The 72,089-nt window shown below is 39.7% G+C and overlaps 2 protein-coding genes, 1 long non-coding RNA gene and 1 pseudogene across 4 annotated transcripts in view; all 4 read left to right on the forward strand.

Annotated features, from left to right (window-relative positions):
• LOC143554915 (uncharacterized) overlaps nucleotides 1-9,398 on the forward strand; it is a 14,964-nt gene extending 5,566 nt beyond the window's left edge. Inside the window, exons 15-35 of the mRNA XM_077044579.1 lie at nucleotides 1-304; nucleotides 389-573; nucleotides 663-735; nucleotides 883-1,033; nucleotides 1,130-1,299; nucleotides 1,376-1,723; nucleotides 2,169-2,336; nucleotides 2,405-2,698; nucleotides 2,837-3,013; nucleotides 3,795-4,058; nucleotides 4,147-4,245; nucleotides 4,785-4,969; nucleotides 5,053-5,388; nucleotides 6,987-7,140; nucleotides 7,242-7,352; nucleotides 7,941-8,108; nucleotides 8,191-8,305; nucleotides 8,374-8,532; nucleotides 8,834-8,937; nucleotides 9,022-9,081; nucleotides 9,174-9,398. The exon at nucleotides 1-304 is cut by the window's left edge and continues 78 nt beyond it. Of these exons, the coding sequence (XP_076900694.1) occupies nucleotides 1-304; nucleotides 389-573; nucleotides 663-735; nucleotides 883-1,033; nucleotides 1,130-1,299; nucleotides 1,376-1,723; nucleotides 2,169-2,336; nucleotides 2,405-2,698; nucleotides 2,837-3,013; nucleotides 3,795-4,058; nucleotides 4,147-4,245; nucleotides 4,785-4,969; nucleotides 5,053-5,388; nucleotides 6,987-7,140; nucleotides 7,242-7,352; nucleotides 7,941-8,108; nucleotides 8,191-8,305; nucleotides 8,374-8,532; nucleotides 8,834-8,937; nucleotides 9,022-9,081; nucleotides 9,174-9,374 (3,826 nt within the window). The 3' untranslated portion in view covers nucleotides 9,375-9,398. The remainder of the gene's footprint in view (nucleotides 305-388; nucleotides 574-662; nucleotides 736-882; nucleotides 1,034-1,129; nucleotides 1,300-1,375; nucleotides 1,724-2,168; nucleotides 2,337-2,404; nucleotides 2,699-2,836; nucleotides 3,014-3,794; nucleotides 4,059-4,146; nucleotides 4,246-4,784; nucleotides 4,970-5,052; nucleotides 5,389-6,986; nucleotides 7,141-7,241; nucleotides 7,353-7,940; nucleotides 8,109-8,190; nucleotides 8,306-8,373; nucleotides 8,533-8,833; nucleotides 8,938-9,021; nucleotides 9,082-9,173) is intronic.
• A 26,414-nt stretch (nucleotides 9,399-35,812) lies between these two features.
• Nucleotides 35,813-38,086, forward strand: LOC143554910 (mitochondrial fission 1 protein A-like). Its single transcript, XM_077044574.1, has 5 exons — nucleotides 35,813-35,908; nucleotides 36,997-37,135; nucleotides 37,268-37,389; nucleotides 37,765-37,828; nucleotides 37,930-38,086. The coding sequence occupies exons 1-5, from the start codon at nucleotides 35,813-35,815 to the stop codon at nucleotides 38,025-38,027; spliced, it is 519 nt and encodes a 172-aa protein (XP_076900689.1). The 3' UTR covers nucleotides 38,028-38,086.
• A 6,399-nt stretch (nucleotides 38,087-44,485) lies between these two features.
• LOC143554922 (uncharacterized) lies at nucleotides 44,486-47,164 on the forward strand (annotated as a pseudogene). The gene is made up of 8 exons (XR_013139105.1): nucleotides 44,486-44,570; nucleotides 44,674-44,718; nucleotides 44,981-45,022; nucleotides 45,162-45,281; nucleotides 45,361-45,506; nucleotides 46,027-46,173; nucleotides 46,249-46,332; nucleotides 47,043-47,164. The product of XR_013139105.1 is annotated as an uncharacterized LOC143554922 (transcript).
• Nucleotides 47,165-47,227: 63 nt separating this feature from the next.
• Nucleotides 47,228-48,889, forward strand: LOC143554911 (uncharacterized). Its single transcript, XR_013139104.1, has 3 exons — nucleotides 47,228-47,290; nucleotides 47,372-47,462; nucleotides 48,564-48,889. It is a non-coding gene; the product is annotated as an uncharacterized LOC143554911 (long non-coding RNA).
• Nucleotides 48,890-72,089: the final 23,200 nt, after the last annotated feature.

A 72,089-nucleotide genomic window follows, 5' to 3' on the forward strand; every position in this document is an offset into this window, starting at 1 on the left:
TAAACTTACAGACATGCTAAAATATATTGTTAAACAACAACCTCAATTGTTAGAATCCAGTGAAATAAGGGAAGAACGGCTTCTTTTTCCATCCCAAACATATGTTGCTGCAATCAGGTTTTTGTTGCAATGCTTTGAGGCTGATGTGGAGCAAAACACAGTAACAGAAAGAACTCCCGAGCTTGTGTCTTCATTAGGTAACATGTTTTTACTGTTAGAGCATGCAATGGCGCACGAAGGTTCTGTTGACTTGCATGCTACTGCCTCTAAAACTTTAATCAAAATTGGATCTCACTTTCCTGAGGTATATTATTTCGACATTGATTTGATACCTTTGTTTTGATTCTTATTTGTGTTATTAACTATGATAAACGATGTTCGATTTTAGATGCTAGCGTCTAGATATGCCAACAGAGTACCCTGGTTAAAGCATTTACTAGCCCATGTGGACTTAGACACACGGGAATGTGCAGCTCGCCTACTTGGAATCGCATCGTCTGGTCTTTCCTTGCCTGCTGCTTCTGATCTTATTCATGAACTGATTTCATCAATCAAAGGATCCGTGAAATCAAGGTTTGTGCATCGCGACATAATAAATTATTTATGCTTACAATTGTTTATCAGGTTTGAAATTCAGGTTTGGGTTTAATATTGTTCATCAGGTTTGAAATTCAGCATGGAATGATATGTGCTCTTGGATATGTCACTGCTAACTGTTTGTTGAGAACTCCTACTGTAAGCCCCCCTGAGCACTTTATCCATATTCTAAATACTAATCCCAAAAGGCCCAAACCTATAAACCATTCAGTTTACTCTCTCTCTCTCTCTTGACTTGTACATTTGCTTCAATCTTTATAAGATATGTGTATTACTGTTTTGCAGATCACGGATTCATTGTTTCAAGACACATTGAAATGTCTAGTTGATGTAGTCAACTCCGAGACTGCTACATTAGCTTCTGTTGCAATGCAAGGGTTAGGTCACATTGGGCTTTGTTCCCCACTTCCAAAGTTAGCTCACGACTCAGGCACAGGTGAATAATGAAATATTTTATTTGGAACTTGGGAACCATATAAAATTCTTTTTATCCTTATGGGCCCCAACTAATTTTTGATTTTTTCAACTTCAGATGATGTTTTGACATTACTGCGTGAAAAGTTAAGCAAGATCCTCTCTGGTGATGATATCAAAGCAAATCAAAGAATTGTTCTATCTTTGGGGCATATGTGTGTGAAGGAATGGTCTTCTACCATTATCAGTGATGCGCTTGACTTAATCTTTAGTCTTGCCCGGTCTAAGGTATATCAAGTTTCTATAAACCTCGTATATATTTTTCTTTGTGTGTAAAGTTAAAGTTTAGTCTCAATCGGAACAGGTTGAGGATGTTCTCTTTGCTGGTGGTGAAGCTCTCTCATTTTTATGGGGCGGTGTTCCAGTGACTACTGATATGATCCTGAAAATTGACTACAGTTCACTCTCCACAACTTCAAATTATTTGATGGCGGATATATCATCAGCTGGGCCCACATCTAAATTTGTTGGGCTTGAAGGAAATGAAGAGTATCATGTAATGGCTAGAGATATGATTACTAAAAAACTATTTGATGGTCTATTGTACAGTACCAAAAAAGAAGAGCGGTGTAGTGGAACTGTCTGGTTAGTATCACTGACAATGTATTGCAGTCGTCACCCATCGATTCAGAAATTACTTCCAGATATCCAGGTATGTCATGAGCCACTTGATAATTAAGATATGTGTTCTGGTCGCATATCGGTATCTTGGTTTTAAAATGCGCAATGCATTTTGATCCAAAAAGTTGCTGCGTGATGCGAGGCCTTTGCTATTTAAAACAATAAATACCAACAATTATGTATTATTTATAGATAATATTTTAACTTGTTAACCTTTAAACACTAAAAAGAAAGAGATTCAAGTAAATAAATTAAAAAAAAAAGCTATACAAGTAATCTAAGCAGAAGATACAAGTAATCTATGCAGGAACTCACTTCAACTCAGAAATGCGCGGATCGCGCATTATGCGATATAGAGCGCATCATCCTCACACCATGGAATCACAGTGCATCGCGCACCTGATGCGATCTCATCAGCGCATTGTGCGTATTTTAAAACAAAATTTGGTATCAATTTCTATGCCCTTTTATTGCAGGAAGCATTTTCACACTTAATTGGCGAGCAAAACGAACTCACACAAGAATTGGCATCACAAGGCCTAAGTATTGTTTATGAACTTGGTGATGCCTCAATGAAGAAGAGTTTGGTAAACGCGTTAGTTGGCACTCTCACTGGTACAGGAAAGAGGAAAAGAGCTGTGAAGGTAACACTTGAAAGTTAGTCGTTTTTTTTTGTTTTTTTTATTAATATACTTTTGATATGGTTTGCCAGCTTGCTGAAGACACAGAAGTATTCCAAGAAGGATCAGTCGGTGGAAACCTTAGTGGAGGGAAACTTAGTACTTACAAGGAGCTCTGTAGTCTTGCAAATGAGATGGGACAACCAGACCTGGTTTATAAGTTCATGGATCTGGCTAATCATCAAGCTTCTTTGAATTCAAAAAGAGGTGCAGCTTTTGGATTCTCAAAGATTGCCAAGCTGGCAGGGGATGCACTACAACCATATCTCCGTCAATTGGTTCCAAGGCTTGTTCGCTACCAGTACGATCCTGACAAAAATGTGCAGGTATGCATACTTCAGTCATCTATGTTCAAGGGTATTTACATCTTTTGCTATACATATGTATAAGCCAAAAGTTTTTGATCATATGTGAAACACAGTCTTGTTTTCTTTTTTCATTTATTTGGATTCTTATTACTATAGGATGCGATGGCGCATATTTGGAAAGCCCTTGTGGCAGACTCCAAGAAAACCATTGATGAATATTTGGATCTTATCATTGAAGATCTCTTAGTGCAATGTGGATCCAGGCTTTGGCGTTCTCGCGAGTCTTCCTGTCTTGCTCTTGCAGATTTAATTCAAGGGCGTAAATTTGATCAGGTTTTATACTCAATATTTTTTTGCTAGACTTATGGGTTTTAATTGTTTATTTACACAAATTTTACACTCTTTTGATCACATATTAAGCTTTAAAGATAATGGTACACTGATTTAGTGAAAGTTTCATTTTTTTTTTGTCTTTTGATCACATTAGCTTTAAAGATAAATGGGTATTACACTGATTTAATGAAGTTCCATTTTTTTGTCTTCTTATTTTAATAATCTCACATTTTTGCAATTGGCCAATAATAATCCCACCTGAGAATATTCTTGCCACCTGTCACACCTTTTACATTATTTTTTCTTGTTGGGCATCCGTTAAACTTAACTCCATTAAGTTTTATCCAAATTTCAAATTGATGTTTTATGGCTTTTGATCGAAAGGAGGATACGAGTCGATTAATGTAAAAGCTTACCTCAAAACGGTGCTCCAAATGATGAAACGGTGCTTTAGTTCAGGTGTTTAAACTTTCAACTAACAAAAGACAAGCCGTTTGGACTTTGGAGCATTGTTTCGAGGTAGGTTTACATCAGTTGACTGTATCCTCCTTCCGATAAAAAGCCCTAACAGAGTAAGTTTTTTAACGGAGGTTAATGAGAAAAAAATTGTGTAAAGGTGGGATTGCTGGCAAGAATATTATTCTCATGTGGGATTATTATTGGCCAACTGCAAAAAGGTGGGATTATTAAAATCCAATTTTCCTTAAATATAAATCGGTAATACACTGATTTAATAAAAAGATACATTTTTTGTCTTTGTTTTGGTACAATTGCATTGTAGGTAGGTAAGCATTTAAACAGCATATGGACATCTGCATTCCGTGCGATGGATGATATTAAGGAGACTGTTAGAACTTCTGGGGAAAGACTATGTCGTGCTGTTACTTCATTAACATTAAGGCTATGTGATATTTCTCTAACAGAAATTTCTGACGCAAGGAAAGCAATGGATATTGTTTTGCCTTTGTTACTTACTGATGGAATTATGAGTAAAGTCGATGATATTCGAAAGGCATCAATTACAATCGTTACAAAACTTGCTAAGGTAATTTATATTATCTTGTTATGTAAACTAAAATGTTATTGATCTTGCAATTAGTAAATCAATAACTAAAATTTTTCTATGTTTCCAGGGTGCAGGGGTTGCAATCCGTCCGCATCTATCCGAATTAGTCATTTGCATGCTTGAAAGTTTATCAAGCCTTGAGGATCAAGGACTGAATTATGTTGAGGTTTGTACAATCATATAACTACCCACTAATATGCAAGTAGGAAAATTTTCATATATCCCACTCTAAATCTTTGCTACTTTAATATATACCCAACCAAACTTCAAAATATCAAATATTCCCAATTATAATACTTAAGATATCATGTTTACCTATTTTAGTTTATTTCGTCAAAAACTATTCATAATATGACCCATTTACCCTTATCTTTTTTAAGAATTGTAATCATTTCATTTTAACCCGTTAAGTGAGATTAAAACGGTAAAGTTGTCATAAACTAAATAAAGTTTTAAAATTTGGTATATTTAATATTTTAAAGTTTGATTGGGTATATATGAAATTTGCGAGGTTTAGTAGAAATTAGTGAAGGCTTAGAGGGAGATGTGATATTGTTCCGTATCTTGCCTTTTTTTTATTGCTCATTAGTTCTATTTCTCTTCCTTCTCTCTCTCTCTCTCACACACACACACACACAAACACACACACACACACACTTTCATTCTTTGCATAATGATACCACTATGCTTCATTTTGCACAACAGAGGCATGCAGAAAATGCTGGCATACAAACAGAGAAGCTTGAAAACTTAAGAATTTCAATTGCAAAGGGCTCTCCACTGTGGGAAACTCTTAACATGTGCATAGAGGTTGTTGATGAACAATCACTAGAACAGTTGATTCCTCGTCTTTCTCAGTTAGCTCGATCTGGTGTTGGTCTAAATACCAGGTATAAATACTGAAACCTATGCAAGCATGTTAAAAGACATTTACTTATTGTTTTCTGAAATAAAATCATTTGATAATGCACAGGGTTGGTGTTGCAAGTTTTATTAGCCTGTTAGTTCAAAAAGTTGGTGACAGTATTAAACCGTTCACAAGCACGCTGCTTAGGCTCCTGTTTGTAGTGGTGAAGGAGGAGAGAAGTGCAACATCCAAACGTGCATTTGCAAATGCTTGTGCCTTTCTGATAAAATATGCAGCTCCTTCTCAAGTTCATAAGCTTATTGAACAAACTGCTGCTTTGCATACTGGTGATAGAAATTCACAGATTGCGTGTGCCTTTTTATTAAAAAGCTTTGCGTCTACCTCTTCTGACATCTTGACTGGATATTATGCGACAGTTGTTCCAATTATTTTTCTTTCAAGGTTAGCTTCTTAAATATGTTTCTCGTACTGTTTTGACTCTTTTGTTTTTCTAGCCGGCCTTTTATGGTTTTGTGCAATTTCATATATATGATTCTTAAAGTTTAAAGTTATGTATTTCCCTTCTAGCTCGAAAACACTAAAATCGTGTTTGTCCACAAACATATAATATCATGTTTGTTCCGATCACAAAGAGGCCTCTATATATGAAATTTTCGCTGGCTGAAAAATAAAATTAAAATTGTTTGAATATGTATGTTTTTGGACGAATATTTTTAGTTTTATTGGAGTAGAATATATACATAGGGGAGGATTCTAGGCAGAAGACAGTTTTTTGCAGGATTTAAAATATAAAAGAATGGTAAAAATACAATGTTTATTCACCTCTAATATTCTAATTATAAACAAAATTTGTTTATATGCAAAATCTACACGTGCATTTCATATTTAGGTAAACGTTTAAAATGAAAAAAAGGTATTCATTTATTTACTCTTACACGCTCAAATCATGTGTAAGTTATATTTCCTACACAGAACCTAAACATTGTAGGTAAACATTTAAAATGAAATATATATATATATATATATATATGTGTGTGTGTGTGTGTGTAGGGGTGGGATCAAATGAAAACTCCTCTTAAAGAGAAAACTTTAAAACTACTAAAGACTTATTTTTAACTTTTTTCTTTAAAATTTTTTTGTAGTTTCTTTTTTTTTTCCCGTTATTCTTATATGTTGATATTGTTCCAAAAAAAAGAAAAAAAAAACCTTCGTCAGTGTAGTGCATATGTGCAATTGTGTGTATTGCATATATGCAAGAGTGTGGTATTGCATAGAATACAACACTATTGCACATATTTGATACATTATTGTATATATGCAATATAAGACTAATGCACACATCGAATACATGTTAGTACGTATGTGTAATACAACACTAATGCACGTGTGCACCACATCGACTTTTTTTTTTAGTTTTTGCATATAATACAACACTACTGCACATATACAGTACACAAATATTGAATATATGCAATTAAACACTATTGAACATAAAAATACACACTATTACACATGTGTAATACTTGCACAGTAATACGTATGAGCACTACATCGAATTTTTTTTTTTCCGTTGAAGACTAACAAAATATAAGAATGGAAGAAACAAAAATTTGAAAATATTCTTTTTATTTTTAATTAAAAATAATTTTACAAGTTTTTAAGTTTTCTCTCTAAGGAGGAGTTTTCTCTTGATCATCTCCCTATGTGTGTGTGTGTGTGTGTGTGAACACGTTAGTTTAATGGCTTTTTATTTACATAAAATAGACCTTTGTATGTAAGAAGTAAAATTTTTTAAAGATATGAACCACTAAGAAAAATTTAACAATTTAGGTTTTTTCTTTTGTTCTCACAATAATACGGTGTTTTGTAATGAACCTCTCCATATTTATATATGTGATGCTCCTATATGTACTTTATTTGCACGACAACTGACTTTGCAGTCATGTCAACATTAAAGGAAGAGTAGTTTGTCATCTATTACTGGACTGTAATATATTTCTTACATTGTTAGTCATGCTATTACTATGGTTGTTATACAGATTTGAGGATGACAAGAATGTGTCAAGACTTTATGAAGACTTATGGGAAGAAAATATGACCAGTGAACGTCTCACCCTTCAGCTGTATGCAAGCGAAATTGTTACTTTAATAACCGAGGGAATCGCATCATCATCTTGGGCTGGCAAGAAAAAGGTAAACTAATTTATTTCACTCTTTGTTAGCTCCTATTCTTATTTAAAGCATCACATGAAAATATTATTATATTATATAATATGCTCTATTGCTTTATGTAGGCAGCCAAAGCAATTGTAAAGCTTTGTGAAGTGTTGGAGGAATCTGTTTCTTCGCATCATCAAGTGTTACTCTCATCTCTTATGAAAGAAGTTCCTGGCCGTATTTGGGAGGTTGGTTTTTCTTTAATCCTAGAGAAAATTGCATAAATAGTCCCTATGGTTTGACCAAATTGCAAGTTTGATCCTGAGATTCTAAAATGAAAACTTAGTCCAATTATTTGTGAGATGGTTAGACGTTTTTATCCCCACTGTTAATCCCAGTTAGTTTTTAGGGTTAAGTAAGGGTATATTTGTCAATTTACATTTTTTAAATTTATTTGTTTAAAAAGTAATATTTAAACCCTAACTTGAAAACGCTCCAAACATGAGAGAGAGAGAGAGAGAGAGAGAGAGAGTATTTTATTAGGTTCTGATTTGTGCCATTTGAAAGTATTTTATTAGGGTTCCAAATTTGAAAAGACACAATTACCCTCACATGAGCGGCACAATGACACATGACATCACTTTTCTAGTTAAAATCTGAGTGTGGGCGGGGACTAAATGTGCAACCCTGTCACAAATGCTTAGACTGAGTTTGCAATTTTTAGAAACTGGGAACCTAACTCGCAACATGAGGGACCGTTTGTGCAATATTTCTTTTAATTTTAATGGCAAACTTTTTATTTACCAGAATTGTAATAATAAGTTAATATCTGACAGGGAAAAGAGAATATATTGGAAGCATTATCCTCCCTTTGTACATCCTGTCACACAGCAATTTCTGCTGCTGATCCAACCATTGAAAATGACATCTTGAACATTGTAACCACAGCATGTAATAAAAAAGTCAAGAAGTTTCGTGATGCAGCCTTTCGCTGTCTAGACAAGGTAAAAAAAGAGAATAAATAATTATTATAACCTTGTGATGATGAATATTTTGTGAAATAACATAATAAAAATCTGTTTTTAGGTTTTAAAAGCTTTCAAAAATCCAGACTTTTTTGGTGTGGTCTTCCCATTATTGTTTGAAATGTGCAATGCCGCCTTCATTTCCAAACAAGTGCCAAATGATACCGACAAAACAGGTCTGATATGCTTTTTGAAATTGATAATTAAATCATTATATATTGTAACTAATCGACCCTTAAAGCAGAGACACGTGAGACAGAAGATTCTTCTGTTCCTCATGATAAGATTATAGATTGCATTACATCGTGCGTTCTTCTGGCTCGTTTAAATGACATTCTCAAATGGCAAAAGGAGTTGGTTCATGTTTATTCAAATTCCCTAGCTCCTGCAATTCCTTGGATAGGTACGTATCAATATAAATTTTGTTCAAAACCGAGTTTTCAATGGTAATGTACAAGTGATCGAAGCACAAACGTACACTTCATTAGAACCGCGTCACGCTTACTTTTTTCTAAATAGTGCCGTTTAGCCTTTTTGCCATTTTAATTACAACTTTTCAACTTGAATATTTTACTGTGTATTCAACATCAGATTTTTCCATGGGTTTACGTGCATTTTAAAAACTTCTGTAAACAATCTATGGTTAATGAAATACACAAATACTTGTTAAACTTAAACTTATCTTAAGAACTTGTTGTAAACAGTTAAAGTCTCGGTTTTCACATCAATCAAAGAAGTATGCTCAAGGATAAATGAAGGGATGAGGGAATCGAGCCAAGAAGTTGATGTTTTAGCATTAGTTAAAGAGGTAACCGCATTTCAGTAAACCATCTTTGACTGACTTTATAGGCATTAGATTCTGATAATAACAAGTTTGTTTTTTCGCCTGCAGTTATTTTACTCTCTGTCACCGAAGGTGATCGATTGTATATCCATTATAAAGATTGCCCAAGTATGTCACACTCTCATATTCATGACAGATCATTTTATACCAATTTGTGTTTATTTTAGAATTGAAATTTTGTTAATTGTTTGTTTTTTCAGGTTCACGTTGCGGCTTCAGAGTGTCTTGAGGAAGTGATAAAGCTGTACAGAGAGTTTAATGGAGCAGGTGGCGTGCAAGTAGAAATACCGTTTAAAACCGAGCTTGTTCATCAATGGGAGATTGAAAAGAACGAGCAGGCCAAGTCATTAATGAAGAACTGCATCGACGTTATCGACTCCCTGCAACACAAATCTATCTAGAACATATTTTCATGTCTTTTGTTTACATTATTTCTCCAAAAAGTAAGTCATGTTTTGAGCCAAAAGCTTGATTAGTTACACTCTACTGTTATTGTTAGGGGTGGTATATAGTTGAAACATGGTTGGGCCACTAGATCTGTTTTGGGGCTAAAATGGAATTCCATTAATTACGGTTTTCATTTAAGAATTTACTTTTACGTGATGGTTTTGATGTTAAATGATTTACGACAATAAGTAAATACCTTTAACAAACAAACAAATGTACCTAGTAAAATCTTACACGCACAGTAGGGTTTGAAGAGGGTGGGAGGAAGTAAGTCTTTCCTCATCCCATAGATGTTGCTCCTATTAAGATGTTTGGCTAAAAACTAAGTGTTGTTTACTTATAGAAGTAGATAGCATAAAGTGCATGCAAGAGAAATAACAAGATGGTTAATAACAATGGTACGTTGTGGGTGTGTTTGGGATTCCCCTCCTTAGGAGTTATGAAGGTTTAATAAGATTTTTTTTTATGTTTATAAAGTGTTTGAACACATACGGACTTTTATTTTTCTCTTTATCAACAAGGCTAAAAAGGGGGTTTCAATAAGCTGGGTTCTGGTAACTTATCAACTTATAGGTTTGGAATACCTATTACATCATTCCATTTCATCCAGCTCTCTTTAACTATTACACTCTTACATCAATAACCTAACCAAACACTTTTTAAAAAACAACTTATTAACTTATTGGCTTATAAGTTAATCCAAACAGTTTTTTGGAAACTTCTTAGAAAATCGTAAGTCCTTTTCAACTTATCACAAAAAGGCCTTTTCAACTTAAATAAGGAATCCCAAACACACCCTATATTATGTAACAGAGAAGTGTGAGATAACTACATTATTGACGGTTAAAGTAACGCAAAATTACAGTAAGAGCTAAAAATAACACGAAACACCTTGAGAGCATCTACATTGAAGAGGTAGGTCCCAGCAGAGCCCAGTTGGACCCGCAAGACTCACCTTGAATAGGGACGTCTGCGCAATAACCAACTGCTCCAACAGGGCCCACCATGCTCAGAGAACCTTACGCGCAGTACGCCAGCTGTACCCGCAGGGAAAGCCTCCCAATGGCGAAGTACCCCGCCTGTTCCCGCAGCTGCGGATACAAGCCATCAGGGAAGGCTACCCGCAATAACAGCAAGGCTACACGCACAAGGCATTCGCTACTTCAGTAGTCACATGAAGGAATGAGCAAGGCGGGAATACTCCCGCCTAAATGAGCCAGTCCGTATGCTTCTGGAAGGTCTTTCGTACTATACCTACTAAGGTATGGGCGGAACAGACAATTTGACCAGAGCAGCCCATGAACCAATCACAGGGTGACAGCTCACCGACAACAATACGAGGAGGAGCACCCTCTAGTACTGTTTGTCACTATTAGCCGCTGCCTACTCACCAACCCTTACGATGGGACGTGCGCAGCCTACAGTTGGTGGAACAGTGCGTAGCCGGCAGTAAAGGAACAGTATACAGCCGACCTTTACTGTTGGCCGTAGCCTATCCACCAACCAGCATGGCCTGTGCGTAGTCCACTGTTGGCAGAACAGGAATACTATTCAGCCGGCTGTACCTTCTAGGAAACCTACCTTCGGCTATAAATACTCCAACACCTTGGAATGGTAAGGACATCATCTGATATCTCAATCTTATCTAGCAATCTCTTAATATACACTTATATTCAGAGCAATCTAGTCTGATTCTCACGCCGGAGGGTGGTCACAAGGAGGAACCCCCCCCCCCCTTCTCAGTGACGAGCTTACGGTGTCTGTTTTGCAGGTCCCCTGAAGAACAACCTTCTCTGCTGGACCTCATTCTCGTGGGAAACATTACTTAACCCCCAGATTATCTATAATCTGCCCGTGGGTTCACTTAGTGTTTCTTCATTGGCGCCATCCGTGCATAAAAGCTAGAACTAATTTAGTTTTTTCAAAATTTCTGAAGAAATGGTTAACGTTACTCCGGTCCCAAGGCCAGTAACCGACCAAGAAACCCCGGTAACCACAACCCCAGCAACTGGGGGGAACACCGGCGGTTATACAAATCTTACGAACACTACCCCGACTACCCAAGCCGGGGCAAGTGCAGTAAATATTCCACTGGGGTTCACTGATGCCCAGTTGGAAAAACGAACGAGGGCCCCTCGCCAAACACTAGATCAAGTGAAGGCGTGGGCCGAAGCACGTCAAAGAGAATTCCAAGCTGAATTGGATGAACGCTTGCGTTCAGTTCAACAGGCTGACGAATTCGGCAGTACTCGCCAACAGCTCAATATGAACAGCGAGTGCGAGTACTCAGACGAGGAGAGAGAAGAATCCGATACCGACGCAAACCCTCGCCATAAGGCGAAAGGGAAGCGTAAGGAAACGGACTTCCAGCCAAAAAGGAATTTTGGGGAAGCTTTTAAACCAACAAATGCGGAGAGAAACCCGCGTGACTTCTCAAAAACCTTTAGGCCAACTGCTACAAATGCAGGAAAGTCAAAATTCGCAAGGGACATTGCGGAAGCAATCGCCCCGAGAAGTGCCAAGCAAATGTCCAACATTGGCACTTATGATGGTCTATCCGACCCAGACGACCACTTGAACAGATTCATTGCGGGGGCAACCGTCAGTAACTGGACGGAACCCACGTGGTGTTATATGTTCCAGATGACTCTGGTTGGAGCGGCCAGGGCATGGTTCGATCGTTTACCGGTCCACCACATATATGACTGGGCGGACTTTCAGAACAAGTTCAGCCAGCACTTCAGCCAACAGAGGAAATATACTGAAGAACAGTGGACGATCCTCAACTGCGTTAGAGAGGAGGATGAATCTTTATTAGACTTCATCACCCGCTTCAACTCCAAAATGCTAAGTCTCGGCAACGTAAGTGAAGATCTTGTTCGCGCCGCTTTCATCCAAGGCGCCGAATACCCGGAGCTTATCCGCACGTTGACGGGTAAGGATGGCATGCCATCAACATGGGATGCCATCATGACGGCGGCCAAGCGCTTTGCCGAGACGGAGAAGCAACTGGGAAGGGATCTTCCCCAGAGTACACACCTCTACACGCAGAGGACAAGAGAGAACAATGTCCGGATCGCCCGGCAGAACAAAAAGAGGAAGCTAGGTATCTGGCAGTCAAGGGTAAACTTTGACACCTCATCCAGCTCTCACCCTCTTGTTGGCGGAAGAAATCACACACACCCTTCAAGCCAAAAGCACCGGTGGACGCCACTCACCAAAAGCGTCACGGAGATATTTGCCACTGAAAAGCTACCGTGGCCAAAAGCTCCAGTGATCCGGCACCGACCTAATGCGGATCAGAGCAAATCCTGTGACTTCCACGGGACAAAAGGTCATGGTACGGAAGAGTGTACATCCTTGAAGGATATTGTTGAAGCATTCGTCAAGGATGGAAGACTGGCACACCTGGTGGCATCAATCAAGAAGGGAGGACGGAACGACAACCGGTACCGAGGCAACGGACGAAAGCCCGTTGACATCAGCATCAACATGGTTCATGGTAACATCAGAGGAAGAAAAAGGCGAACGCCAGAACCATGTGCGTGGAAGGAAGCTGAGGTGCGCTTCCCGCGAGTGCCAGGAGGACCCAGCAAAGAAGGCCCTATCGTCATAAAAAGCCAGCTGGGGCACTACATCACTTCTCGCACTCTTGCTGACAACGGCGCCTCGTCAACGGTGATGTACAGGCAGTTCTTCGACAAGCTAGATGACGAAGACAAGGAACGCCTGGAAACGATCTGCGCCTCGATGGAAGGGTTTGATGGCAGCACAAACACCCCCCTGGGTATCCTATCTTTCCCCGTCACTCTTACAGATGGGAAACACTCCCGCACAGAAGATGTGGACTTTGTCGTGATGAGGAAGCCACACCACACATACGACATTCTCTTCGGGAGAGACGGGATGGCAAGATTCAACGCCGTGGTATCCTCAGTCCACGGCATGATGGGATGGCCAACAGCTGAGGGTGTAGCGATGATCACCGGCATTCCCCAGGTATGCATCGCATCTGTCTCATCTAAACCCAAACCAAAGATGGCTAAACCAACCATCACCGAACCAGAAAGATGGGCCTTCAACGGCAAGTACCCGGACCAGGCCGTCACCATTGGCCCAACAATTGTTGATCCCACACGCACCTTACTCAAGCGCTTATTACAAAAGAATGCCGACATCTTCGCGTGGACACCAGCTGACATGACTGGTGTACCCCGAAGTAAGGCAGAGCATAAGCTCAAATGCGATCCGGCTGTTACGCCGATCGTACAAAAGCGCAGAGTAATGGGGCCAGAACAAACTAACGCGTGTAGAACCCAAGTCAAGGAACTCCTTGACGCAGGCATCGTACGCGTTAGTAGATATCAAACTTGGGTTGCAAATCCCGTTATGGTCCCGAAGAATAACAAACAATGGCGCATGTGCATAGATTTCAAAGACTTGAACAAAGCATGCCCCAAAGATTGTTATCCGTTACCTGAAATTGATCTTAAGGTGGACTCGTTGGCACCATTCCGCCTTAAATGCTTCCTGGACGCGTATAAGGGGTACCATCAGATCCACATGGCCGTTGATGATCAGGACAAAACCGCTTTTCGGACGCCCGATGGCACATTTTGTTACCAAATGATGCCATTCGGACTTAAGAATGCCGGGTCCACATACCAACGCCTGATGGACAACCAGTTTCATACCCAAATTGGTAGGAACTTGGAAGTCTACATGGATGACTTAGTCATCAAAAGCCCTGACCCAGAAGCGATGTTGAAAGACATCGAAGAAACTTTCAACACGCTCAGGAAGATAAACATGATGTAAGGCCCCGAACCCGGTAGCCCTACTTTCGCGTCGGATTTACTCATAAACACAGTTCTTCAAATCAGAGTTGATTAAAACTTTTCGCGGAATATAAAACATCAATCATTTGTTACAAAACATTAAATCTTTTCTTTGATACCATAACACAAAACTTTATATTTAAAACATCTTTACTTCTTTCTTCAGATGCCAGCCGTTCAATCCATGCCGTGTGTCATCCTCATGCTAACTCTATAATCAGCTCACCTGCGTGCATACTAAAAGTCAGCTACGCTGAGTGAGTTCTAGTTAATCATACAATACCATACGATACCTTATTACATACATACGTACTTAACCTCATAACTTTCTTTCATACACACATAAGTACTCATACCTTCATTCTTACTTACATACTTTCTTTCTTACTTACATACTTTCTTTACATTCATAATCATACGTTTTAAAGAGCCTTTCGCCCTATAACCTCACAGATATTATAAGGGTCTGGTCCCTAACATCACAGATATTATAAGGGTCTGGTCCCTAACATCACAGATATTATGAGGGTCTGGTCCCTATCCTCACAGATATTGTAAGGGTCTGGTCCCTAACATCACAGATATTATAAGGGTCTGGTCCCTAACATCACAGATATTGTAAGGGTCTGGTCCCTAACATCACAGATATTATGAGGGTCTGGTCCCTATCCTCACAGATATTGTAAGGGTCTGGTCCCTAACATCACAGATATTATAAGGGTCTGGTCCCTAACATCACAGATATTATGAGGGTCTGGTCCCTTGTTTGCGAATATTAGTAGGGTTCGATTCCCTCTTCGTTACCATACAACCATACATCATACCTCGAGTATTATTAGGGCTCGGTACCCTTTTCGTAACCATACAACCATACAACCGTCATTTCCTTCTTTTATTAACTTTATTACGTTCATACACATAAACATACATATCATACTTACCATATTTATAACGTTACAACCTGACAGTACGTGCAATATCCGAAGATCGTTCACGTACCATCAAGCAATCATTCATACATATCACATATATCACATATGACATACACTTATCACTTAGGATAAATGTATTAACAACACATCAAGTATGCACACAGCCCCGAAAACATAACAAGGAATGGGGCTAGAAACTCACCTGGATCCTGTTACGCTCGCCGTTGATCGTAATTCCTTTCTTTAACTGGGCTCGGCTAACTGTATAATATTTACACATATCAATTAACTACTACTACTCGTTTTGTATTTCTATCTATATATGACCCACAACGAACGGGGGTCCGGGGGCAGCGCCCCTGGCAGCGGGGTTCTAGGGGCGGCAGCCCCTAGCGGGGTCCAAGGGGCAGAGCCCCTGGCTGGGGTTAAGCTGCCAGGTCAGCTTGGAAAAATTTTATTTTCGATAACTGCCTTAACACATTTTCCATTAGGTTTTTAATTTATTTTCTAAACGAACTTCACTTCAGGCGAAGTTAAACCTCGGGCGAACTTGGCTTCAGGCGAAGTTAAACCTTAGGCGAACTTGGCTTCAGGCGAAGTTAAACCTTAGGCGAACTTGGCTTCAGGCGAAGTTAAACCTTAGGCGAACTTGGCCGTAGGCGAAGTTATCCTTAGGCGAACTTGGCTTCAGGCGAAGTTAAACCTTAGGCGAAGTTACGCTTGAAGGCGAAGTTCATCAGGCGAACTTAATCTTGCAGGCGAAGTTATCGCGCTGCAGATCTGTTTGCCCATAAATCCTTCGTTTCTTAGCCAAATAACTCGATTTTGGTACCCACGGAATCGTATGATCGGCGCCTACAAATCCCAACCATCAAATCGGCCTAAAATCGACGTTTTAGGGGTCCGATTTGGGCAGTTTGGGTTTCGGGTCCGGTTAACCCATCCAATCCTAACCATTTTCAGTAATATTAGCTTTGGTGGATTTGTTCTTACCTTACCAACTCAGATCTATCAACAAAATCTCGGGTCTCGGCTTCGAATCTTGATCGGTTAGAACGTGTGTGTTTTGAGTGTGTGAAGAAAGAAGGTGGAAATGAAAGATTGGGTTTGGGATGGGATATTTATATCCCTCTAAGCCCACGGACCCGAGGCCCATTCTCATTTAACCCATCTTACGCAATCTAAGCCCAACTCCCTCCTTACTCGACATTAAATAATTAACAACGTGAAATCACTAAACATAACTTTCTTTATTTATAATTAAAATTTCAGGATGTTACACATGAAGCTCAACCCGAGCAAGTGTGCCTTTGGAATGGAAGAAGGGAAGTTCTTGGTGGTCATCGTCACTAAAGATGGCTTCAGAGCGAACCCTGAAAAGGTCGAAGCCATTATCAAAATGGAATCACCTACTACCATCAAACAGGCTCAGACACTGAATGGACGACTAGTGGCACTTAATCGCTTTTTGGCAAACCACGCGGATAAGTCGTTTCCCTTCGTGTCAACGTTGAGAAACTGTTTAAAGAAAACGCACTTCCGCTGGACACCAGAAGCGGAAGCAGCTTTTCAGGAGATTCGGTCACGTTTGATCGAACTCCCAACACTCACAGCACCAGAAGCGGGAGAGGAGTTAATCCTATACCTTTCCGCAACTGATAGAGCAACCGGGGCAGTCCTGCTAGTAGAGCGAAAATGCATCCAAATGCCAATCTATTATGTCAGCCGTATCCTAACAGACGTAGAAACCCGGTACTCTACCCTCGAAAAATTAGTCTTAGCACTTATACACGCTTCACGCAGGTTAAGACGATATTTCCAGGGTCACCCAATCACCATTCTCTCCAACTTCAAACTTGCAAACGTTCTAGGCAAACCCGAGTTATCGGGACGCCTAGCCAAATGGGCAATTGAGTTAGGAGAATACATGATAAAGTATAAGCCAAGACCAGCCATAAAAGGCCAGGTTCTGGCCGACTTTATTGCAGAAGTGCCTGCATCGCGGGAAAAAGAGTGCCAGGAAGAGGCTCAACCCTCTCCAGCACAAGACATCAATGATGTCTGGCGACTCTACACTGATGGGGCAGCCAATAACGAGGGTTCAGGCGCAGGGCTAAAACTAACCAACCCAGCGGGCCAAGAATACACTTACGCTATTCGACTGGATTTTCCAAGTACGAATAACGAAGCCGAGTATGAGGCATTCTTGGCTGGGCTGAGAATTGCGCGTAAGATGGGAGTAAAAAACTTGGAAGCCCACGTGGATTCCATGTTAGTAGCCAATCAAATCAACGGGACGTACACGGCCGTGAACGACACAATGGCCCTGTACCTCGCACAAGCAAAATCCCTTATGCGCGATTTCAATGACTGCAAAGTCATACACGTCAAGCGAAGTGAAAACAAATCTGCGGATGCGTTAAGCAAGCTTGCATCATTAGCCTTCACCCACTTAGGAAAGGATATACGCATTGAACTCCTCGAGACACCTTCGGTCCCGCACAAGGAAATTTGCGTCATCCAAACCGGCACGGAAACGTGGATGACACCAATAATAAAATACCTTGCGGCAGGTACACTACCGGAGTCCAAAACACAGGCAAGAAAACTACGCTGTAAAGCACTGAATTATCAACTCATCGATGACATCCTTTACAGACGTAACTTTCTTGGCCCACTCTTAAGATGCGTGGACAACCAAGATGCTGACTACCTCCTAAGGGAAGTACACGAAGGCATCTGTGGAGTACACGCAGGTCCCCGCGCTGTTGTAGCTAAGCTAAACAACGCGGGATACTTTTGGCCGGGGATGCATACGGATGCACTGGCATACATCAGAAAATGCAGGTCTTGCCAGCTTTACGCACCCAACACGCACCGCCCGAAGAATGAACTTGTTCCAGTCACTTTTTCATGGCCATTTCAGAAGTGGGCCATCGATGTGACAGGCCCATTTCCTACAGCAGCAGGAAATGTTCAGTTCCTAGTGGTAGCCATCGACTACTTCACCAAGTGCATAGAAGCAAAACCTTTAGCCCAAACAACCGCGAAACATATCAAAAAATTTATTTGGGAATTTATTATTTGTCGTTTTGGACTTCCACAGAATTTGGTGAGCGATAACGGCACCAACTTTGCTGACAAAAAGCTACAACAGTGGCTGAAAGAACTTCAAATCACCCACACCTTTACCTCAGTGGCACACCCGCAAGGTAATGGTGAGGTGGAAAGAGCAAATAAGAGCATCCTCGAAGGCATAAAGAAAAGACTCTCGGAACACAGATCCGGCTGGGTGGACGAGCTTCCGCACGTCCTTTGGGCAAACAGAACGCTAAAGAAGGCCAGTACGGGAGAAACCCCGTTCAGTCTCACTTATGGCACTGAAGCCATGGTCCCGGTCGAAATTGGTTTGCCCTCACCAAGGGTCTTGATTCAGCCAGAAGACAATGATGCGGAAAGACGGTTGGACCTTATGCTAACCGAGGAACGCAGAGACTTAGCCGCAGTGCGTGAAGAGAACTACAAGCGACAAATGCAAAAGTACTACAACACGCGGGTAAAACTCTGCAACTTCAATATAGGAGACTACATACTGCGTAACAACGAGGCTTCGAACCAAGAACGCCCAGGAAAGCTGGCCCCGGTCTGGGAAGGGCCATACATTATCAAAGAAGTCCTGGGAAAGGGCGCATACCGGCTCGAAAGGCTCGATGGCACTCCCATCCCAAGAACATGGAATGGAGCTCAATTACGCAAATGTTATATGTAGATCAATTCCAAACTTGTAAAGAAAAGGCCTAGAGCCACTTCTAATGGAAATGATTCTCCTTTCACAATGTGTTGATAGCCTTACCTTTATACTTATGAACTTCCCACACTGGTGCCGGTATTCACCGCACAAATGGGGGAAGAAGTAAGTCGTTACGTGTGGAAGGCGGCAAAACCCGCATAAACACAACGCTAAAAATAAGGAAAACCTACATGCAGGTCAGATGTAAGTAAAGTTTAGCCATCCTTGTAAGTGCAAGTGACGGTCTTACCCGCACAATCACGAACAAGGAAGCAAAACTTCAACCTATCATCTACCATGTCACACCCGGCCCTGAGCGGCGGAAACAGCCGGGCGCGCGCGAGTGGGGATTGATAATTAAGCACGGGCCATTGCAAACATTCAAAGTAAGATTTTCATTGCGCATGAAAAGTTTAATACAAATACATTACATTGTTTAAAAATTACATAAAAACATCCAAGTATAAAAACTGTTGAAGATTTCCACGCCATATCCCCTTGCGCGGCGGGAACAACCACGCGCATCGAAGGGATAGAACTAAAATCTTCCAAAAAGCTAGTTTTAGATGTTCAGCGTGAGGTGCTCTAAGTGTGACTCCATGCGCTACCTAGTTATCTCCTGAAAGACACGTAAAACATTTGAATCAGTATAAACTGAGTGAGTTCACAAGTTTTAGTAACTTGATAAATCGTATTGCATCATAATCTTGATAAAAATCATTCTGAAACATAATTCTGATAGCATCATTAAAACACATGCTTGGTAAAACATAGTTCTATCAACACATTCTGATAAAATCATTCCACGGGTTACGCGCGAACATTTCTGGGAACTGTGCTCGTCTGTGTAAGTGGCGCTGCCACTACGAGCGAAATAAGTAATACCGTCCCGCGGGTTGCGCGTGGACATTTCTGAAAAGCCGTGCTCGTCTGTGTAAGTGGCGCTGCCACTACGAGCGAATAATACCGTCCCGCGGGTTACGCGCAGACGTTGTGCCGGAAAACAAGGCGCTCGTCTGCGTAAGAGGAGCGACCTCTAAAAGCGGGCTCAAACCCATAGTACTGCCCCATGACCATACTAGGCACTCGTCTGTGTAAGAGGTGCGACCCCTACGAGTGGGCGGATCAAACCAGCAGTCCCTACCCTTAGAGTTCCAATGGTAAAGTGATCACTTACTCGAGTTCTAGCGCACATACATCGAAAACCTTAGATAACCGTTCGCATTGCTCATCATGAAATATAATTTAAACACATAATCGCTTGCATAGCTTGTAAGTATACCATGATAAAACATTATTTAAGTACGTGTCCCTCGCCCCGAAAACAGTTTAAAAATAGTGAAAACAGTGAAAATAGGGGCTGTGAGACTCACCTGTGGTTCTTGTTAAGGGATTAATCGAGATTTGGGTTTTCTTGGTGTTGGCCTTTGAATTGAAGGTCTAGTAACAGGATCGGAAATGAAAACAACGGATGCTTGGGAGATGATTAGTGCAAGTTTGCAGTTCTTAAGAGAGAAGTTTGAAGTGTGTTTGGGTGATAACTTAGGTTACATATTTATAGGCAAACTCAAGGGAACACAATCCCTTGCTTTAGGGGATTGTAATCTTTTCATATCTAGGTGTAATGATGATAAAGTATGGAAATTATTATTATTTATTTAAGAGTGGAGTAGTGGATAAAAGATTTTGATTTGATTTGGTCAGGACATGCAGGTCTGGGGTTGGTGAGAATAGGGTGGCTGACAGTTGACTTTTCATGTTACAGTGTGCTTTTTCAGGTACTTTTGTCAGTGTACAGTAAAAAGTGGAAAATCTCTGAAACACGCTACTGTTTCCTTTTGGGCGGGAGTAATCTCCTTACGTCTGGAGAATAGACTGAGTGTTCTGTGCGCGTCACTTTGTGCGCATAGCTTTCTGCGTGAAGGACATTTCTTTGCTGCGGGTAGGCACGTAACCTTCTCGCAGTTAGGGACATTGAGTTTCATTTGTAGATTCTCCAGGTGGTCTTGGTATTTCAACATAGTGATCAGTTATGTTGAAGTCAATTCCATCTTGGAGCTTCAGACAAACTAGCTCTCAATGTTCCCGCCATGCGGGGAGGTTAGTTCCCTTCCGCACGCGCATAAACGATTTAGGATGCACCCGCCTTAGCATCATGCGGGATGGTCAACCCATTAGACAACATAACGTTAAGGTACATGAAAACATAAAGCCAAAACATTCGCGCATGGCGCATATAACATATGCCCACGCTGGTTCTTAACATGGCGCGCTCGCGCAGGTCGCACATAACAAATGCACGCGCTGACTCTAATATGGCGCGCTCGCGCAGGGCGCACATAACAAATGCACGCGCTGACTAACATGGCGCGCTCGCGCAGGGCGCACATAACAAATGCACGCGCTGGTTCTAACATAGAGCGCTCGCGCAAGGCGCACATAACAAATGCACGCGCTGATTCTAACATAGCGCGCTCGCGCAAGGCGCATATAACATAATTACCTAATATTTAGGTTGATTACTTGGTTTAAGGGATTGGGAATTTACCGGGTGTCACATTCTCCCCCTGTTAAGCGAATTTCGTCCCGAAATTCAGGAGACGTTGCTGGCAGAAGCCATGCTCTGAAAGAGGTGTGGGTATTTCTTGCGTATTTGATCTTCTCTTTCCCAAGTGAATTCAGGCCCACGCCTTGATTTCCATTGAACCTTTACTAACTTGATTTTGCTTCTGCGTAACTTTTGTTCTTTCCAATCGGTTACTGCTATAGGTTCTTCTACGAAGTGCAGCTGTTTGTCGATGTGAATCTCTTCCAACGGCAAAATCAACGTTTCGTCAGATAAGCACTTTTTGAGGTTGGACACATGAAACGTATCATGAACTCCACTGAGTTCGGCGGGTAAACGGAGTTTATAAGCAACCGGACCGATCCTTTCCAGGATCTCAAATGGTCCAATGTAGCGCGGATTCAACTTTCCTCGCTTGCCGAAACGGGGGACTCCTTTCCATGGAGAGACTTTCAAAAGTACTCTATCCCCTACTTGAAACTCCAACGGTTTCCTTCGCACATCTGCGTAGCTCTTCTGTCTGTCGCGCGCTGTCTTAAGGCGATCCCGTATCTGAAAAATCTTGTCTGTTGTTTCTTGGATCAATTCTGGACCAGTCATTTGCTTGTCACCCACTTCAGCCCAGCACAGTGGGGATCTACACTTGCGCCCATACAAAGCTTCAAACGGCGCAGCCTTGAGGCTTGTGTGATAACTGTTGTTGTAAGAAAATTCAACCAATGGGAGATGAGTATCCCAGCTACCTCCGAAATCGATCGCGCACGCGCGTAGCATATCTTCCAATGTCTGGATTGTTCGCTCGCTTTGCCCATCCGTTTGAGGATGATAAGCTGTACTCATATCAAGACGAGTACCTAAAGCCCTTGTAACGATCTCCAAAATCTTGAGGTGAACCGACTATCTCTATCAGAAATGATGGACACTGGGACTCCATGTTTTGAAACTACTTCTCGAATATACAATCGGGCTAACTTTTCCATCTTATCGGTTTCCTTGATCGGCAGGAAGTGCGCTGACTTAGTTAGCCGATCCACAATAACCCAGATCGTGTCGTAACCCCCAGATGTCCTTGGCAGTTTGGTGATGAAGTCCATAGAGATTTGTTCCCACTTCCACATGGGAATTTCTGGCTGTTGAAGCAACCCTGACGGCTTCTGGTATTCAGCCTTTACCTTCGAACACGTCAGGCACTTACTGACATACGTCGCGATGGCGCCTTTAAGATTGGGCCACCAATACAGCGTTTTAACATCTTGGTACATCTTGTCTGTGCCAGGATGTACGGAATACTTCGTCTTGTGAGCTTCGTTTAATACTTGCTCGCGCAATCCTCCCCTGAGAGGGACCCATATGCGGTTAGCAAAATATCGAGTGTCGTTCTCTTTGATCTCCAAATTCTTAATCATACCTCCAAGGGATTCGTTTTTAACAAACTCTGGTTTCAAGGCTTCTTGCTGAGCGTCTCGGATGCGGGTAGAGAGATCTGTGTGAATGGTCAACCTTAGAGCCTTGACTCGTAGCGTTTTTATTCGCTCCTTCCTACTTAGAGCGTCTGCTACTACATTCGCCTTTCCAGGGTGGTACTTAATTTCACAATCATAATCATTCAACAACTCCACCCATCTTCGTTGCCTCATGTTTAAATCCTTTTGATCAAATATATGTTGAAGGCTCTTGTGATCCGTAAAGATTATACACTTTGTACCATAGAGGTAATGGCGCCAAATCTTTAGCGCGAAGACAACCGCTCCAAGTTCCAGATCATGCGTTGTGTAGTTCTTTTCATTGGCCTTGAGTTGGCGCGAGGCATACGCTATGACTTTGTCTCGCTGCATAAGGACACATCCGAGTCCCTGATGTGAAGCGTCGCAGTAAACGACGATGTCATCCGTCCCCTCGGGCAGAGACAGAATTGGCGCACTACATAACTTCTGTTTTAACATTTGAAATGCTGTTTCCTGATTTTCGCCCCAAACAAACTTCTTGTCTTTCTGAGTTAGCGCGGTCAGTGGTAGAGCTATCTTGGAGAAGTTCTCAATGAAGCGTCGATAGTAGCCAGCTAGTCCTAGGAATTGCCTCACCTCAGTTGGGGTTTTTGGCGCTTCCCAGTTTTCGATGGCCTTGACTTTGGAAAGATCAACGTGTATTCCTTTCTCGTTTACAACGTGACCGAGAAAGTGAACTTCTCTAAGCCAAAACTCACATTTGGAAAACTTTGCATACAACTTTTCTTTCCTCAACAATTCCAAAATCAATCTCAGATGTTGCTCATGCTCGGCCTTGGTCCGAGAGTAAATCAGAATATTATCTATAAACACAATCACAAACTTGTCCAAGTATGGTTTGCACACGCGGTTCATCAGATCCATGAATACAGCCGGCGCATTAGTTAGCCCGAAAGGCATCACTAAGAACTCATAATGGCCGTATCTAGTTCGGAAGGCTGTTTTCGGCACATCTTCCTCATGGACCCTAAGTTGGTGATATCCTGACCGTAGATCTATCTTCGAATAATAACTGGATCCCTGCAACTGGTCAAATAAGTCGTCAATCCTCGGTAAGGGGTACCGATTCTTGACTGTCAGCTTGTTCAGCTCCCTATAGTCAATACACATTCTGAACGAACCATCCTTCTTCTTAACAAACAGTACTGGAGCTCCCCAAGGTGAGAAGCTTGGGCGTATGAAACCCTTATCCAATAGTTCCTGTAACTGATTGGATAGCTCTTGCATCTCAGATGGAGCTAATCGATAAGGCGCTCGAGCTACTGGCGCAGCTCCTGGGACTAAATCAATACGAAATTCTACTTGTCGCGGCTGCGGCAATCCGGGCAAATCTTCAGGAAAAACTTCTGGAAATTCGCGCACTACTGGTAAGTCTTCAATTCTTCGCTCATCTCCTTTCTTCTCTACGACATGCGCCAGGAAGGCGTAGCACCCTTTCCTTAGGCACTTGCGCGCCTTTAGGCACGAAATTAGTTTCGTCGCAACTCCCCTTCTTTCCCCTTGAATTACCAAGGTTTCTCCGTTCAACAGTGGGATCCGAACCTGCTTCTCATGGCAAATAACTTCCGCGCGGTTCTCGACTAACCAATCCATACCTACCACAATGTCAAAACTTCCCAAGTCTATTGGTAACAAGTTAATATTGAACCCGTGACCTCCCATGACTATAACACATTGTTCAGTTCTTTCGTTCGCGCATAACTGCCTTCCATTGGCTAGTTCTATAGTATAAGGCGTGTCTAGCCTACTGGTTGCTAAGCCTAGGGAGTTTTTAAACTCAGCAGATATAAAACTTAGGTCAGCGCCAGTATCAAATAAGACAGATGCAAAATGGTCGTTAAGCAAAAACGTACCGGTTACCACATTCGGCTCTTCTTTAGCTTCACCCGCGCCGATCACAAAAGCTCTCCCGCGAGCTTGGTTTCCCCTTTGCGGGCAATCCCGACTGAAATGCCCTGGCTTTCCGCATGCGTAGCAGTTGTCGCTGGCTCCAGCTTCTTTAGCACGGCAATTCATCGTCTTGTGCCCTGGCCTGTTACATTTGGCGCACGTGACGCTCGCGCATTCACCCTCGTGGTGAAACTTGCATTTGTTGCACCATGGGTAAGGCCCGCTGTATCCTTTCCTTGATGGCTCCGCGGCTTGGATCGCGTAAACCCTTGCGCTTTCCTGCTTCTTGAACGGTGGCTGCTTGGAGTCGGACCCTCGGTGGTGAGAGTTCCATTTCCTCTTGGAGTCAGAGGTTCGCTGCTCGTTTCCGCGCGTAGTTAACATACCCGCACGGACCGTGTCCCTTGTAAGGGTGATGGCCCGCGCTACCGCCTCATCAAAGGTTGGAGGCGCTGCGGCGTTGAGCGGAACCCTAACAACAGGAGGTAACCCAAAAATATACCTCTCGATCTTCTTTTCCTCCGTGTTTGCCATGTCTGGTACCAACTGGCAAAGCTCGTTGAACCGGTTGTTGTAGGCGTCGATATCCGTTCCTACCATGGTGTGGTTCCAGAATTCCTGCTGCAGACTCTGGATTTCTGCGCGAGAGCAGAACTTTCTCATCATCATTTCCTTCAGTTCTTCCCAGGTCTTGTGAAGAGCAACTTCTCGCCCCAAATTCTTCACTTGAAGCTTCCACCAAGACGAAGCTGCTTCTTAGAACATGCAGGTCGCGTAAAGGACCTTCTGGTTCTCACTACATCTGCTAATGGAGAGAACTGTCTCCATCTTGTCAATCCAGTTGTAGAGCCCAATGGCCCATTCGGTACCCTTGAATGGCCAAGGCCTACAGGCCATAAATGTCTTATAGGAGCACCCTTTGTCCAAGGCTCCTGAATCGGGTTCTGGGGTCTCGTTCTGACGACCCTGACTTGATTCGGCCTTGCTGGCCTCATGTGTAGCAATCGCCTGCGCGATTATTTCCGCGAGTTCCTCGGGTGTCATGGTAATTCCCTTGGCTCTGGTTGGAGGCATTCTCGCTTTAAAAGAGTGAAAATATATTAAACTTAGCGCATGTACTCTGAGCACATAATGTTCTTTATCTTTATTTACTAGACACTGTGTGACCCGTGTTCCTAAGTGTGTGTATAGTTTCTTTTGAAAATATTTTCTTTGAAAAATATTTCATGCGATTCCCCAACGGTTATAGTCTAGGTTAAAACTTCTTTTCCTAGTTCGCTATAACCAGTGCTCTGATACCAATCTGTCACACCCGGCCCTGAGCGGCGGAAACAGCCGGGCGCGCGCGAGTGGGGATTGATAATTAAGCACGGGCCATTGCAAACATTCAAAGTAAGATTTTCATTGCGCATGAAAAGTTTAATACAAATACATTACATTGTTTAAAAATTACATAAAAACATCCAAGTATAAAAACTGTTGAAGATTTCCACGCCATATCCCCTTGCGCGGCGGGAACAACCACGCGCATCGAAGGGATAGAACTAAAATCTTCCAAAAAGCTAGTTTTAGATGTTCAGCGTGAGGTGCTCTAAGTGTGACTCCATGCGCTACCTAGTTATCTCCTGAAAGACACGTAAAACATTTGAATAAGTATAAACTGAGTGAGTTCACAAGTTTTAGTAACTTGATAAATCGTATTGCATCATAATCTTGATAAAAATCATTCTGAAACATAATTCTGATAGCATCATTAAAACACATGCTTGGTAAAACATAGTTCTATCAACACATTCTGATAAAATCATTCCGCGGGTTACGCGCGAACATTTCTGGGAACTGTGCTCGTCTGTGTAAGTGGCGCTGCCACTACGAGCGAAATAAGTAATACCGTCCCGCGGGTTGCGCGTGGACATTTCTGAAAAGCCGTGCTCGTCTGTGTAAGTGGCGCTGCCACTACGAGCGAATAATACCGTCCCGCGGGTTACGCGCAGACGTTGTGCCGGAAAACAAGGCGCTCGTCTGCGTAAGAGGAGCGACCTCTACAAGCGGGCTCAAACCCATAGTACTGCCCCATGACCATACTAGGCACTCGTCTGTGTAAGAGGTGCGACCCCTACGAGTGGGCGGATCAAACCAGCAGTCCCTACCCTTAGAGTTCCAATGGTAAAGTGATCACTTACTCGAGTTCTAGCGCACATACATCGAAAACCTTAGATAACCGTTCGCATTGCTCATCATGAAATATAATTTAAACACATAATCGCTTGCATAGCTTGTAAGTATACCATGATAAAACATTATTTAAGTACGTGTCCCTCGCCCCGAAAACAGTTTAAAAATAGTGAAAACAGTGAAAATAGGGGCTGTGAGACTCACCTGTGGTTCTTGTTAAGGGATTAATCGAGATTTGGGTTTTCTTGGTGTTGGCCTTTGAATTGAAGGTCTAGTAACAGGATCGGAAATGAAAACAACGGATGCTTGGGAGATGATTAGTGCAAGTTTGCAGTTCTTAAGAGAGAAGTTTGAAGTGTGTTTGGGTGATAACTTAGGTTACATATTTATAGGCAAACTCAAGGGAACACAATCCCTTGCTTTAGGGGATTGTAATCTTTTCATATCTAGGTGTAATGATGATAAAGTATGGAAATTATTATTATTTATTTAAGAGTGGAGTAGTGGATAAAAGATTTTGATTTGATTTGGTCAGGACATGCAGGTCTGGGGTTGGTGAGAATAGGGTGGCTGACAGTTGACTTTTCATGTTACAGTGTGCTTTTTCAGGTACTTTTGTCAGTGTACAGTAAAAAGTGGAAAATCTCTGAAACACGCTACTGTTTCCTTTTGGGCGGGAGTAATCTCCTTACGTCTGGAGAATAGACTGAGTGTTCTGTGCGCGTCACTTTGTGCGCATAGCTTTCTGCGTGAAGGACATTTCTTTGCTGCGGGTAGGCACGTAACCTTCTCGCAGTTAGGGACATTGAGTTTCATTTGTAGATTCTCCAGGTGGTCTTGGTATTTCAACATAGTGATCAGTTATGTTGAAGTCAATTCCATCTTGGAGCTTCAGACAAACTAGCTCTCAATGTTCCCGCCATGCGGGGAGGTTAGTTCCCTTCCGCACGCGCATAAACGATTTAGGATGCACCCGCCTTAGCATCATGCGGGATGGTCAACCCATTAGACAACATAACGTTAAGGTACATGAAAACATAAAGCCAAAACATTCGCGCATGGCGCATATAACATATGCCCACGCTGGTTCTTAACATGGCGCGCTCGCGCAGGTCGCACATAACAAATGCACGCGCTGACTCTAATATGGCGCGCTCGCGCAGGGCGCACATAACAAATGCACGCGCTGACTAACATGGCGCGCTCGCGCAGGGCGCACATAACAAATGCACGCGCTGGTTCTAATATAGCGCGCTCGCGCAAGGCGCACATAACAAATGCACGCGCTGATTCTAACATAGCGCGCTCGCGCAAGGCGCATATAACATAATTACCTAATATTTAGGTTGATTACTTGGTTTAAGGGATTGGGAATTTACCGGGTGTCACATACCACGTTCAAAGGTTAACTTATTCTGAACACTTAGAAAATTTCAAAGGAAAAGATGAGGAAAACTTCCACGCAGGTCAGAAAATTTCAAAGTTAAGCCATCCTACTAAGTGTAAGTGACGGTCATACCCGCACAATCATGAAAGAGGAAGCGAAACAAACTTATAATTTACCACGTTAAAAAGTTAACTTATCCAAGTACTAAAGAAATTACTAAGTTAGATCAAAACATGCGTAAAATAAACAAGGCAAAGAACAAACACAATCTTTATTTCATCAAATTCAAACATTACAAAGATAGCTATACAAAAGCAAAAATCTACGCTAATGGTGGAAAGGGATCTTCAGAATCAGGCTTCAGGACCACTTCCACTTGGACCCGCTCCATCAGTAGAGCGTGGTGGTTCAAGGAAGGCTTTAAGAATAGCTAGCCCATCATCAGCAGCAGCGACTTCGTTCACCTTCTCCACCACAGGATGCGGGAAGGCGGCATACTGGTTCACTGCTTGGTCGTAAATAGCTTCAGTATCCACATCGTACAAAGGGAAGTTGGAAGGCGGGATGCCTTTCTCAACGAACCCTAGACCAAGCAGGAAGCCGGCCTTTTCCCCATCCTCATGAGAAGCGTTGAGGGCTGCGCTCATAGCATCGTCATAAGACGTCTCTGAAAAGACCCGATGCACAACCTACAAAGAAAAAAAATACAAGTATCAGAACCTTTTCTATTTATAAAGAAAAGCGTGAAGACATGAAGCTAGACTTACCCGAGACAACGTTTCTCGAAGAAGCCATTCCTTGGCAACCAGAGCTTCTTGGAGGGCGGCTTGAGCTTGGGTACAGGCGCGTTCGGCTTCACTTTTATTAAGGTTGGCAAGCAACACTTCCTTTGCAGCAGCCTCTTCGACGCCCTTTAGCTTCCGCTCAGTGTGGTCAAGCACTCCCCTCTGGTCCAGGATCTCTTGAAGCTTCTTCGCGTCCTCTATCGCCAAAGCATCATGAGCCTGCTGGAGAGCCTCTAATTTGGCTTTAAGCTCTTCATTCTCCACGCGTAGAGGCTCGGCAACAGCTTCAGCCTTGGTGGCCCTTTCAGTCGCGTTCCTAGCAGTCTCCTTAGCCAGCCGAAGCAGTTCATTAACAGCTTGGGCAGCCTTGGAGCGAGCCTCGAGACGGGCCTGAACCTCGACTTCAAGGGCCTTGAACGCCTTCTCCTTCTCCGCCGCCGCGGCGGAAAGCCTCCTATTCTCCTCCCGGACAGCCCGCGCCTGAGCTACTTCCTGAAGGCGAGCTGCTTTTAACTTGTCGTTTTCACGACAAAGCAGCTCGACGCGCGGCTGCATCCGGGCCAGGAGAACCCGAAGCTCATTGCTTAGCCTACCCTCCTGGTAGCTAGCCATGGCTTCCCCCAACGCACCACTAGGAGCAGCGTGACGAGCCCACTCCACGCACTCCACAGGGGTGCGAAGGGTTGTTCATCGGCGAATGTTCCATCGTGGAACATACACTTCATTGGAATCCGACACTGCAAAAAACAAAGAGCAGTTAGGAAAAGATGATTGAAAAATATAAAAAAGGCCAAAAGAACCCTACGCACCTGTAGGGTCAATAACAGGCCGATAGCCGCCGAACCCATCACCTGAACCCAAGGGAAATCCATCCAAGAGGTCAGGCAGATGGGAAGGTGGCAGAGTTTGGCGATACGCCCCATGCATACCTGAAGGATCGGCCGTCGTTGCCAATGACGGAGGAGGCATGGTGGCGGCCGCCGCGGTGGCCGCTGCAGAATCCGCAGCAATAGTAACCGCCGGCTCGGTGAAAGATGCTGTAAAAATAGCACTCACAGCCGGCGGTGACGTCATCACAGCTGGAACAGTCGGCTCAAAGGAGTGAGCGACTGAACCAGCGGATGCAGGCGCAGGCGCCTGGGTCGTCGCCTCAGGAAGGCTGACCAAGCCTACCGTCATTGGCGGAGAGGTACTCCTCTGCGCTCCACCCTGGAATGCGTCAACATCCACGCCTGCGTAAAGAAGACAAGTGTTAAAATGACATTAAACTATGAAGCTAAAGATAAAGGAAGTTTGTACTTACGGGTTTTCTTGAGCCTAAAGGTACGGAGAGGCGGGGACGAACCCGATGGAGCCGGCCTCTTCACGCCGGTCACCGTCGTCATCCTGGGCTCTTCGGTGACAGTTGTCACAGCCTCCGGAATGGTGATCTTATCACCACCGGGATTCCCCGCCACCTCTTCGCTCTCGGTCTCCGAGTCAGACCGAGGCGCTGGATCGGCTGTGGAGGCCACCTTCTCCTTCCCCTTCCCGCCGGCAGCCTTCTTCTTCCGCACCAACGGAGGACCATCTGCGGATTCCTCATCAGAACATACGATTAGAGGAATTCCAGCAGAGGTTTCAACATTGAGGGGTCGAGGGTCGAATAGGGCCTTACCTGGCCGACGGGAGCTAAGGATCTCATGGCCTTGCGGATAGACCTCCACGAACCGATCCGCCGTTTGTTCAAGGATGGGCAACTCGTTCTCGTCCAGAGCACGAGTACCCATCCGAGCGGGACCGTCAGCCTCCCGCGGGTTCAGGAGCGACTGCAAGTCGTTCCCCTCTGAAATAAACAGGAAAGAAGTTAGAAGAAATTCAGAATCAACAAAAAAGAAATAAAGCATACCGTAAGGAACAGAGTTCGAACCGTATTCGAGGACGATCGGAATCTTTCGCGCGTCCGCCTCCTTCCACACCCGGCTCATCCCCAACATCACCATCCCGGACTCCGCAAACCGGTAAACCGGAGATTGGACTCGGGATATCTTCGAAAACCATTCCGCCTCCTCGTAGTTGGAGGCGTGAAGGCTGGGAAGTACTTGCCCGTTCTTGAATTTCATGGCAATGGGGATGGCGCGGGCGGATATGAAGAAGAACTCCCGCTTCCACGCGCGAAGACTGCGCTCGGTTGCGCAAATCTTCAAACCCTTGATCCGGGTTATCAACGTGTACCACCCCTGGATGCACCTCCAAGTGTAGAAGGTCATCAGGCGGTCAACATAGGGCTCAATGCCCAAAATCCGGCACACCCACTCGAAGTGGCGAATCTTGGCGATCGCCATGGGGTGCAACTCGGTCAAATGAACACCGTGCCTCTCAAGGACACGGTAAACAAACTTTGTCAATGGGAACCTAAGATTCCCATAAACAAAGAATGCAGCATAAACCCCGATCTTGCCTCTGGGGGCATCGTACACCGTCTGATGGGGTTCAGGAAACTCAGGCTCGAGAGACTCGAGCATGAACTTCCTGACGACGTACCGATACAGATCGCCAGGCAGAGCACACTGGCACTCGCCAGCAGTACTCTTGTCGTCAGCTGTAGACTCGAGATCACGAGACATCTTGAAAAAGAAGAAAACGATTTCGGGAGAATGCTTGCCTGAAAAGGTGAGTATTCGCCGGAAATCGCAAAGAAGATGAAGAGAAGAGTGAAAGTGTGGATTACAAAGAACCCTCTCCCCCTTTATATACTAATCGCAATTAATGCGATGAAATTAATGCGGAAGAGAGAAAAAACGAAGGTGCAATGAAACTATGACACGTGGCAAAAAGCAAGCTGGCAACAGCTGTTGACAGGACGCATACCATTAATTTCGCGGCCACGCGCCCGAAAAATCGCGCCCACGCGCCTGAAAAAGCGTCTGGAATGACCATGTACTGTCACGTCACCATAACTTCCTGCACGTCCTGACACAGTCAGAAGAAACCGTCGCACGACGTGTCGAGGTTTGGACTGTTCTTATCCTTCCACCAACTCTTCGAATTTCAAAATTCAAAATTCAAAAAGATTCAAAAGTAAGCGGGAAAATACCCCTTACCTTGGCAACCAAGTAACTGTAAGACAGGTGCGGGTACAGTGTTAAGGCAAAACCCTTCACATACTTAGCACCTGCAAGGAATTGAAGCCAAGAATTCCTCGGCAACCAAGTAACCGTAAGACGGATGCGGGTACAGTGTTAAGGCAAAACCCTTCACATACTTAGCACCCGCAGGGAATTGACGCCAGGAATACCTTGGAAGTAAAGTAACCGTAAGACAAGTGCGGGTACAGTGTCAAGGCAAAACCCTTCACATACCTAGCACTCTGCAGGGAATTCAAACCAAGAAGGATCTTCTGGGCCATGCTGGCGGGAACGGGAATAACATCCCCGCATGACGGGAACGTCGAGAACTATATTGTTCGAAACTCCGTGATGGGATTGGTGGTTTTAGCATAATTGATCAGTATGTTGAAAACTACCAAAACCCCACGGAGAATCCACACAAGTGGGACTCAACGCTCCTGACGTACGAGGATGTTACAAACCTACCCGCTTCACACCCAAAGATCAAGCAGAAAAGTCGGGAATTTCTGCGTGACATCAGGAAAACCGCGGGAAGAATCACCACGGAAAACCGAAAAACTAAACCCTTTTCAAAAACTCCTTGCTAAGTCCAAAAGTTCACCTCACTTATTAATAATTCATGAGAAGAACATTGGACTGGGGGGACTTGAAGAGGTAGGTCCCAGCAGAGCCCAGTTGGACCCGCAAGACTCACCTTGAATAGGGACGTCTGCGCAATAACCAACTGCTCCAGCAGGGCCCACCATGCTCAGAGAACCTTACGCGCAGTACGCCAGCTGTACCCGCAGGGAAAGCCTCCCAATGGCGAAGTACCCCGCCTGTTCCCGCAGCTGCGGATACAAGCCATCAGGGAAGGCTACCCGCAATAACAGCAAGGCTACACGCACAAGGCATTCGCTACTTCAGTAGTCACATGAAGGAATGAGCAAGGCGGGAATACTCCTGCCTAAATGAGCCAGTCCGTATGCTTCTGGAAGGTCTTTCGTACTATACCTACTAAGGTATGGGCGGAACAGACAATTTGACCAGAGCAGCCCATGAACCAATCACAGGGTGACAGCTCACCGACAACAATACGAGGAGGAGCACCCTCTAGTACTGTTTGTCACTATTAGCCGCTGCCTACTCACCAACCCTTACGATGGGACGTGCGCATCCTACAGTTGGTGGAACAGTGCGTAGCCGGCAGTAAAGGAACAGTATACAGCCGACCTTTACTGTTGGCCGTAGCCTATCCACCAACCAGCATGGCCTGTGCGTAGTCCACTGTTGGCAGAACAGGAATACTATTCAGCCGGCTATACCTTCTAGGAAACCTACCTTCGGCTATAAATACTCCAACACCTTGGAATGGTAAGGACATCATCTGATATCTCAATCTTATCTAGCAATCTCTTAATATACACTTATATTCAGAGCAATCTAGTCTGATTCTCACGCCGGAGGGTGGTCACAAGGAGGAACCCCCCCCTTCTCAGTGACGAGCTTACGGTGTCTGTTTTGCAGGTCCCCTGAAGAACAACCTTCTCTGCTGGACCTCATTCTCGTGGGAAACATTACTTAACCCCCAGATTATCTATAATCTGCCCGTGGGTTCACTTAGTGTTTCTTCATACATGTACCTCAAGCCAAAGGTAACGCCTCTTGAGAGTACATATATGCACCTCAACAAGTTCATTATGATATGTTCAAAACCCAAGATTGACCATCTTGCAAGGATTTGATCACTATCAAAAGGCCCTACTATGCTTATAAAAACATTTTAGAAATATTTAAAGAGACGTCTAAAAAGGTTTTCAAGGTATTAATCAGTGTGACCTAAATATTCTATTTGTAGGCACTAACATTCCTTTTAGAAACTCTAATTATTACAAAATATTCAAAAAAAAATTAATACAAGTGTAAAACAAGTTTACGGCCAGACATTTTCCTTGTCGAGCAGGGCTCCTAAGACCTTGTAGTATGCTCAAAACATTACTTCAAGCAGGTCCATACTTAGAATATTTTCAGAGTGAAAATATTCCTCTCAAGCATGCTTCAATCTTCACGAGTAAACAAAACTTTGCTCGGTAAGCTCCTATGAGCAAACAAGTTTTTGCTCAAATCTCTTTAGTCTGTATATACTTAGTTTTATTTGAACATTTTAAGTATAGCTAGGTACTGTAGACATGCTCGGGGGCAAATCATGCTGGGAGTAACACTTAGATAAGTTTTTCACAAATCCCTACCAGCATACTTGAGATTTTTCATTATTGAATACCTTGCTCGACCCACTAAGTTGCTTGTGAACTTAGTTTAAAGTAAGTATTATAAAGGGTTTGCTCGGTAGTAAACCTTGCTTGATATAAGAACTTCCTTACTCAACGAAGTGCAGCTTGCTCGAAACTAATACTTTATTTCAGAAGTAATATTCTGCTTGGATAGGATACCATGCTCGAGGAAATAAAAACCTTGCTCGGAGTGCTTGAGCTTTCTCGAGTTCAATACTTAAACAAATTCAGGGAGATTGAGAAGATTGCAATCTTTCCTTTAGGCCCAACATCTTTTGTCTCCGACTCTCTCCCATCTTTCATCTTTTGGTGTTTTATCTCTTTTATTTAAACTTATTTTTTTTTAACTTAGTTTTTGTTTGAAACAACTCCTTTTGTAAAAGATTCCCCCACATTTAATTTACCTCAAGAATTTTTAGATTTTATATATAACTGATTTAGATTTATTTTAAATAATCTTCATTGTCTTATTCGATTATAATGACATAGATGATTTGGTTTCAACGAATGTTTAATTAAAATTAATCGTCAAGAAAGGATACGGTTGCTTGATGGTTCAACCATACTTGAGCAAAGCTTTTTCTATGTTGGTCAAAAAGTTGGTTTTAATTATAAAATGTTATGTGAAAGTAAATTTTGTGTTAGGTTTGTGTCGTGGCAGGAGTTCATCTAGTGACTTAATTAGCAAGAATAATCTATCTATACTCTTTAATAAAAAGCTACAAGTTTTGCCATTTGTCACTCCCACATTAAACCTCACATTTTTAACAAATTTATAATAGTAAAATAATATTTACCATTATTAAAGTTTATGCTTCAAAATTTGTTAATTTAACATTTACTTCATATTTTTTTTTCAAATATTTGATATTTATAATAATCTTTTATTTTAAAACTGTTTTAAATACTATTGTACAACGACTATGTATTAATAGTGTTTACTAGGTTTATTGTTTCTTGTATATCAATTATTTATTAAAACTACCCGTGTAATAGACGGGTCTCAAACAAATATTAAATATCTATGCCAAACTAGTATTAAATATCTATGTATCTATCCATCCTTAACGCCCAAGTCTTATTATTATTATTATATAAGGGTTTTGGGGGTTTTCTTTCTCAGAAACAAATCAAATTCAAATCGATGGATGCAAAGAAGATCGGGAAGCTGTTTGATTCGATCGGCACCTTCTTCACCGGCTCCGATAATATCCCCTGGTGCGACTCTGACATTGTTCTCGTAAGTATTGTATTATTCATTCATATAACTGGATGATTTATGTGCTTCTAGGGTTTCACTCGGTGGTCAATGTTACTATTATCAACTGCTGCTTACTTCTATCTTAAATTCCATTACTAATTGAACACCTAAATTGATATTTGGGGATTTAGATATTATGATGATGTGCTAGGGTTTGCATACTCGAACCATACTAACTATGCCGTGTGCTATCAGACCTCTACCACAATATCGCCTAAATCAGTTAATAAGTTTTAATTGCCAATTTTTAGTGTTTTGAGTCTTAATTAGTTTCTTCTACTTGGTTGAATTGTTACTGTTTTGTAAGTTGCAAAAGGTTAGCTGGTAGGAGTGTTTACTGATTTTTATATCTATAAATTCTGCATGATATTAAAGTTACCGATATTTTTCCGAATTTACTGCATAGTGTAGAAACAATTGCAGCTATTGGGTTCTAGGTGGAGTTTAGCTTTTAGTGTCTTAGAATTTTTATCATTAGTGTTGAGGGTATAAGGCTTCTGTTTAGGGTTCGACAAACCGTTATGGTGTTGCTGGAATGCATTCAATCGGAGTTCGTTTGAGCTGGTTCCCGATTTTTTTTGGAGCTCCTCAATGAACCCATCCTGTTGAATCTAAAGTATCTTTATGAACTTTCAAGTCTTTTTATTCTTTTCCTCTTTTGCTAATCCATCAAAATCTGTGTTTTGCTCTTGTATTTTGCTTTCAAATTCAACATTGAGCAAAATTACAGATTATCATGATTGTTACTTAGTTAATAAGAATTGTTATTTTGGTGGGTGTGTATTACTTCTCACAAAAATCTAGAATCTAAAGTTTGCAACTGGTTGAATGATGGATTGATGATTTGGACGTTATGCATAACTTATGCCACTGACCAATCAAACATTGAGTTGCAGTTAATATGGGTTGTTTTAAGAGGTTAAACAGCTTGAAATTTCATCATTGACTTTTTTTTTGTTGTAAATCAAATAAGAAACGTATGATATGTATGGTAATCTATGTTGATCTATACATGTGATTAAAGATGTCATCCAATGATATTATTAACATTTCCGGTTCAATTACAGGGCTGTGAGCGTGAAGTTGCTGAAGCAGAGAAAGATTCTTCTGATGAACGCAAAAGCGAGTGTCTTCTTCGCTTATCATGGGCTCTTGTTCATTCAAAGCGACCTGAAGATGTACAACGTGGGATCGCTATGCTCGAAGGTCATTATGTCAACTTAATTATCTGTTTCATCATTGTGGTGATTAACAACTCTTTAGGATGTGTTGTATTGTTGAATCGAAATTAAAACTGTTTTGTGCTATGACTATAGGCTAACTACGGTTACTTTGCAGGTTCATTGCCCAACACTAGTGACGCTTTGCAAGTGAGAGAAAAAATGTATCTTCTTGCTGTTGGATACTATAGAAGTGGGGACTACTCGAGAAGCAGGAATCTTGTTGATCGCTGCTTGGAGGTACAATTTAAAGATTAATTTCATATATACTGTTACAAACTCGAAAGTTTTCATATATACCCAACCAAAAAAGAAAATAAAAATTCATAAATGCCCAATTTTAATGAATTTTTACTTAATGACCATCCTTTCAATTGTATTTTTTTAAAGTTTAAACCCTAATCTTATATGATTAATTTCATATACACGCTTACAAACTTGAAAATTTCATAAACTAAACGTATCATGTATACCCAACTTTAATAAACTTTTACTTAATGGCCATTGTACCCCTTTTAATTAATAAGTTTAAACCCTACTTTTATTGCCCAAGCTTGCCCCGCTATTTAATTTTGTCATGTTTATACGTTAGACAATAATATGTGAATTTGACAGATTGCACCAGACTGGAGGCAGGCAATAAATCTGAAGAAATCAATTGAAGATCATATCAAGAAAGGTAAAGCATATATATATTCTTTATTCTTTAATCTTTATGCATTTGATTTTAATGGAATTGAGATGGTTTATGAATATGTTACTGTATTGTGTGGTATGCAGATGGAGTGATTGGTATAGGTATTGCTGCCACGGCTGTTACGGCTGTTGGTCTTATGGCGGGAGGACTTGCAGCTGCTTTGTTGTCCCGAAAGAAGTGAACAATCCGCATGATAATGATGTAATGCGAATGTGCATAACGAAACTAATGTCAAACAAACATGTGAATCTCTTTGGTTTCTTTTCTTTTGTTATCTTGCGTTTATGATACCATAAGCCCGACCTTTGAGGAAGGGAAGGGTCTGTGCTGTGAAAACTTGAGAATGGAACTGTTTCTTGTTTGTTTTTGTTAACGGTTTGACGAGCAATCAAGCATACATAGTAACACAGAATCCAAATATATATTCACCAAATATATTACTGCACAGCCCTTGATGTATGTGGCTAGTTTTCGCTTCATAACACTCTCGAGAAAGTGCAAGCCATAACGATGATGTTAAGATATATTCACCAAATATTTTAGTTCATTTAGTTTTGGATAAAGACATTTTTTTTACCGTGCAAGCCATAATGATGATGTTAAGATATCGGAATTTGACATTAATATTTTTGTATTATTTAACAAAATAATTTTTTGAATGGTAAATTCGATATTATATTTAGTTATTAAACTTAATATTTTTGTTAATTAAAATACTTAAAACTAATTAGATTCCGAAATCTTACAATACAACAACGTACATAAATTTACGTGATTTCTAAACATACACTCAACGTGTTTTTTATCTGCATTTTTAACCGAGCTTTTACCAATCAAATGCCCACCGCGAAGCACGGGTTAATCCCACTAGTAATATAACTAGTAGTTTGCCCATGCGATGCAGCGAGGAATGACACTTAAAGGTTCCAAATTAAACTGAGCCGAGCCAAGTCTAGCTCGAACTCGACTTGAACCCCATTCCAAGCTAGCTCAGATAAGCTCCAAATTAAACTCGAGTCGAGCCAATCACATTAGACGCGTTACAATGCTAATACATGCGCAGCCCGATTACGAACACATAACCAATGTCGGTAAGCATGTAACCAGACATCTAACACAACTCGTGTAGAGCTAGTACGTGTAAGGATTTAGCATACGTAACCGGCACCATAATGCATGAAACCAACATTAAACATGCGTCATTGACACCACGTGTGTAACTCATGCCGATTACTCGTGTGGTGAAGAGCCTACCCATGAGATGGACCTCATGAGTAGGCTCTAGCCCAGTAACAACAACAAGCCCAACAGTAAGAGGCCCAATAGCCCAAACGTTCTAGAAGCTTATTTGGAGGGAAAATGCCTCTTGTGGATTTGGAGGGAAACTAACCACACATCATGTAATATCTCCCCTCTATATAAGGAGAGGAAAGAATCATGTAAAGATAACCACAAATTCACTAATAATACAACATACTCTTTACTCACTATCAACATTTGATCACCATTCTCTACATCTTGTTAGGCACCTTACCCCCTTCGTGGGAATAGGTTCCAACATTGGCGCCATCCGTGGGACCTCTTGATCACGGGTCTCATTTAAACCTCTAAAAGAATGGTCGATCAAATCCGCTATCACCACCGTTGTCTCACCATCGAAAGGTCTTGGTTTTGTCCCTCCACTGTTTCAGTAAACAAGCAGCAACCTAGTTCAAATTCTCCGGTGTTATTTCTGTTGTCGAAATCTTTTTCCCGACTCTTCGAAATATCCGGTGAAGTCAAAAGAAATATTCTCCGACGAGTCTTGAGAAGTCGGACATGACGATTGCTCTTAGCCAACAAGGTGCATACTCCGGCGACATGCCACCGCAACCACCACCCTCGGTTCCATCGGAATCAGCATCGTCATTATGTCCGAAGTGCCCACAAGTGCACATCCATACCGGGAAGATATAAAGAACACCGGTGGACCAATTTGTTCGTAAATGAAGACGTTATGGAGATTGAAGGCCGAATGGCCCAAGATAACCTAGGAGTTCATTTGAACTTACAGAGACGCTTTAAGAGTAAGCATCGAAGAGCAAGAGTGGAAAGAAAACTTCAAGTTTCTACCAAACATTTAGATCTACATAAAATTTAGTAAAAACAGGGAAGCAAAGAGGCTCGGTTTTGAGTCCATTATGCCCAGGTTTGCACTATTTCAACTCAGTTTGGAGTCCCCTTCCGCTCACGTTCAAGCCCATTTAGTTCAAGACAGCAAGTCTTTTAGTGGGATTCCGTCCAGCCGAACAACAAAATCTTGCCGAAATATTACGGTTGACTCCGGAGATCTCGACGGTACCTTCATTCTTAATGAAAATAATCGGAAATCTTGAAACGTTAATGAACAAATTATTACATATTTGAAAGCATTTATCAAGAAGAAAGAATCTCTCCTGGGGTACTGCAAGTTTTCTCCTAAAGAGGGGCACAACACCCTCCCCAAGGGATCATAAATTTTAAAAGTCCCTTCTAGAAAAGGGAAGCCATATTACTATCCACCGTTAAAGGGGCACCACCAACTTTAGTTAAGCAAGACCGACTCCAACAAACAACATTCAACCTGGATGGGAATACTTGGGATATATGATCTTTGAAGCATCAAGATAACAACTTTCGTTCTAAAGAACTTGGTCGAACAAGACAAGCACCAAATTATTGGGCATAATATAAAGCTCATAAGTAATAAAGGAAGTTTCAGATATGGAAAGTAACTTCAAGAAGTCTTAATATATTAGTACCGTCTCAAGGAAATAAAGACCACGTCGAAACAAAGCTTCACGAACATGATAACTTCTCGCATCTCTGGTGCTCTCCCAAGGAGAAGAGCCCCCTTTCATAAGACGGGGTGAATGAAAAAGTTCTTTCCACAAAGAAGGACCCCTTCATACAACAACATTCCACCTTACAAGAGTTTCCTTTAAAGAAGAAGAACTCCCTTTCAAGGGAGGACGTGTTTAAAAAGGTTCATTCCATAAAAAAGGAACCTTATTCCTACTACAATGCTCCATATTACAAGAATTCTCTCTAAAAGAATCCCCTCTCATGAGAGGGCATGTTTAAAAGTTCCTTCCATAAAAGAGGAATCCCCTTCTCATAACATTGTTTCATATTGCAAGATTTTTCACTAGAGAAGAGTAACCTCATTCCAACCAATGGCTATTCGAAAAGTTCTATCGATGAAGAAAGGAAAAGCCTTTTGCGGCAACACTTATCATTTAAAAAGTTTCCTATGATGAAGAAACCTTTATATCCATAATATCTTAATGGAAGAGAGAGAGCCCCTTTCAAAACATTTTTTCATAACAAAGCCCCTTCCAAGACAAGCAAGTCATAATAGAGCCCCTTTCAAGAAGAAAGCCTTTTTACTCACTATCAACGTTTGATCACCATTCTCTACATCTTGTTAGGCACCTTACCCCCTTCGTGGGAATAGGTTCCAACATGCGGGATGCTAAGTTCAACGCATATCAAGGCTGGGTTACATGTGTTACACGACGCTGGACACACATTCATCGACCCAAAACCCATTCTTACCTGGCCACTTTCGACCCGAACATGTCCAAACCCAAACCAAGCTAACCCTTTTTTGTATTGACCATTTCTAACTTATGACCCGAACCGGCCTGACCTGTTAGCCTACATGGTAATAAGGTAATATGTTAATTTTCTAAAAATTAAAAACTATAGCAATATCATACACAAATGAAAGAGAATGAAATGCTCGTTTTTATGATGTTATTATTTTTAGAAAATATTAACGTATGAAAAAGTTATAGCAATTTAAATATTGTATGGGTGGTTGGTTTGCAATAAGGTGTTAATGTGTAAATACTCAAATTAACAAAAGAGGACTAAAGTAGAGAGGCTAAGGGTATAACTATTTTTAACCTAAAATCTCATTTTTTTTAGAAGTGAACTTCATTGAAACACAAGCGAAAACCACCGAATCTCCAAGACGGAGAGAAGGGGCCGCCTATAACATTAAATCAAAAACAAATTATACCACGACTTTCAATCCTTATCTTTACTATTTTGCCTATTACTAAACCATAAAAAAGTAATCGCCTTTACATCCGCCACAATATCTACCACTTTATCTTGTTTATTCTCAAAATTTTGCTCGTTTCTAGCTTTCCAAATCCTCCAACAACACGCAATGATCACCCCTCTCACAATCTCCTTCCGAAAAGTAGACAAACCATCCATATTATGCATCTTCATCACATCTTTTAAGCTAAAAGAAAAAAAACTGGGTAAACCACACCATCTTAAAATACCTTCCCACACCCCCACAGAGAAACCACACCCGGTAAACACATGATCCACCGACTCCTCCCCATCTTCACACAGAACACATAATGTGTTATCCACGTAAATATTCCTACTCCTTAGCGCCAATTTTGTAGAAGGCGATCCAACAAAGCTCTCCATAGAAAAATATTACGTTTATCCGGTAACCACTTACACCACTCGAACACTGCATCTCCATTATCCACATTAGTTATGGTTAACCACCTTCTAACCGCATTTATAAAAAAAACACCCATTTTTATCCACGTTCCATCTCCAATCATCTACACACTTGATTAGCGATACCCAACGAATCAACTCCATCAACTCCTCCACTTCCTTTAACTCGATCTACGACTCCGGAGCTTTCTTCCACGACCAATTCACCGAAGTAATCATATCCTCCCGATTTAAAATGTCAGAAACTAAATACATCTTTCTCTTTTCCAACTTAAAAAGAGATGGAAATGTATCCATCAATCTCCCCTTGTCCGTCCATGTATCGACCCAAAGCCTCACTGCCCTTCCATTCCTCACTGAACACTTGATTAACTAATTAAAGGACGAACCATGCATATGTAATCTGTTACTTTCTTTGACAATGTTCGACCAAACACTAGTCAAGCTCTTTTTAACCAGATATAACTCCCATTTCCTACTAGAACCATGAATAGCCTGAACGACCTTCTTCCATAAAGATTCCGGTTTCGTTCGAAAGTGCCAAACCCATTTGGAAATTAAAGCTCGATTACAGTTAAACAACCTCGACAAACCCAAACTACCTTCCTTCTTTGGCCTAGTAATCCTATTCCAAGCAACCCAGTTGTTACACCCCAACCTAAGGCGGAAATGTCAGGGCGTGATCCGATTGCTCACAGCTCGAAGATACTATCATAATATAAATGTGACAATATCTAATTAATTATTTGATTTCAATTATACACACAATATTTAAATACAATAGACAATTTAAATAAACAAATATAAGCTCAATAAAGTTTAACTTGATTATATTCTAAAGTCTTGTCTATGTGTCCAAGCTTCAATCTTCAATATATGCAACCTTCATATGCGTATACAATGGAGTTTTGTCAACATAAAGTTGAGTGAGAATATCATCAGTTTTGACACAATACAATAAATAAGCATAACGTGATAATTGCGATAAATATAATCAAAACACAAACAAGTATGTGGACCGTTGCCAAGCGAATCGGGCATTGGTCACCAGCAGGAACACCCGCTATGAGATTGATTGAATAGTAATTCCAACATGCGTATGTTTTTAGTGTAATTATAGAGATAAAGATGGAGAATCAACTAGGAATGCTCTAATAATTATAAAACAAGAATTCCCACACCCTAGCCTAAATATTAATATGAACTTAACATAAAACCCTAGCCTTAACATAAGATCTTAGAGTATTCCCAATCCATCCCCTAAAATTATGTGAGGAGAGTTTGTAAATTATAGGGTGGGGTAGTGAGTGTAAATTATAGGGTGGAGAGAGAAAACTGTAACGAAAAATGTATAAAAAATACTATTTAATTGAACATGAGAGAAATGTAGTGTTTTATAATGTAATTATATGATATATATGGATATAAAGATAGGGAACGGGATGAGAATGCTCTTACTTGAAAGCAATTGACATTTCCTTTCCTCCTCCTATTGGCGTCTTTCTTTCTCTTGATCAGCCGCACGGGTATTCCATGTTCAAAAGTATCTGAATCCGAATAATTATCCGATAATCCGTATCCGAACTATCTGAAATTTCGGATTTCTGAAATATTAGATTTAATAATATATTTTTTTAATTTTAATATATTCCTTATGGGCTTGGCTTATGTAACCTAATTTTGAAACATACTCTCTCTCAGTCTCAGCCGTCGGTCTCCGATCACCGCCGCTGCACGTAGCTACAGTCACCTTCGTCCGTCGCAATCCACCTTAAATAAGGCATGTTAGGTTTCTATTGGTTTCAAAGATTCTTAGTTGTATTACAGATTGTATCATGGATTGTATGTTCTGAACACCCCTACTTGCTAGCTACTGGTTTTAATTAGGTGTGATTATATTATATCAATAAATTGGATCTTCTGTGATTATATTATATATATAGGTTAGTTTCAATTCGTCTTCATATAATAAATAGCCACCTCCACAACTTTATGTTCTCATATTATATTCATCTTGATACTTCTAGTTATTCAATTATTAAGCTTATCTGCCCGCCTTATGTGATACTGTATCAGTTTCAAGTTTGATTCTTACTTAGTTTTGACAGATTAAAGCAGGCAGGGATCATGACTACTCGTGCTAACGATAATGATGGTGAGGTTTTTCTTGATGAGGATGACATTGTACAAGAAATTAACCTAGACGAAGAAGGTACTTTTTATTTTTATAATTATTGTTTATTTTATGATGATGTAATTAAAAATGTAATCTTCTCTTTTTAACGTTATGGAACTTGTTTCTTTTGCCGTTTTAGATCTCCCTGACGCCGATGACGATGCAGAAGATTCTGAGGCTTTTGGTATGTCATCACTTTATAAACTTACAATTCCGTAAACACTTAATTATACTTCTTAGATATAAATGTAACAAAAAATAACTTTTTAAGTTAAAAAATGAGGTTGGTTTTTGAAATCAAGAGTGGTATTTTATAACTGTTTTCTATTTTCATTTGGGGATTACTAAAGTCAAGGAAAGTTTAAGTTTTGTTTCACTTTCGTGCAGTTCGCTCAATACAGATACTTAGTAACTACTTAAATTTATTATTATTTTCTTCTTTTCAGATGAAGCTGATGATTCAATGCACATATTCACTGGCCATACTGGTAAGTTCATTATCTATTTTTTTTAATCATTGACTCATTGTTAAGGTTACTTTATTAACTCTGAGGGATAATAATGTTATAGAATGGTTAGTTTTAGATAATTGTGTAACTAAATTAGATTTTTACTTATTTGTCATAGGCGAATTATACACAGTTGCATGCAGCCCAACCGATGCTGCATTGGTGGCGACAGGTGGAGGAGATGACAAAGGTTTTCTTTGGAAAATTGGTCAAGGAGATTGGGCTTTTGAATTACAAGGTATGCATTTTTCTTTTAAACATAACCCTTTTTAAGTATGTTTGTGATTCAGGGGCATTTTTGTCATTTCGTATGATAGGTCATAAGGATTCTGTGTCCTGTGTGGCCTTCAGTTATGATGGTCAACTGGTTTCTTCCGGAAGCTTTGATGGGATCATACAAGTTTGGGACGTATCGTTAGGAACCCTAAAATGTACACTTGATGGACCCGCAGCCGGCATTGAGGTAAAAAAAATTAGATATTCCTAATAGCTAGCTCTCTGTGGGGTTTACTGCCTTGCTGGCTATGGTTCTATGCTGTTGTTTTTGCATGATTAAAATTAGATATGGTTTAGTCCCTGTGCTTTTGCATGAGTTAATTCATAAATAGTTTGAGGTTATTTTTGGCCTTTTAATAAAAAGATGACAGGAAATATGGATATGCTTAGTGGGCTGGACTTTAATTTATACGAAAATCAAACTATCGGAGTAAAAAATATAAATTTAAACTTTTGAACTGAAAAGGTTATTTTGATCAAACCATTGGGACTAAGATCATATTTAATCCTTTCTCCTTTGTCTATTTCTAATAGAAAGGGTATTTTAGGCATCTTACAAGAGAGAACAGAAAAAATAGACTTATGCCTTTAGTTGAGACGAATATGAAACTAAAATAGCCAAATTTAAACTTTTGGACTAAAATGGTTATTTGAGTCAAATCACAGTGGTTAAAACTGTATTTAACTCAATATTTGTGATTATTTAGTGGGTGAGGTGGCATCCACGTGGACACATAGTTCTTGCCGGTTCAGATGATTCCACTGTTTGGATGTGGAATGCTGACAAAAGCACGTATCTGAATTCGTTTTCGGGTCATTCTAGTACCGTTACGTGTGGGGATTTACTCCAGATGGTATGGTTATTATGTTCTTGTTCTTTTTAAAAATTTTTTCTTCCGTTATTTTAACTGTTTTTTTTATTAATTTAGGTAAAACAATCTGTACTGGTTCTGATGATGCAAGTTTGAGGATATGGAATCCGAGAACCGGGGAAAATATTCATGTTGTTAAAGGTATGTTTAATTTATAATATATATTAATATTGGTTACTCGATTTTCATGCAATAAACAGTAATTATTATATTATATATATACAAAACAAAAGGTATCATCACTTGGGCAAGCTGGAGAAATTGGAGGATACTTAGGCTGTGTAGGCCCATGTGTCGTGACTCAAAATAAACTGCCAGTCTTAAAATAAATTGCTGTGTTTTTTCCTTTCCGAAGCTTTTAAATATATAAGCCATGTATATTTTGTTTTTAGGTGATGTTGAAGTTTGAATAATTTTTTCAGTTTTTTGTGCCTTTATAACGATTAATTGTATTTATATTATTAATCATGGTCCATTAAAGTACTTTAGTTTGTTTTTAGTTTCGATATAAGTTTCGTTCAAAACAGAGTTGAGTGTGATAATGTACGAGTCGTTAAAGCTGTATATACATAATCAGTTTTGAAAGTTATACTGTGGCCCCTCAAAAACTTACAATACTCACTCTCCACTTTTCCATGTGTCGTTTTAAGGGTGGGTTTGCGTAAAGGTTTTGGTTTATATATAAAGTTTTGAACACGTTAAACTCTTTGTGGTTTAGCTCACTGCAATGTGCACAGGTTTAATGCTAGCTATTAAATAAATCATGTGCATAACTTTAAATAGACAACATAAATAGTTTTATTTAAGGTTTTTAATTTAAATACTTACCAAATTACCCTTGTTATATTAAGGTCATTTTTATCACACCGACGGTTTGACTTGTTTGACCATAAGCGCCGACTCGTCTCTTGTTCTTACCGGCTCGAAAGACGGTTCTGTTCACATTGTGAATGTCGCAACCGGAAAGGTTTGAATACAATTTCACCTTGATTTTATTTATTTATCTATACTTTGCGGTTTACAAATAAGTTTTGCTACGGGTTGTTAGTTCTCTAGCTTCACATACAGATTCGGTTGAATGTATCGCACTATCAACTAGGTATTTTTTATAGGAATGAATAAAGATTTATATTTTAAATAAAATAATTGATTATTTGTTTGGCTTTGATTTGTTTGGTAGTTCTTCATGGGCAGCCACAGGAAGCATGGACCAAAAACTTATTATTTGGGATCTGCAACACTCGTTGGCCCGTTGCACATGTGAACATGAGGTACGCCTTTAATCGTATGAAACACTAGGTTATTTGTTAGGTTTGGAGAAAAATATTATGTTTTACTATTTTAAATACAATATTATTGGCATCATTATAATGAAACTACATTGTGAAACTGATGATTAACTTTATTTAAGAAAATGTTATATTTTAGAGTTAATTAATTACATCTGCTGTTTTGCCATATTTCAACTTTAGTCCCAAACTTTTAAAAAATACAACTTTAGACCAATTGTATGCCAAAACAGCAAAATTTATCACAGATGGTCCGTGGAACGGAACAAGGTGACGCGCGCCCATTCTATAGGGATCGTTGTTGTTACATTAAGGAAAATAGTTAGGCCTATAAACAAACTAAACGTTAAGCAAACTGGTTAGCTGGAAGTTCGTTTATATTTACTTATTTAATAAACGAATGAACACGAAAAATTTTTTTTGTTTATTTAGTTAAACGAATGAGCATGAACAAATTTTTCGTTTGTTCATTTATGTTCATTCATTTACCTTCGTTTTTGTTCATTTATGTGGTTATTTATTCATTTATTGTTAGGCACATTATAATTTAATCCAGTTTTACAACATTAAAACATTGCTCATTACAATTTATCAGTCATCTTGCATTTTTAGGCCCAACGTATTAATATTCACGTTCATCGGTGTTAGTTATATTCGTTTGTTTATGTTCGTGAACCGTTTGTTTATACTATCAACGAAAGAACATAAACAAAAATGAACAAGTTAATTTTTCTTAACGAAAGAGCACGGGAAAAGAAAATCCCATTCGTTTAATTGTTCGTGTTAGATCGTTTGTTTGGTTAAAGTTAAATGAACACGAAAAATGTCTCGTTTGTGTTTCGCTATGTTTACCGGCCTACAAACGGTTGGTCTAAAGTTGCAATTTTCGAAACTTGAGAATTAAAGTTGCAATGATGGCCAACCACATGGACCACCTGTGTCATTGGTTCTATACTTTCACAAAAAGTGCGGTTCAAGTCCTTCAACTTTTTTATTGTTCGAACAACGCCATAATTTATAATATATATATATATATATAAAGTTTTTGGTGCTAAAATTGTATTTATTTTGGTTATATTGTAGGATGGTGTGACATGTTTAATATGGCTAGGGAGTAGTCGGTATGTGGCTACATGGTGCGTGGATGGTAAAGTGAGGGTATGGGATAGTCTTTCTGGAGAGTGCATGAAGACTCTGACTGGACACGTGGGTCCTGTCCAGTCTCTAGCCATGTCATCTGATGGGACCTGCCTAGTGTCAGTCTTCCTTGACGCAACTGCTCGAGTCTTTGAGATTGATGAATTTCGTTAAAGCGTGTTTAGAATATGTCAATCGAAGAGACTAATACATATTTAGACACTGTCAAACGGTTGAATTTTATTTGCATACCAAGTTTGTAACTCTTTGTAATGTTGCTTGCTCCATTGATTAGTTTTTTAAGAGAGAATGTGCGTGGAGATCACCGAGTACTCATCTTGTAATAGTACGTTTTTCATGTTATATATGCTTGATATAAATGAAACCATGTACGCCTAGATTACTGGAGCATACTCATGCGAATGAGACAGTGGATCACTTAATTATAGTACACATTTCATGATCCTATTTTTTGATATTAATTCTTGAAAATCCTAATCGTAACGATGTTCCTAGCTGTAGTGGTTGGAGGATATCAATCGTAGTGATTCCGTTCAAAACACTTGAGCTATGTTGATGCTTTTCGCTCTGCTTGGCTGTCTCTCTCTCTGGAGGTATTTTAGTGATAGGTTCTATAGGAATTGAAGCTTTGAATTAAAAAAAGAGTGGATTGTGGCTTATTATCAAGTTTCTGACAAAATAGCCATGTAAATTGCAACAAAAGGTTAATATATTTCCAACAAGTTACCAACCAATACTCTATTTGTTTACTAATTACTAGTAGAAGAGCCAGCGTGTTGCGACGGGTGTCAAAAAAACTTGACTATTAGGCCATGTGCATTCAAAACTCTTCACATATAGGCGTGTGTGGTATCGTACTCAACAATGGTGAGTTTCATAAATAGTTGTGTAGTGCCAGTGGTACAAGGGCTCCAAACTCTCGTTACATGTGATCTTGGAACTAACAAGGTAATTTAAGTGTTTTGTTTGGCGTGCACAAATATACATTTTAGTTGGATTATAAAAGTAAATTAAGGCACGGAAGTCCTTTAATGTAATTTAAATATGAACTTACTTTAACCTGAAGATGTATCTTTAGGTATTAATGGTACACCTATGGCATTGCCCTTTTATTTAAATAAAATGATTTGAGTTAATATCATAATTACAAGTACAAATTTTTTATTTAGGATTACGTTGGCCAACATGTTAAATGCACTACTATTTGTTTATTAATCATATCAGTATAAAATATACAACTACTAAAAATTATCCAATAACCACTTATAATCAAACATAGAAATTTTGAAATCCACTCGAGACAACAAAACATTAAATCACAATACACCTTATGACTAGAAGTGCACGAAAAAACCGGTTTCGTATCCGAACCGGTGGAACCGACTCGGAACCGGTTCCGATTCATACCCGGTGTACCCATACCCGGAAAACCCTACCTGGACCCATATATTTTCCCAAAAATCGGTTCCTACCCGGTTCCTATCCGGAACTGGTTCCAACCCGGTGCCGGTTCCTACCCGAAATAACCGGTTCCCCGGGGTTTTATTTTTGAAAAAGAGCCGTTGTAACTGGTTCCAAAGGTAATATAGCCGTTATAACTGGTTCCAATGGTAATATAGTCGTTGGAACCGGTTTCAACGGCTATATTACCGTTGGAACCGGTTTTTGAGCTTAAAAACTATATAAAGGCTTGATCATTAACTTGTTTTACCACTCCAACTCAAAAACATCAAGAAAACTTATCGGTTTACACTTTACACCAATTTTTTTCAATTCCATTCCACCACCACTTGATAACTAGTTATTATGGCAAGCCAAAACAAGGGCAAAAGAAAGGCGGCGGCTACCGATTCCGTTTTTATTGACCCGGTTCGAGCCGAAGATGACCCCGGAGTTGCAAAGATCCTCCGTCATAACCGCAAAGAAGAAGTATGGTGGAATTGGCATTTGGTTGAGTGCTTAATGGAGACGTTAAGGCTCGTCGCAAATTTTGTGGCACTTATTTAAAGCATGAGTCAAACTCTACTTTAAAAAAGCACATCGAGAAGAAATTTTGCAAGGCGTTGAAAGAAGTTCCCGCCACGGTCCAAGCCGAATTAGGTAAATATGGGATAATATTTCGTTACAACGTGAAAGCGGTTTACGATAGGATGGCGAAGTTCGTGATTCAACAAGGTTTGCCGTTTAACCACTTCGACAACCCTTAATTGACGGCCTTGATTAGAGAGACTCTTCAACCGCGCTGCACCCATGTAAGTTGTACCACTCTTCGACGTCATTGTCTAAAGTTGTGGGAATGTGCTAAAAAGATTTAATTGATTTTTTTGACACTTTACAAACGGGTGTCAACTTAACTAGCGATGTTTGGTCGGCACCCCATGGGTTACCGGAATTGTACCTTTGTGTGACCACGCATTGGATCGATCCGGTATCTTGGCAAATGATGAAACGCACCATCGCGTTTGAAAACTTTCCGTTCCCACATACCGCCGAAAAATTGTTTGAAATTTTGGATGAGGTAATAACCACTTTTAACTTGAGGAAAAAAATTTTTTCAATGTCGTTTGATAACGCTTCTAACAATACAAAAGCGATAGTCAAGTTATATATAAAATATACACCACTTTGCTACGGAAAGTTTTTTCATACTCGATGTGTTGCCCACATTATCAACTTGGTTGTTCAAGATGGTCTTGACAACGAAACCATGGAGAGCGGTTTGAGATTATTTAGGTTGATGTTACAAGATATTTTCAAAAGTGGAAAAAGAAGACATCTTGAATACAAAAACTATTACAAGTCGGTTGATAGAAAATATTTGGGGTCCAATTGGGACGTTCCAACCCGTTGGAACTCGACTTGTAATATGCTCGCTTGTGCTTTTTCCCAAAAACAAACTATACAAGCGTTTGATAAAATGCTAGTGGATCGTTGCGAAGCCAATATGTTTCCAAACGGTGCTTGGGATAATATCGGTTACTTCTTGGAGTATCTTGATGTTTTCAAAACAGTAACAACTAAATTTTCAAGGGTTTACTATCCTACTAGTTTTTGGGTGTTGCAAGAATTATACAACATCTCCTTGAATTTCAAAGAGTTTGAAAACAAAAATGATCTTTTCGAGCATATTGTTGATCCAATGAAGAAGAAGTTCCTAAAATATTTTGAAGGAATACCACCCGTGTTTACTTGTGCCGCCGCTTTAAACCCCTATATAAATGTTGCCGGGGTTGAGGCGTTGATTGAGGAAATATATGACAACATGGGTGCGCACGAGATCGATCCGATGGCGTCGACGGAATCAAAGGATTATTTCAACAAATCCCTTCAGGAAATCTATGATCATTACTTCAAAATTTATGGTCCAAGATCAAAGTCGACTTTTGTGAGGCAAGCAACATAAAGTAAGCCATGCAAGGACAAGCTTATAAACATGATGAATGCGGTTCGTAAGTCGGCGGCAAAGCGACAAAGGGGTAACACACCAACTAGTGAACTTGGCCGATATAGTGGAGCAAACTATGGAGAAGGTGCAACAGTCGAGGATGTTCGCAACCTTGACATTTTGGCATGGTGGAAAGGAAAGCAAAACGAATTTTCTATTCTTTCCGCCATGTCTCGTGACTTGCTAAGCGTCCAAGCTTCAACGGTTGCTTCGGAATCGGTTTTTCACTTAGTGGAAGGATATTATCGATGCGAAGAACCAAACTCACTCCCGAGTCCTTAAAGATGTGCATTTGCCTAAAGGATCATTTGGACGCGGTGGATCATATACAAGACAAGACAAACTTTGAAGACGAAATACCACTTGAACGTCCAATTCAAGAGATGGAAGAAGAATCTTCGGGTGAAGAAGACGAAGTCGTAGAACTCGACTAATTTTAATTTGTATTTTTTGTATTTGTTGTAATCATTTTTATATTTATTCTAATCATTTATGTATTATGTAACACGAATTAATTAATATATGTATTTTTAAAGTGTTATTTGTTTGTGTTAAATAAAAAACTTGTCTTAAACATTTAAACTAACTTTTAAACATATATATATAATTATAGAACATTACACAGGGAACATTATTACAAAACGATTAAGTACAAACATTATTAAACATAAAACTAAAAATAACAAACATTGTTCGTTGTTTTCGTCCCGCCGTCTACGACCATCAAGCTTTGTTACCGGCGGCGGGGGCTTGACTTGTAGAGCCGGACGACTCCCCGGCTTCTCCTTTTTTGGCATCAAAATGCTTTTTTTCCTTGCAATACTTATTGGTATGCTTTCGAAGGGTGGAATTCGATGCCGCCTTCAAAAACTTGCCGCAGTATTTGCATCGCGCCATCTCCTGTGTGTCGGTCATGACACATAGGTCATAGTGAACCCAAACCTCAGGGCATCTCGGGGTGTCGATAACCATAACAACTTCGTCGTTGGTTGCCATTGGTAATGGTTAGTGGTTTAACAAGTGAATTAACAAGAAATTGAAGTGTTTAACAAGTTAGGGGAGTTGGTTAAAAAGTTCTAAACCTAGGACGTCTATATATAGGAAGTGGGGGTGGGTATAAACATTAAAAACCGGTTCCAACGGTCTAAAAACGGTAATATAGCCGTTGGAACCGGTTTCCAACGGTCAAAAATGGTTTAAATAAGGAAAACCTGCAAGAAACGGTTTTCGGGTATAACCGGACCCGGTTCCTACCCTACCCGGTTCCATTAGTTCCTGATATTTGCCTACCGGGTCGGGTCCGGTTCCTACCCGGTTCCTATCTTATAGTCGATGGCTCTGATACCAATCTGTTACAACCCGACCAATGAAGGCGGAAACGTCGAGGCGCGACATGATTGCTCATTGCACAACGACACTATAAAGTTACAATATTTAAACAACTCATTTAAATCTATATCATCATAAATAACACAACAATTGTTCATACAAAATGATAAATAGATAGATAAACAAATAACTTGTTCTTTCATTTTCTAATATCCTAAAGCCAAGATGATAAGTTTCATCAAGTAATCCAATCAAGCTAACATCAAACCTGTAACATTGCATAAAATAGAGTTTTTCAACACAAAGGTTAGTGTGCAATTTTCATAGTTTTGGACAATAAGTATATAGTATGAAATCCACAACTAGTATATGAAAACAATAAATAATAGCAACAATTTAGATAATAAAACCGTCAATAAGAATACATTGACGAACCGTGAATAAGAATACATTGACGACAATAATGAAATCGTCAATAAGAATACATTGACGACACCTTTCTATATGGGGATACCATATATACTTGGAATTAATGTATGATCATACTTTGATGAGGCTACCCGCCTTAGCATTCAAGAATTTGCACATAATCATGTAAAGCATATAACACCAAATCGAGCATTTATTTAAGTAAACATATACAATAAGTGTTGTGGTTTAAGACTCAAGTATAAATCATTTGAATTTGAATAAGTATGCAATGCCACCCCCAAAACGAAAGATGGAAAACGGGGGATGAAAAAGTACTCACATTAACAAGTAACTTGAAAGATAGTGTTGTGAATAATCGGAGAGATCGGTTTAACAAGCAAGACCTATATTAACTCTTGCATTTCCGACGGGGCTAAACGGTAAGGAGCTTTGGCTACGGGCATTGCTTCGAGCACAAGATCAATTTGGAATTCTACCGGGCGAATGGGTGGAAGACCGGTGACGTCTTCGGGAAAGACATCGAGGAAGTCACAGACGATGGAGATGTCTTGGATTTTTCTTTCCTTAAGGTCTTTAACCACCACTTGAGCTAGGAACGGAACATACATTTGGCACAAATATTTTTGGGATTGAGAGTGTGACATAAGGTTGAGCCTTTTAGGAGTAGTCTTGCCGTGGACCTTGAGTGTTTTACCGTTTACAAGCGGGAATCGAATGATTTTATCGTAACAAACGACTTCGGCACAGTGCAAAAATAACCAATCCATGCCTACTGTGACATCGAAACTTCCCATTTGCATTGGGATAAGATCGATTGAAAATTTTCGCTTAAAAAGAGTGAGAATACAATCACGAATGACCAAGTTGATTGTGATGGAATTTACGTTGGCGACTTCGATGGAAAAAGGTATAGAGATTTTAGTGCGAGGTACGGCAAGTATAGACTTAAATTTTAATGAAATAAAACTCCTATCGGCACCAGTGTCAAATAAAATTGAAGCCAAATGTTCGTTCACTAGAAACATACCGTTCACAACGTCGTTTGCAACTTGAGCTTGATTGGCGTTTATCATGAAAGCACACCCTTGGTTACCGGGATTTCCTTGTGGTGCTTGGGGTGGAGGAGGATGTGGTTGGATGGCTTGAATTGGTTGGATGAGAGGTGCATTTAGTTGTGGGATTTGAGGTTGGTAAGTTTGGACTTGGTAAGCTTGGGTTTGGTAATAAGGCACGGTTACGGCTTGGGCTTGGTTTGCGTAAGCGGGTCAGGGAAAATTGTTACGGAAATGGTTAGGGTCTCCACAATTATAGCAAGCTCGGGGTTGTTGTGGGTTTTGCGGGATTTGCGGGTTGTTTCTTGGTGGAGCGGGATGTCCACGAGGTGTGTTTCGACATGTGGTATTGAAGTGACCGTAACGGTTGCAAATGGTGCAATGGCGACAAGTCATGTTTGAGTGATGGTGAAATTGACATTTGTTGCATAATGGATGAGGATCAGTGTAGGGTTTTCGGTTTGGAGGAGCTTGAGATTGTTGTTGGGTTTGTTGTGGGTGGGTGACGACATAGTTTCGGTGATTGGGCTTGAATTACGTCTTGGCTTGGTGGGATGAGTTGGAGTCATTTATGGCTTGAGGAGGTGGATCAACTTTGATTTGAGGGGTTGGTTCGGGTTTACTCTTGTCACACTTTTTCTTCATCGAAAGTGTACCCGCCTTGACATGGTTTTCGAAGAGAGCTCCGACTAGCGTAATAGCGTCTTCAAGGTTTGCCGGTTTACTCCTCATTACTGAGTCACGGATTAGCATGGGCAAACCCCCGATGTATTTGTCAATTTTGCGTTCGAGCGGGGTGACCAAGTGAGGGACAAGAGTGCTCAACTCGTGAAAACGGAGTGAGTAGGCGACGTTATCACCACTTTCTTGCTTAAGTTCCCAAAACTCGACTTCGAGCTTTTGGAGCTCGTGTTTTGGGCAGAACTTCTTCATCATAAGTTCTTTAAACTTGGTCCATGGGAGAGCCATGGCGATTTCCGCCCCTTGGAGATGCATAACACTACTCCACCATGTAAGAGCGGTTTCCTCAAACATGCTCGAAGCGAAATTAGTTTTCTTCGCTTCGGGGCACTCGCTTTGTCGGAACACACTTTCCATCTTTTCAAATCATTGCAACAAGGTAGTCGCACAGTTCGTACCAAGGAATTTGGTTGGGTTAGCACCGGTAAATTGTTTGTACAAGTAGGGAGCGGGTGTGGGTTCAACAGGTGCTACAACGGGTGGAGGTTGGTTTGCTTGCAAGTAAGTTAGGAGTTCGAGAATCACAGCGGTGACTTGTTCGGCTACTAAAGCCGCCATCTTGGGTTTGGAGTCCTTGCGGTAGTGGCGTCGTAGCCGAGGCATTGTAAAAATTATAAAAAATTGTAGTGAGTTTGAGGGCATTGAGTTTAAAATAGAAGATGTATGTAACCATTTTTTTTACGTGAATCCTAGTGTCATGAGGATGAGAATGTTAGTAGAAATACAATTTATACATAAACCAAATGATAAAAACGTATATATAAGTATATGTTTCAAAGTTTCGAGAATTTAAAATTTGGACGTTTTGAAGTGTTGAAATTTGTATACAGTTGGAAAAATCGTACATGAACCACCATGATTTGATATTCCGAAAAAAAAGAACAAAATTTATTGTAAACATATATATAGTCGGGAAAATCGTATATGAACCACCACGATTTGATATCACGGCAATAAAAACTTATGTGAAAGTAATATATATGGAGTCGAACATGTGCACGTATCACCGCGTCTTTCATGTTGTTGACTCAAATCATGATAATAACATACAATAAAACGGAGATACAACGAGATGTTAAAAACACTTATCCACGTATCACCGTGGCTTTTATGTTTTCAACACCAAAAATAAGGAGGCGACCGGAACGCTCGCATTCGACAACTTAAAGTGTCGGCTCATATAACTCGAGTTGCTTGACCTAGAAACCAACACTAAACCCAATCATCCCATGTAAGTAAATCACCTTCGATTCTTGGAATCTTTTTATTAAATGATCGAATCAAGTGTTTCGTTCCCTACGGTCATCACAAAACAAATTATAGTTAAGCTTGTGATCTATAAAACACAATATAAAAGCTAATGTTTTGTTTTAAGGTAAAAATACCTTAGAATACTATTGAAAGTGTGTGTATGTGTATATTTATGATGAGACAGAGTTTTAAACAGGTTTATAAATAATTAAATAAATGCAATAAACAATCAAGTGGGGTAAACAGGTATAGGGACCCTAGAGCATAAACTATACTAGGCTGTTACGTCTAACCACCAATTCTATAGTCAATGGCTCTGATACCAATCTGTCACACCCCGACCAATGAAGGCAGAAACGTCTAGGCGTGACATGATTGCTCATTGTACAATGACACTATAAAGTTACAATATTTAAACAACTCATTTTTATCCATATCATCATAAATAACACAACAATTGTTCATACAAAATGCCAAATAGATAGATAAACAAATAACTTGTTCTTTCATTTTCTAATATCCTAAAGCCAAGATGATCAGTTTCTTTAAGTAATCCAATCAAGCTAACATCAAAGCTGTAACATTGCATAAAATAGAGTTTGTCAATACAAAGTTTGGTGAGCAATTTTCATAGTTTTGGACAATAAGTATATAGTATGAAATCCACAACTAGTATATGAAAACAATAAATAATAGCAACAATTTACATAATAAAACCGTGAATAAGAATACATTGACGACAATAATGAAATCGTCAATAAGAATACATTGACGACACCTTTCTATATGGGGATACCATATATACTCGGAATTAACGTATGATCATACTTTGATGAGGCTACCCGCCTTAGCATTCAAGAATTTGCACATAATCATGTAAAGCATATAACACCAAATCGAGCATTTATTTAAGTAAACATATACAATAAGTGTTGTGGTTTAAGACTCAAGTATAAATCATTTGAATTTGAATAAGTATGCAATGCCACCTCCAAAACGAAAGATGGAAAACGGGAGATGAAAAAGTACTCACATTAACAAGTAACTTGAAAGATAGTGTTGTGAATAATCGGAGAGATCGGTTTAGCAAGCAAGACCTATATTAAACGGGTCTTATGTTAGTAGGTAGTCTTGGAAAGGGTTTAAAATAAAACACATGACAAATAAAGTTAATAAATAAAGTTTAGGATTTAAAATGTAAATATTTGAGAAATTAAAGAAACGAGTTTTGTAAAATAAGTTTACTCGAAACCGGGTCTCGGTATTCTATTCATTTTATTTCTTTTTTTTTACTCAACCTATGTTAAGTAATAATGTGGGTTAAAATGCAATATTGCAAAACCCTTGGTTATAAGAATACCAAAACGAGGTTTAAACGAGTGTTCGGGTTTGTCGGTTTGAGACTTGATAATTGCCCAAGCTCAAAGTTAACTTCTGTGACATTCGTCAATTTCGGGTCTTGTTTGTATTCGTTTTTATATTTGTTTATAATCAAAATGATGGATTTATGTTATAATATTGTTTCACATTTGTTGGGTCTTGAAAACATCCTACCTTTATTTTTATTTTTATTTATTTATTTATTATTTTATTATTATTATTATTATTATTATTATTATTATTATTTTGTTTTGTGTTTTTGTCTTGATCCATTTTGCATGAAAACTCTTGTGTCTCACACCCATATTTGACCACTAACATTACCCTATATATACACCACCTATCCTCTTCATTTTCCCTTGCTACAACTCCAAAAAAAAAAACTCTTTCAAAGATCAAAGATTAAAGGTTATCTTCTTAAGTGAATCTTGAGGATGCCATTACTCTAGCCGGTGCGCTATCGGAGAATCATGTGAAAGCGGGTACCCTAACCCTCAAGAAACCAAACGAAAAATCCAAACCCGAGCCCGCACCACAAGCCAAGGTTGAACCCGCACCATTAGCCATTAACTACTCCAACTCTTCCCGTCACAACAATAACAACAACAACAAGAAACCCAAAACCAACTACCGAAACTATGCCGTTACCCAACCCCAACCTCAACAACATACCCAAATTCCACCCCAAACCCGAAAACCCTATACCGGTACCGCCCCACTATGCAACATTTGCCAACTCCATCACCCACCAAACATGCCTTGTCGCCATTGTACCATTTGTAACCGACTTGGTCATCTCAACACCACATGCCGATCCGCACAACGAACCCAACCAAACCAACCAAACCAACCAAGAACTTTTCCCCAAAATACTCAACACCGATATGCACCCTACCCACCAAACCAACCTCAACAACCCCGAGCTTGCTACAATTGCGGTGACCCTAACCATTTCCGCAACAATTGTCCTCGCCTCATCCTTACTAACCAAACCATGACCGCAACTTACTACCAAACTCAAGCTTACCAAGTTCAAACCTACCAACCTCAACTTTTCCAACACAATGCACCACTCATCCAACCTATCCAAGCCATACAAGCACCACCTCCTCCACCACCGCAAGCACCTCAAGTCAACCAAGGCAATCAAGGACGAGCTTTCATGATGAATGTTAATCAAGCTCAAGCGGCAAACGATGTTGTGAACGGTATGTTTTTAGTAAACCAACATTTGGCTTCCATTTTATTTGATACGGGTGCCGATAGAACTTTCATTTCTTTGAAATTTGAGTCCAAAATTGTCGTGTGTCGAACGAAGCTTTCCCGGTCGTTTTCTGTTGAAGTCGCCAATGGGAACTCCATCACCATAAATTCCGCCGTCCGCGATTGTACCCTCGTTCTTGCTAACCATAAATTCTCCATCGATCTCGTCCCGATGCAAATGGGAAGTTTCGATGTCAAAGTAGGCATGGATTGGTTATCTTTGCACCGTGCCGAAGTTGTTTGCTTCGATAAATTCATTCGCATTCCGCTTGTCAATGGTAAAATCCTTAAGGTCTTCGGAAAAGCTACTTCGAGAAGGCTTAATCTCATGTCGTGCTCTCAATCGCAAAAATACTTACGCCAAAAGTATGCTCCGTTCCTAGCTCTCTTGGCGACAAAAGACAAAAAGGAAAGGAAAATCCAAGATATTTCTATTGTTCGTGATTTCCTCGATGTCTTTCCCGACGATGTCACCGGTCTTCCACCCGTTCGTCCGATTGAATTTCGAATCGATCTTGTGCCCGGCGCGATGCCCGTGGCCAAGGCTCCTTACCGTTTAGCCCCGTCAGAAATGCAAGAATTATCGAACCAACTCGAAGAACTTTCCAATAAAGGTTTCATTCGTCCTAGCTCTTCTCCTTGGGGCGCACCTGTTCTCTTCGTGAAAAAGAAGGATGGTTCGTTTCGTATGTGCATCGATTATAGGGAACTTAACAAACTCACCATTAAAAATCGTTATCCCTTGCCACGAATCGACGACCTATTCGACCAACTTCAAGGCGCAACTTACTTCTCCAAAATCGATCTTCGATCAGGTTATTATCAATTGCGTGTTCGTGAAGAAGACATTCCAAAAACCGCTTTCCGTACTCGATATGGACATTTTGAATTTTTGGTTATGCCCTTCGGGTTAACAAATGCACCCGCGGTGTTTATGGACCTCATGAACCGCGTTTGCAAACCATTCCTCGATAAATTCGTTATTGTCTTTATTGATGACATGAGCATCATTGGCGTTCCATTCTAGAACTTCTTAGAAACGAACGACTTTATGCCAAGTTCTCCAAATGTGAATTTTGGCTCGAGCAAGTTCAATTTTTGGGACATATCGTAAACAACAAAGGTATTCATGTTGATCCCGCTAAAATTGAGGCCGTTAAGGATTGGAAAACTCCAACGACTCCCACGGAAATTCAATCCTTCCTCGGTTTAGCCGGATATTATCGACGCTTCATTTGAAACTTTTCCAAGATCTCTTTGCCTCTTACCTCCCTCAGTCATAAAGGAAAACCATTTGATTGGGGTTCGAAGCAAGAAAAAGCCTTTTGTACTCTCAAGGACATGCTTTGCAATGCTCCCATTTTAACCCTTCCCGATGGAAACGACAATTTCGTGGTATTTTACGATGCCTCTCATCAAGGTCTTGGTTGTGTCCTCATGCAACGAGGTCAAGTCATCGCTTACGCATCAAGGCAACTTAAGGTCAACGAGAAGAACTACACGACTCATGATCTCGAACTTGGTGCCGTTGTTTTCACCCTTAAAATCTGGAGACATTACCTTTATGGTACGAAATGTGTGGTTTTTACCGATCATAAAAGCCTTCAACACATTTTTGACCAAAAAGTTCTCAATATGAGACAACGAAGATGGGCCGAATTACTTAGTGATTGCGAAATTCGTTACCATCCCGTTAAAGCGAATGTTGTCGCCGACGCCCTAAGTCGAAAGGTTAATGTTAAATCCGTTCTGCTTCTAAGCGTTGTCGTTCAAACCGATCTTCAAATTCGAATCTTCCAAGCTCAACGTACCTCCGTTGAAGAAGGTAACATGTACGACGAAATGTCATGTGGAGCCGAACTTCAACTCGAAACAAAACCCGATGGTCTTTTGTACTTTATCAATCGTTTGTGGGTTCCAAATCGCGATGACCTTCGTACTTGTATACTCGACGAAGCTCACAATTCGCGGTATTCCGTTCATCCCGGTGCGGATAAGATGTATTTGGATCTTCGTGCTACCTTTTGGTGGCCGGGTATGAAAAAGGACATAGCGTTATTCGTATCTAAATGTCTTACTTGCTCAAAAGTTAAAGCCGAACATCAAAGACCTTTTGGTCTACTCGAGCAACCACCGACTCCCGTTTGGAAACGGGAAGACATTGCTATGGACTTTATCACTAAATTACCCAACACCCAAAAGGGCAACGATAGCATTTGGGTGATCATCGATCGTTTGACCAAATCTGCTCATTTCATTCTGATCCACGAGAAGTATTCTGTCGAGCAGCTTGCTCAAATCTATGTTCGAGAAATTGTGTAACGACACGGTTTACCATTGACTATTATCTCTGACCGTGATGCTCGTTATACCTCTCATTTTTGGCGTTCACTTCAAGAAGTTTTGGGAACAAGTCTCGATCTTAGCACCGCTTATCATCCTCAAACGGACGGTCAATCCGAACGTACAATACAAACTCTCGAGGATATGCTACTAGCATGTGTTCTTGATTTCGGTGGGAATTGGGATTCTCACATTCCGTTCATTGAGTTTTCTTATAACAATAGCTATCATTCGAGCATTGAGATGGTTCCTTTCGAAGCTCTTTGCGGTCGTAAATGTCGTTCTCCGATTAGTTGGAACGAAGTCGGTGTAGCTCAAATCACGGGACCCGAAATGGTTCAAGAAGCCACCGACGTTATTGATCGAATCCGTAAGAACCTCCTAGCCGCTAGAAGTCGTCAAAAGAGTTACGCCGACAAACGGCGAAAACCGATTGAATTTAATGTTGGCGATCTTGTCCTTCTAAAAGTATCTCCTTGGAAGGGGTAGCCCGTTTCGGAAAGAAGGGTAAACTAGCTCCTTGTTTTGTTGGTCCTTTTAAAATCCTTGAGCGTGTTGGAAAAGTAGCTTATCGACTCGAATTACCGGAAGAACTTACCGGTGTGCATCCGACATTTCATGTTTCAAATCTTAAAAAGTGCTTAGCCGAGGGTAATCTCCATATACCTCTCGACGAAGTACATGTCGATGAGTCGATGGTCTTGGTTGAACGACCCGTTGAGATCATGGATCGTAACGAGAAGAGAACCAAGCGTACCCGTATTCGGTTAGTTAAAGTTCGATGGGAAACACGGCGCGGCGCGGAATTCACTTGGGAGCGAGAAGACAAAATGAAAGAGAAGTATCCACATTTGTTCACAGCATCGTTTTCGTCTTAATTTCGGGACGAAATTTCCTAAGAAGGGGATACTGTGACATTCGTCAATTTCGGGTCTTGTTTGTATTCGTTTTTGTATTTGTTTATTATGTAAACCGACCTGATTTGTAAACCGAGGCTTATGTTATAATCAAAATGATGGATTTATGTTACAATATTGTTTCACACTTGTTGGGTCTTGAAAACATCCTACCTTTATTTTTATTTTTATTTATTTATTTATTTTTTATTATTATTATTATTATTATTATTTTTTGTTTTGTGTTTTTGTCTTGATCCATTTTGCATGAAAACTCTTGTGTCTCACACCCATATTTGACCACCAACATTACCATATATATACACCACCTTTCCTCTTCATTTTCCCTTGCTACAACTCCAAAAAAAAAAAAAACTCTCTCAAACATAAAAGATTAAAGGTTATCTTCTAAAGTGTTCTTGAAGGTTTTTAGTCTTTCATCTTAATTAGTTTATGTAGCCTTATTAATACTTGTTTATGGTTGTGCAACATATATATAATATACACCCCTTGTTTACCTTTGGTAGTTACTTCTCCGATTCCGGTCGGTGAGGTTTCGGACCTCATAAGGCAAGGCTACATGGAGAACTTCGTGTCCTTGATATATATACATCTATATAACTTGTTCATACATATTAATCTTGCATATTTTAGTTTGTTGGTCATGTTTACAAGTTCCATGGTTATGGGTTTTTAAGAGTCTATGCTTCGGTTTAACCGTAAATAGCTCTAAACCGTAAACTGAACTTTGTTACTAGTTTTGTTAAATAATTGTTTAAACATACTTATTGTTAGATCTAAGTTTCTAAAATCATTTTTACAGATTCTATGGTTATGGGTTCGTAGAATCTTACCTCGGTCTTAACCCGAAACACGATCCGAACCGAAAACCGAACTTTTGTTTAAAGACTTTATTGTTAACTTTTGGTATTTTTTTTGTACATTATTATACAAGTTCTTTAGTGTTTGGACATGTGGAAACCATCTATGAACTTGTTGTGAGATGGAAACCGAACGAAACCGATTCTCACTCGCTTAAGACACACAAATGTGTTTTTTTAGCCATCAAGACTTGTATATTTCTTTAAAAATAGTTACAAATTGATTTTAAAATATTTTCTTAAGTACTTGGAAATGTTGGATCCAACTTGATCTCATAACAAAATTTTGACCGATAAAACCGAACACTCACTTAACGTGCGTTGTTAGTTCTAAAACAATGGAACTACATACTTGGTTAAGTCTTATTAAATTTTATTGTGTTATCTCATAACATTCAATATTTTGGAGAGTTGACTTTGGGTTTGACCAATCATCAAGACCCGAACCGACAACCCGAACACTCGATAAAAAAAACCCGTTTTAGTATCTTTATTCCAAAGGGATTTGCATTCTTGCATTTTATTCACCTTATTACTTAACATAGGTTGAGTAAATATTAAGGTTAGATACTTTAACCCGGTTTCGAGCAAACTTACATTTTTAAAGGGTTATTATTATAAATTCTTAAATAGTTACATTTTAAAACCTTGAACTTTAATTATTTATATTTCTCAATATTTATTTTGTTTAAAGACCTTCAAGACAACCTTTCTAAATTCAAGACTTCTTTTCTTTTTAGGCATTGTGCGTTAAACTCGTCGTTCCGACAAATCTCCAAATTATCATCTTTCAAGTTTACTACTTGAAGGTGAGTACTTCATACCCCATTTTCCATCTTTTATTTTGGGGGTGACATTTCATACTTATTCAACAAAATGCTTTATATTTGAATCTTAAACCACAAACGTAGTTGTATACTTTACCTAAGTAATTGCTCGATTTGGTGTTCTATGCTTATATGCCTATGTGTTTATCGCTTTTGGTTGGTAGAACTATAAAATCCTAGACTATTTGGCATCCCCTTATAGCAAGGTGTCGTTAACGTAATGCAATTAACGATAACTATAAAATCCTAGACTATTTGGCATCCCCTTATAGCTAGGTGTCACTAATGTGTTTAGCGATATCTATTTATCCAAATTACCACTTTTATTTATCGTTTCGTATGCAAGTTTTGTGGTTATCTTTATTATATACTAATATGATTAAACTTATGAATTGCTCACCAACCTTTGTGTTGACAAACTTTATTTTATGAAATGTTGCAGGTTTGCATCTTGGTTGATTTATGATTGTGAAGAAAACGACATCAAAGACCTTAGGATATTAGTAAAAATGAACAATATCAAATTTGCCATAGTTTGTGATATCTTGTTTATGGTTATTTTATGGATAATTGTTATGTGACATTTTCGATGTTGTGAAATGAAATGAGTTTATTAAATACTGTCACTTTAATTAGTGTCATGTGCTTATGGACAATCGTTACACCTCGGCATGTTCCGCCGCCTTTGGTCGGGGTGTGACAACTTCCCAAAATAATAAATGTTATGAGATAACTCCATAAAAATCAAAATAGACTTAACCAAGTATGTAGTTCTATTGTGAAGAACCTTAATGTTCGTTAAGCGAGTATACGACTTTATCGGTCCGAACTTGTTATAAGATCAAGTTGGTTACCGACATGCCAAGTATGTTTAGAAATTAACTAAAATTGATTTAAAATATAATCTTGAAGAAAAATATGAGTTTTGGTGGCCAAAAACACACTTGTGTGTCTTAAGCGAGTGAACTCGGTTTAGTTCGGTTTTTTTGGTTCGGTCCTTGACTCGGAATAAGACCAAGGATGGTTACCACATACCCAATTACCATGGAACTTGTAAAATAACTTATAAATAATAATACTCAAGTTTTACATTCAAAAAGTTAACAATAAAGCTTTTAAACAAAAGTTCGGTTTTTGGTTCGGTTCTCAACTCGGGATGAAACCGAGGCTAATCACCACATACCCAATACCATGGAACTTAACAAATATGAACAATTAACTAAAATATGCAGAAGTTAAGCAAGTATAACAAGTTATATGGTTAGATTTGTTAAATATATAAACAAGAAGTACAAAGTCCTCCATGTAACCTTGCCTTACTAGCCCAACATTTCAACCGGCCGAGACCGGAGAAATGAAAGACCGAAGGTAAAATGAAAGACTAGCTTATGAAGAACAACCTTAGAATTCAAGAATTTGAGAGAGAAATGAGGAAATGAGCAAACACAAATGAAGAAGATGGGTTTGTATATATAGGGTAAGTTGAATGGGTCTTTCATAAAGGGTGTTGCATGAAAATGGGTTGGTTATAGGCCCAAGAAAGCACAAACTACAAATGGGTCCTTTAAGTCTCCATTTTGGTAGTTTTAGTTCCTGGAGTTCGTTTAGAGCGTTTTCAGGGCATTTTAAGAACCGAAAAGGATGTTTTTTTAGATCCAACAAATATGTAACATAAAATTCATCATTTTGATAATATCAAAAGGTTCGGGAAATAAAGCGGGTCGGGTTTACATTAAGAATACAAGTATAAAATAACCCGAAATTGACAAATGTCACACTAACGGCGATTAGATTCAATTGATTGATAGGTTTCAATTAATTGGCGAAATCAATTCAAGTGAGAAACAGGGATTGACGGCTTGACGCAACTAAGCTTCAATTGATTAGCTATTTACAAGATTGCCACCATGTTATTTCTTTTTTCTCCTTGATTTGTACGTTTAGTATGGTTTTTTAGTTTGTATTTGATCCAAACCCTATATATATATATATATATATATATATATATATATATATATATATATATTGCAACTATTTGATTATTTATTTTTTTATTAGGTTTGATAAATTATCTGGTTCTTGTTTCCAATTTGATTTTCATCACTTTTATAAGCAATTTTATGATGAAAACATGAGCTTCAAATGTTAATGTCAATACCGAGCAATCAACATCTTATTTTTCATAACTTGCTTTATGCTTATCAGGACAACCCTTTCTATTTATGATTTTATAAAGCGCCTCAATGAAATCCGAACTGTGACCCGCACACGACCAGTTTAACTAAAATATGAATGGGTCTGGAGTTCCACCAAAAACTAACCCAAAATATTCATAGTTAGACTAATGGTATTCGAAAAAAAAGGCCCGTATGAACTTACAAGATGATACAGTTTATGATAGTTCCTTTTTCATGTATAAATTGCAATGCCTTGGCTTTACATATGTAGCCAACACCATAATTATTATAATTGGATTTAAGGAGTTGAGTAATAAAACGAAATACATTAGTGGCATAATTCATATTAACCTGATGCATTGCCTCCAACACTCGGCCTCTAATGCTGCCTTTGGATCTCAAGGCCTTCTTGGCCGTATCCCGTATTTTACCATCGCGGTGGTGGCTTCCACCATGACAGTTGCACCTGAATTAAAGATATCTGCAATGAGCTGTTCATATTTTTAAGTGCTTTCATATTATATTATAATAATATATTTATTTGTATTTTTGACACAAAGTAAGTAATTTATAATAAACAAGATCATAACCTGATTAAATGTTGCTAATAGAACATTATACACCGATGTAAGAAATTACAAACATATATATAGGTACTTAAAATATGTTACAAACTTGACACAAATTGAAATTTCAGTTGATTATACCAATGATGAAGATAAATTAAATACAATCCTATAAGCAACAATTACAATTAATCAAAACAACATAAATTAGATGAAACACGAAATCAAATTTGGTCGTCTCTTTCACTATCTTATTGTCAATTTCTTTGTAATGGAGTAAATCATTGCAATCCTATGGTGAATTTAACATTCGTTCACCAATTGAATTGAAGACGAAGAGAGCCGCTAATGTTGTTTAGTTATTGTGTCTTTTTCGAAAACTAAGTGGCCACCAGAACGAGTTGCACTTACTATGATCCGTTATGGGTATTGCCAAACTTTTCTTTGACTTAAGGGCTTGCCAACATGTACACATGATGGATGCAACATCGTTCTTTGACAAAGGATTGCGCTGAACGATTGAGAACATTATGGTTTGTGGAGGTCATTTCTTATCCAATGATGACTTGCTTCCTTACCTATTAAATTTGGGGGATTGGGGTTGTATTTGGCAGCAAATGCTTCTTCTTATGCATTTATGGTCTTGAAGGCCACACTTGGGGGCTTCAGGATCACATTTTACGAGACAGTGTATTTATGGTATGGATTCCGTTCAGCTTTGGCTTTTATCGGCACCGGTATAAAAGGAATGGAAGAAGAGCATTAACCAAGAACTTACCATTCACAACATCGTTATTGTTTTGGGCTTGGTTGGCGGTGATGTTGAATGCTCGTCCACTAGCACCTTGATTAAATTGAGTATGAATGACTTGGTTATGTTGAGCTTGATTTGGTGGGGCTTGGATTTAATTCCCATTAGCAAGTTTTCGGCATGCATATCGAAGATGATTTGCATCCCCACAATTATAGCAAGCCCGCATAGCCAGGAATGGTTGAGCGCATGGAAGAGAAAGCGACTGAGTAAATGGTTAAGCATTGTGTTGGAAAAATTGCAAAGGCAGGGGCTGATTAACTTGGTTTTGGATAAATGTACGACACACGCTCATAAAGTTGCCAAAGCGACCACATTTAAAGCATTGATGGCATGAGGTAGTGGGAGGATGATGATAGTTGCACTTGTTATAGAAAGAAAAATTCCCTATGTAGGCCTTCTTATTGGGTTGGGTGGTGTCTTGTGCTTGAGGAGTGGCTAAAGTGAAGTTTTGATAGGTGGCTTTGCGTTTGTTCTTGTTTTTGGATGATGACTCGTCTTTGACCTCCTTTGAAGGTTCAACATTGGCCTTGTTGGTTAACTTTTTCAAACCCTTCCTCGCCAAGGTTCTTGCCTTAACATGGTTGTCGGAGAGGGTTATGGCTAGATTGATTACATCAATTTAGGGTGGTTAGGTCACGACTCCAAACAGAGTCTTGAATTTACATACGGAGGCCCCCAATGCATTTTTCTATGGCTCGGGTAAGGGCTGTGACCATATGTGGAACTAAGATGCTTAGTTCATTAAAGCGATTGGAGTAGGCTAGATTGTCCACACTTTCTTGTTTGATGTTCCAAAATTCGACCTCAAGTTTCATGACTTCATTCCTAGGACAACACTCCTTGGTCATGAGATCTTTGAGATCACTCCAAGGAAGAGCCATTGCAACTTCAGCACCACACGCTTTCTTAACTCCTCCCCACCATGTGAGTGCTCGCTTATGAAGGACACTCGAAGCATAATGAGTCTTCTTGTTATTAGGGGCAGTCGCTATGGAAAAAGACGTTCTCCATGCTTTCAAACCACTGTAGTAGTCCTGTAGCACCTTTGGACCCAAAAAACTTTGGCAAGCTAGTGGTAGTGAATTGCTAGTAGTTGCAAGTGAGTGGTTTAGCAACACCTTGATTAGTGGAATTAGCGTTGATGGTTTGGTAGAGTTGAGCCATCATGATCGGGATCACTATAGCCATTTCCTGAGCACTTTGGGCTACCATTTGCGGCCAGATTTTCCGGAGCGACGGTGATGACGATGATGGCGGTGAGAAAACATGCTAGATAGATACGAAACGTGAAAGATTGTGAGGCTTAGGATATGGATGTTTTGGGATAGCCAAAATATGAAATGCGGAAAACCTTGATTAAAGCAACAAACAAACAGAAAAACTATATGAAACATCATTGAGATTGAATTTGAAATTGAATCATCGTTAAACAAATAGAAATGTCATGGGAATATAATCATTTTAAACAAAATGATCACTTTGACAATCAAAGTTATTTATTTCGTGCGATGTTTGGTGTGACATGCTGTGGCCTAATATGCTAAGACACTCATGATGTCCGCACTTCCAATTACTACATGTCTGTCACAAAAAAAATTGAATAGTGAAATGAAATTTCGAATTGAAATGTTTGAATACGAAAATGAAAATAGGCTAGGCATAAAGTCTTTCGAATATAAGGTATGAGTAAATAATCATGTAGCATATGAACACATAAAGCAAACAGCATGCGAGACATGAGGTAACTAATGTTTGGACCCTATACTTATTAACTATAAACTACGTCGTGGTGTTTAATAACCTAGTACACTATAGTCAAGGATTTGATACTAATCTGTCACACCCAACCGACGGCGGATTATACGTCGGGGCATGAACGGTGATGGTTCATAGCACATGACACTAATTAAAGTTATAATATTTATTCATCACGTTAAAACATGTCACACATTAAAAAGTTTCAAAGTAATAGCATAGCATAAAGATAACATTATTTTATTAGTTTATTAGCCTAGGTCCATAGTGGTACTAGATTTTGTACCCGCATCAGGTATAAAATAAGACGGTCAACTATATGAATAGTTGGTGAGAAACCATAGATTGAGACATATATATAATAGATTGAAAATGCGATTCAACATGTCAAATGTTTATATAAGCACGCATGATTGAGTAACACATAGAATGTGTGATCAAACCTTGTTGACTTGATTCCATAACCCGAAGGTTATGCTAAAAGTCGGTTTCGATCGTCCAAATGCCAAAACTGGTCAAACTCGGATGGACGTCACCCAGACAGATCTATCATCGTTACCGACGGCTTGTTAAGTTAATGATTCACGCTTGATTGATTGATTGAATACCCACACAACACAACACACAACGCATCACCACACATAGCATGAATAAACACATAACATAGATTGAATTGCATGATTGAAAGAATAACAAAACCATGATTGTTTAATATGGATACGTGATACACCCAAAAGTGTTTAAAAGTAAAAAAAAAGGTTTATTGGATTTTAATAATCTCTATTGACTGGTATTGGCTAATAATATCCCTATTCATTTTATCACCACTGGCAGTCCCAAATTTAAAAAAGTTGGTCCCCAATGGTCCGCCGTTAAAAATGACTTAACAGTGTTATACTTTTTTCCAAATTTCAAACTAATGTTTTAGGGATTTTGATCAGAAGAAGAATACAAGTCGATTGATGTAAAACTTAGCTCAAAACGGTGATTCATACGACTTAATTTTTGTTAATTGTAAGTTCAAACATCCGAATTGAAGCATTGTTTCGTCGTTTTGGAGCACTGTTTCAAACAAAGTTTTACACCAATCTACTCGTATCCTCATTCCGATCAAGAGCCCTAAAATATTTTTTGAAATTCGGAAAAAAGTATAACGCCGTTAAGTCATTTTTAATGGCGGACCATTGGGGCCAACTTTTTTAAATTTGGGACCGCTAGTGGTGATAAAATGAATAAGGATTATTATCGGCCAATACCAGTCAATAGGGATTATTAAAATCCAATAAACCAAAAAAAAGGTATAATTACTCACGTGGATATATGAGCGAGGATGATAAAGCCTAAAAACGAGTTGGATGAATGACACGGAAAAACCACAACGGTTTATCCTAATGTATTGAATAGCACAAGTATGAATATTCGGACGAAAACGGACAACTTCTAGTTTCTAAGTTCATGAGCATTTTGGAGACTTCGTTTATGGTTAAATGTATAAAATGAGTTAAATATGATAAAATATTAAAGTAATTTATGCCATAAAATTGCTTATACAAAAGTTTAAATAAAGTATATATATATATAGGTTTAAGTTCATAAGAGAAATGAGATTACTGTGAGAAATGTGAAAAATGAATATGAGCCACTAGTTTTATTTTAGGTTTTAAATATTTAAAAATAAATGAAAAAATGTAAATACAACAATAAATGCATTCCTCTCTTCAATTAATACAACTAAGAGCATTCTCATTCAGTTCCCTATCCCTATATCAATATATATCATATAATTACACTAAAAAATAATATATTTCTCTCTCCTGTTTAATTAAATAATATTTTTATACCTTTTTCATTACAGTTTTCTCTCTCTACCCTATAATTTACAAAAAAATCACTATTTTTCCCCAAATTTATAAAAAATCACTACATTTTCTCTCTCCACCCTATAATTTACACTCACAACCACTCACAACCCCACCCTATAATTTACAAACTCTCCTCACATAATTTTAGGGGATGAGTTGGGAATGCTCTAATATAACCATAATAAATCACTCTCTAATTATGAATACACAGATCCTATATGTGTGTAGGTTATATGTTTTTCGTGTGTATGTAATATGTTTTCTTATTTTTAGAACAAGTATATGTTATATGTTTTTGTTTAGGTTGTATATTTTTTATTGACATTTAATGCTAACGTATGTAAGATAGTTTTTTTATTATTCATCACAATGTACTTACGTGTTGATTGATATTGATATATTGAGTTAGAAGAAATTAGTTTTGGATAGAAAAAAAA

This window comes from Bidens hawaiensis, unplaced genomic scaffold (genome assembly GCF_021521415.1).
Source record: "Bidens hawaiensis isolate Kalapana, Puna unplaced genomic scaffold, B.hawaiensis_p1.1 tig00017875_1, whole genome shotgun sequence".
Taxonomy (NCBI): domain Eukaryota; kingdom Viridiplantae; phylum Streptophyta; class Magnoliopsida; order Asterales; family Asteraceae; genus Bidens; species Bidens hawaiensis.

Coding starts and splice junctions, on each gene's coding strand:
- LOC143554910 (XM_077044574.1), top strand. CDS start 35,813: ATGGATGCAAAGAAGATCGGGAAGCTGTTTGATTCGATCGGCACCTTC. Junction 35,909..36,996: donor GCGACTCTGACATTGTTCTC/GTAAGTATTGTA, acceptor GTTCAATTACAG/GGCTGTGAGCGTGAAGTTGC. Junction 37,390..37,764: donor TTGTTGATCGCTGCTTGGAG/GTACAATTTAAA, acceptor TGAATTTGACAG/ATTGCACCAGACTGGAGGCA.